This window comes from Ipomoea nil, unplaced genomic scaffold (genome assembly GCF_001879475.1).
Source record: "Ipomoea nil cultivar Tokyo-kokei standard unplaced genomic scaffold, Asagao_1.1 scaffold2847, whole genome shotgun sequence".
Classification (NCBI taxonomy): Eukaryota; Viridiplantae; Streptophyta; class Magnoliopsida; order Solanales; family Convolvulaceae; genus Ipomoea; species Ipomoea nil.
In genome coordinates, this window is record NW_017619275.1 from 206522 (window position 1) to 275000 (window position 68479).

Here is a 68479-nt window from a genome sequence, read left to right on the forward strand (position 1 = left end):
TATATAACATTTATATACCTGACCGATCTCTACCAGCCTGGTTAACAGCCGGTATGGTTCTCAGCCCACCCGACTGCCCGTATAGCCCGATTGATCTCAACCAAGTCGGGGTAGCATGCACACATAACATATAGCAAGCACATACAACCCACATTAACATATTGCGAAGGGGGAGAAAACGTATAACAAAACCTATGTGTGATCCTTCATATACTAAGAATGGTCCTAAGGGGTTCATACTTCTTTCACCTAGGTCAACGGGATACCAATTCAACTAGCATGCAATATATAAGACTCATACGACCTACGAACGGTACCCGAAAATCAAACTAGACATAGGCACGATAAACGGAGTCCGTTGGGACACCACGGGGGACGGGGAAACATCAAACGGGGAAGCCGGGAACCCAAGATGTGGAAAATTCCAGCGGGTAGCCGGTGGGTGGGGGGCCACCCGCCGGCTGCCCGCCGGATTCACTATTCCGGGCAACGGGTCGCCGGCGGGCAGCTGCCCGCCCGCCGGCTGCCCGCTGCCGGGATCACCATTCCGGCCGTGGGTAGGTGGCGGGTCCCCTACCCCCCACTGATTCTTATCACACAATTTCGCCCTGGGAACCATTGTGGAACCCGAAACCATGCTTAGACACTTTACAACGCAATCAACGACAACACGTAGACAATTAACGGATCAAATACGAGAAACGAATGACACATAACCTATCATGCTTTTCTAAACATAATCAACACCCAAACATGCGATTACCCCACCCGATAATCCAAGAATAATATCATACGATACAACCTAGGGTTCTAATCACTTTTATATCAACAAGAATACGATTCGCCTTCTAATTGCAAGATTCGGTAAGAATAACACATAAGCATCAAGGGCATCACACAATTATCAAGAACAACACATAATCATCAAGAACTCCATATAATCATCAAGAACATCATAATTATCAAGGATCTCCCAATATCAAGATTATCAAGATCCCCCATGGGATCATCACATCAATCATCAATAATAATCATCACAAGTCATTAATACACAATAATATGGGGAAACCCTAAGGGGAAATCATAACTATGAAAATAGGTTTTGTTGAGACATGGGTTACCTCTTAGCCTTAATTAACTCCTTGGCTATGAAGGGTCTTTCTTTAAGCTTCCTTGCTTTCTTGATTTCTTCTAAGGGAATTCTTGGAGCTCTTTGGGGTGGTGAGTCGTTTATTGTGGTGGTGAAAGGTCTAGGTGCCTCCTATATCCCTATTTATATATTTAAGACTCCTAATTAGGGTCTGAATGGTATGGGTTTACTAATTCTATTCCTTATAGGACTAAGGGCTTATTTTAGGGATACGGGTCCATGGTCCATAGTGGACCATATTAATTATTTAAAGGGAATCCTAATCGTAGTCTGAATAGTAAAAGGCCTACTTCCTTTATTCCTAATAGATAACTAGGTCTAGGATTCCTAATTAGAATCTGAATAGTAAAGGGTTTACTTTCTTTATTCCTAATAGGCTTAAGACTCTAATTTAGGCAAGGGTCCACGGTTCATGGTGGACCTTATTAATTAATTAAAGGAAACCTAACCGCATTAAATCATATTTAATTATTATTAACGGGATTAATTAAAAAATTAATCTGGGATTGAAGGCCGTAACACGGGGTGTTACAGTTAGCCATCAGGCATAAATTGTTCTCGTCTTCTTCTCGGCTAAATAGACACAATAGTCTTTTTCCGCCCTCTGAGCTTTCGCTATCCGAGCTAGAGCTTGACGTGCTTGCTTCGGGTTCAGTCATGTCACTTGTCTCATTCACAACCATTGCCTTCCTTCTCCTACCGTGTTGTGGCTGATTGGACTCATATCTTGCTTTGCCTTTCCTTGATTCGGCAGCATCCTTCCTTTTGTTTGGAGAGCTGGTGCTGGGTTCCTGATCCTGATATTTGCGGACCATGGGGTGAGGACAGTTCGCTTTGAAATGTCCTGGCTTTCGGCAATTATAACACAGCACTTGTGCTTCCTCTGATTTATGTTTCTTCGAATGAGGTGATCTTTCTGCATGCCTTCGACTTGGAGAGCTTGGGAACGCTTGGAGTTCTTGGAAGATGTTTTTCTTTATGAACCTTTTAAATTTCCTTACAAATAAAGCAAATTGTTCGTTAGATAAAAAATCAGATGGATTAGAGTTCGACCTGCTAGACGTCAATGTTTGCTAATTTGTTGCGAGAGTTATATTTCTAGCTCCGGGTTCTTCGTTGCTTTTGGCTTCATGCTCAAATTCGTAGACTTTTAGATCACTGAAAATCTGTGAGCTCTGAATAGTCTTTTAAGTCTCGATGATCTCTCATCGCTGTTACTTTCATGTCCCACGACTTTGGCAGACCTCGTAAGAATCCTGAGGTTGATTTCCTTTCTGGTTGGCTCTTTGCCCAAATCAGATATTTCTCCCAGAAGTTTCGTGAAGCGAATTTCCATCTGGCTGATTATTTCATTAGGATTTGTTTTGAAGTCCTCAAACCTCTTCATGGCCATTGTCAGCGTGTTCTCCTTTTCTTGCTCATCACCTTCACCAATCTCCATCAAAGTGTTCCAAATATCCTTTGCCGTTGTGCATTTTCTCACTCTTGGAAATAAAGATTCGTCTAGAGACTTATACAGAATATCTCGAGCAACATTGTCTAAGTTGGCTCGTGTTCTCTCTTCGGTGGTGAGTTGTGCCTTAGGTTTCGGGATCAGTAATCAGGATATGATCCTTGTGCAGCTGCATTCGTGTTGACCATCATGACTGTGATAGGTCCATCTGTGATAACATCCCGCATTTCATCGTGAATGGCTGAAAGATGGGCCTGCATGCGAACTTTCCAATCATCAAACTTAGACAAGCTAAAAGCAAGAGGTCTAGATTTATGCCCATGATCATTTTCTATTTTTAGAAAAATTTGTGCAAAGATAAAATGAGTTTTTAGAGTTGTTGAAAATGAAATCTACTAGGTAGTAAATGCAAAAGTGTTTACTGATTAGGGTAACTGCTGTGATACCACTTGTTGGTCCCAGTAGAGCAGATGGAGAGTCTAGAGGGGGGGGGGGGGTGAATAGACTTTCTTCAAATTTAAAAATAAGACACGAAAGGATGATGCACAACGGAAGTTTAGTGTATTCTTTTTAGTGTTTCTTTGCACGCTTTTGTGATAGAAAGATTTAGATGTGATGATTATGGATGATATGCAATGCGAATGATAGTATGCACGAAAGTAATAAGCGAGAGAGAGAGAGAGGGGGAAGATTTTTATAGTGGTTCGGCTATTAACAAAGCCTACTCCACTCTTCTTTCACAACTCGTGAAAGGGTTTTAATGATCTATCACTCCTTAGTACAAACAAAGCCAAGTTGTGTCCTTGATCACTAAGCCGGACCACAACTTGCTGAGTTTTTCAACTCCTCGAGTTTACTTCGCCTCTATCAACTTCTTCTTCAGAGTTGAGGGTTGGAATAAGTTGATGTAGTTTCCAACTTGAAATCTTGGCTTGAGATTGCTTGATCTTCAATTAAAAAAAAAAAAACCTGCAAGATTCCCTTGAAGTTATGAAGACTTTAGATGAATGGATGATCTTCTTGAGAATAAGTCTTCACAACTACACACTGGTTTTGAAAGCTTAGGATGATCGTTTACAAAGCTTTATGAATAGCAAAGAGTGATAAAAACCAGCACCTTCTTCAAGTGATGAAGAGGGGTATTTATAGGGCGAGAAATCCATCCGTTGGAGGGTGATGGAAATTTCAAACCTATTAACCAGTGTGTAATGACCTCTAGGTAAGGAGACTTAAATGTGGTTGTACTGTGTAGTCGGTGGTTTCAAAAGATAACCAACCATTTTGTCATTTTGTGCAGACAAAAGGTACTGATCATTAAATGCTCCTTGATATTTGAAATCTTATTCCTAGGACACCAATTGTTTAGGATGAGTTACCCAGCAAAGAGACCTAGACAAATATACTTCTGATAGCATATGAATCTTGTCTTAATCAAGTCTGGCTTTGTCTTGTAGTCACGGGTCACAAGATAACGAAAGATTGACTTTATCTTTCGTTAAGATCTTTATACACGAGAGACGATGGACCCTTCCATGACTTTGGTCTTAGTTGATCTCTCGGCCTTCTCTTGATCTTCACTCTTCTTCAAGTAGTTCTAACTTACTAAATACAACTATGATTCGTGTAGATATGCTACTGAGCACGAATCACAAGACGAGCTGTAACAACTTTCGTCTAGCACGAAAGATGCATAACAATAAGGGCAAATGAGGGCTCTACATTCCTAGTTAGGTTGGTATGTATCATCAAAATCTAAGTACACGTGTTCCTAACAAGACGGAATAGTATGTAACTATGGACTTAATTACTAAAATTTAAAACAATTAAAGGGTCAATTCGACCAAATTAAAAATTGACTAAATTGACAGTTGCAAAACAATTAAGAGACCAAAATAATGATTTTCCCTTAATATTATCTAAAGTAAATTTTAGGTGAAATTAATAGGTTATTGGTTTGAATATATTTTTAGTTATGTTATATACGGATATAAATTTGGTTTGGATATCAAGTGTAAAAATCTTAATATATTAGACTTAAAAGTAAAAATTATATTTATTCCATTTAAAACAAACATATCCAAAAATATTTATATATAAGGTCTAAAAATCATTCAAAATTACATGCAATTGTGTTAATTTTATAAAGTTAGTCTAAAAATTAAATTTCTACAAATGAGTTATAAGCTCTGGTTAGTAAAATATGACGAACTTAAAATAATAGTTTATTTTGAAACGCTCCCCAAGTATCATTTCAAAATAAGCTATTCGCTTTTAACATTTTTTTTCCCTATTTTATCCTTATTAATATATAAAAATGACACAATCTATCCTTATTTAATCAAAACTTGATATTTGAAATTTTTTTAAAACATTATCCCTCTGCCTTCCACTTCTTTATGTATGTGTTCATTAAAATAAAGTGGGAACCAAGTAGCACTAATCATCACTCTTGCATTGTAATCAATCAAAGTAATTAAGCTTCCTTTTAGTCATGCCTGAAAGTAGTAACTAATTAAATGGGAGGAGTATGATTCTTATATCAAAATGTTAGAAGTTCAATTTTTGCTAACACTCATTTAGTCAATCTTGTCACATAGAGTTTTTCTAATGACCTCTCACTTAGTTCAATTTTTGCTAACACTCACTTATATACATGTTTAATCTAATGCATATTTTGCAACACAAAATTGAAAGTTTTTTTTTTTTTTGACATATTCAAAGTAACAATCTTGAGTCTTCTCTAAGGAAAAGTCTTAAAATGATTTTGGCTCTGTTTGGCATCATCATCATCGTCGTCGTCGTCGTCGTCGTCGTCGTCGTCGTCGTCGTCGTCGTCGTCGTCGTCGTCGTCGTCGTCGTCGTCGTCGTCGTCGTCGTCGTCGTCGTCGTCGTCGTCGTCGTCGTCGTCGTCGTCGTCGTCGTCGTCGTCGTCGTCGTCGTCGTCGTCGTCGTCGTCGTCGTCGTCGTCGTCGTCGTCGTCGTCGTCGTCGTCGTCGTCGTCGTCGTCGTCATCGTCATCATCATCATCATCATCATCATCATTATTATTATTATTATATTTGCAATAATATTCCTACTTCATTATAAGATGCTAGATCATGATTATGCTAATAGCTTTATTTCAAAAAGTTAATTTTTTTTAAAGTCTAAATGTTAAATTTTAATATGTAAACAAACTAATTTAAATTTTATGAAGATGTCTTTTTTAGTCTTTTTACATTTATCAGCTTATCAAAAAGTTAATTTTACCAAACACTTTCAATCATAACAGCTAACTTAACAGCTCTTCAGTATTCAGCTCCGAGCTTATAGCTTTTCAACTTTCAGCTCCTAGCTTATTGCTTTTTAGCTAAGTTTGCCAAATAGAGCCATATTATATTCTTTGTTTTTTTGTCGAAATCCCCAGTTGTGAACTGGATTTCAGACGTACACGCACTGCATGGCGACATGCACAATAATAGCAGTATATGTATATCACGCCAAAGTGGACAAAAACGGCGACAGGATTAATGTCCACACGAATTTTTTAATATAATTTAAGTGCACTCTCAGACGGTCAGTCCCATGCATTGTATGGAATATATCGCTACACAGTGCCTGCAATCTCGTCGTTTATTAATTTCAATAACAGTCGATAAGCAGTAGAAATCATTGGGTAGGAATTCGTAACTTTGACAAACTCAAGAATCTCAGACGCTAGTATTAATGCATCTGACAAACTCCTTTGCAACACTTTTGCATTTTCTAAACCAATTAAACCGATTGAACTTGGAAAAATAACAAAAGAAAAATATGAAGAAACAAAAACGCTCTTAATAAAAATATGAAAAGTCATGAGAAGGACTAAATTTGGCCAAAAAAAAAAAAAAAAAAAAACAAAGTATGGGATGTTAAGTGGCAAAAACAATAGTTTGTGACTAAATTTATAATTGTCATCGAAGACAATGGACCTCTGGTGTAATTAACTCTTTTGAATTATATAAAAATCCAAAAATATTTTTAAATATCTTTAGTTGCTCAAATCTATTATTCAGAAGTAATTGACATATCCACAACAATTCAAAATAATTGACTTTAAAGGACTCCTCACATGATTGAATTTCCTCTTCGTTCATAATTTTTGAATTTCATATTCATAATTATTGAACTCTATATTCATAATTATAGAACTCTATGTTCATAATTACTGAACTATATGTTCATCTCTATATTCATAATTACAGAACTATATGTTCATAATTATGTTCATAATTTTTGAACTATATATTCATAATTATGAACAGTTTTGGAATTGTCACTGCTGGAAATTATGAAATTTTCGACCACCCGTAAATGATCTTAAATCAAGTCGAAACCAAAAAGTGGTAAGAAATAGCAACAAAGGTTTTTCCGGATACCAAAAATGGCCAGAACAAAGCTTTTGACTTAATTTAAGATCAGTTTCAAGTGGTTGGAAATTCCATAATTTCTAGTAATGTGTGTCCACCTTGCAAGATAGACACGATTCCACAACATAATTTGTTTTAATTAATCCTGAACCCTCCGCCCTAAAGTGGCCAACCTCATCTCATAATTAATTTCAAATTTCTTCCTTTTAATTCTGAAACCTCCGCCCAAACAACAGCCCTCTGAATTAATTTTGGCCTTCTTTAAAAAACTACAATCGTTATGCTATGGACCCCTGGACACGGGAACGGTGCCGTTAGTGGCACCGTTCTCTTCTACTTTTTCTTTCTTTTTTTTAAAAAAAAAAAATTCAGATCACTTTATTATAGGAGCATATGTTCATAATTTTATCATTATATGTTCATAATTGTAAGTTCATAATGTCAGAGCTCTGTGTTCATAATAGCATAACTGTACATTCATAATTGCATAACTGTACATTCATAATTCCGTAACTGTGCATTCATAATTCAATAACTGTAAATTCATAATTTTCGAAACTATATGTTCACAATTTTAGAGCTCTATGTTCATAATTTTATCACTATATGTTCATATTGTAAGTTCATAATGTCAGAGCTCTGTGTTCATAATTCCATAACTGTACATTAATAATTCCATAACTGTACATTCATAATTGCATAATTGTACATTCATAATTCCGTAACTGTACATTCATAATTCAATAACTGTAAATTCATAATTTTCGAAGCTCCATGTTCACAATTTTAGAGCTCTATGTTCATAATTTTATCACTATATGTTCATAATTATAAGTTTATAATGTCAGAGCTGTGTTCATAATTTTATAACTTACATTCATAATTCCATAACTGTACATTCATAATTCCATAACTGTACATTCATAATCCCATTACTGTACATTCATAACGGCACAAACGAATAACGCCGTTAACGGCGAGACAAAATCAATTTTTTTTTTTAAACTGGAATTACGCGTTTTCCCTAAAAACAACGTCGTTAGGCATAATTTAGAAGGTGAGTTTTGAATGTGAAACCTTGAAGTTAAATATCAAGCTTTTAACCATTCTATCTACATCATTCATTAATTATTATTCCATTCTTCTTGATGTACTCCTTTTATTCCATAACTCATTGTTCTCCAAGAAATCTTTATGCAATCTTCTTCAAATCACGCCTGCTTCTTCTTTTCTTCGAATTTCTTTGAAATTCTTCGGTAATATTTCTTCTTCGAAATTGGGGTGTAAATGGAATCTTTCAAATATACATATCATATGCATGCATCTTCTTCTATTTTCCCTTTCTAATTATTTGTTAATTCTTCCTTTATGGCCTATGACACAACTAAATACTTAGACAAATAAAATAGGAGGTTCTAAGAATACACTTTTGGCATATCAAAATCTATTACGATTTATTCCTAACAATCCTTATTCTTGAAACGGGTCGGATTGGATCAAAATGCAAATGTAATACTTATACTAATAAATATAATACTAAATTAGGAATAAAATGATTGTTACTTATAAAGGAGAACATAATACTTTTTAGAACAAATGTAATACTTTTATATTTTGATATAAAAGTATTACTTTTTTCTTCTAAAGTATTATATTTTTCCTAATAAGTAATGTTTCTCTTATAAAGAAAATGTAATACTTTTGATGAAAAACATATACTTTAAATATTATTACATATTTTCATCAAAAAGTATTACATTTTTTTATATAAGAAATAAACATTTTATTCTTGATTTAGTATTACATTTGTTAGTATGAGTATTACATTTTATATTGACCCGATCCGTTTCAAGAACAAAGATTCGAGAGATGGTCTCACACAAATTTTTACTTTTTATTTTTAATTTTAATTTTATATATTTGGTCATCAGTTGCATACTTCTGATCCATCCCTACGCTTTCAGTGTTTAATTTCCATCAATTTGATGTTGGTGATAACGAACCAAAATCGATTTAATATCGCAAAATAATATATATATATATATATATATATATATATATATATACACACACAAATATATATAACATGGACCCAAAGGTTATATATACATGTATATCTACAAAAAAGATATACCAATATATATCAACCAAAAATTGGAACTAATAATCCTCAGATTATAAGTCCAATCCAACGACAAAAACCAAATATGTAAAACAGATTTTTGCTTAGAAGCATAATCCAAACCGTAAGAAGAAGAAGATTGGCTCGTGCTTGGATATAGGGTTTTTAGCGTGAGTCAAGAGATCACTCTTTCCTTAAAACCTTATTTGCCACCTCCCAAAAGTGCTAGGAGCGCTGTGGCCTAAGTTTCCCAGGATAAAATGTGCTACGGTTCGACGTTTGAGCACCCAAACGAGCGAACCCGGCGAACTAGAGCAAAAGCCTTGAACACAGTTAGGCAAAGAAAGGAGTAGAAGTAGAGGTTTTGGAGCTGGAAAAATGTGAAGTGTGTATCTTTCTTGTTGTTCTCTCTTGTTCCACTGTGTGTCTCTAAAAATTTGCGGTCTAACTCCCTTCTTATATAGGAGGTGGAGTACTCAATAGCATTCATGATGGCATTCAAGACTTGTTCTGTAACTCTTGTAACAGCACCCATAACTTGAGTTTTAATTCACAATTTTAAAATTGGAATTAATCCATTATTAATTCCATAACAATTGAATTAAAACCCAATGGTCGCAACAGGATACGAGAAGACGGAGGCCGAACCGTCTCAGTTCAGCCAACCCATGATTCGGCCTCCCAAGGCCAAATTTGTCTCCTTTCGGCCTCCAAGTCTCGGCCAAGCCAAGGTCATGTTTCGGTAGACGATGAAATATCTCACACGGGAACCTCTCAACCATGCTCTGTTGCCATGAGTGTGCCCATTTTGTTCGTGGGTCACCGTTCCTGGTTCTGCGAGAGTTTCTAAAGAATTGTGCCCAACAATTTTCCTTTGAAGCGACCCTCACTTCTCTCTTACATAGGTGATTCTTTCTCGAGTACCCCGCATACTCACATATGTCAACCGACATTCGAATCATTAAAGCATCAACGTGCTAGCCTCGTGCGGGAGTCACTGTTTCTAACGAGGAGTGGTAGGAAGCCCGAGACCCCCACAGTGACACGCTCCGTTCCATAATTTAGTTGTCCCATTGAACCTAGGTTCCAGCTAGGTTGGCCACTATAGAACTTTTAGTCCAAGGGCTTTAGACCCATTCCTCGTTCTAACTTCTCCACAACCATTTGCTTACCCTCAGGTTAGCGAGTTAGCGGCCGCTACGTTATCTTTTGACATCACGTAGTTAATAGAGATAACCCCTGTTGTGAGAAATTATTTAATGGTATGATGTCTGCGACATATAAGTCTAGACTTACCATTCTACATCTAACTCTGTACTTAACCAATTTTAGCTTGATTATTGCAACCACACAAATTGGAGGTAGGAGTTTACCTCTAGGAACATTCTCGAAAAAATGGCATAGCCATCGGCCTACTCGCTAGTGACACGAGTCTAAGGCTCTCAGCTTTGATCCCGTCATAGATCTTAGCTATCACAAATCGTTTCGAGAATTTTCGTACAACCAACTGCACTGGCCTACGTAAACACATAGCCTGTAATGGACTCAACGTCCTTTGATATCTTTTAACGTGCTGTACTATCCAAGTACGGCTAGATATCCTACGAAGTGCAGTCCAAAGTCACGAGCATACCTTAAGTATCTCATAATTCTCACTATTGCCTTCTAGTGTGTAACACTAGGGTTACTCGTATGTCTACCGAGTTTGTTAACCGCAAAGGCAATATCCGGCTTAGTACAACCCACTTGATACAATAAACTACCAATAATATGAATCTATTCTCCGTGAGAAATACAATCTCCGTGATTATTGGCTAGTTGTACATTAGTATCTAACTTTGTCCAAGCCACTTGATTATCATCCTTTACAAGGATTCAATCAACACAATGAGATTGGCTTACCACGAGACCATACGGTCTTCTCACATTTTTAATCTCGAAGATTAAATCTGCCAAAACTCACACCTCTCATGTCAAATCTCAAATTTAACATGATCATGTAGAGTTGATCATTTGATCGTTACTACCCACGATGAGTTCATCGTGTATAAACAAACAGTGATATCACCGTCTACCGTATGCATTACGTAGACACACTTTCACTTTCGTTAATACTAAACTCGTTGGTCATTATTGTATGATCAAACTCACATGCCAATCATTAAGGCAATTGTTTCGAACCATACCATGACCTCACCAATTACACACTTTCTTTTCACAATGTGGAACCACAAACCCTCAGGTCGTTCCATGTCTACTAAGAAAGTGATCCATCTATTTCGATGAACTTCCAAGTCTCGCTAAACGACTATGGCAAGTGTCATCCTAATGGATTTCATTCTCATCACAAGAGAATATATATCGAAGTAACTGTGGCACTCGCATTGCATGTAATCTACAATTACAAGCCCGGCCATTTTACTTCAATATAACCAACCGGTTTTATCTTCCGAATAGTGATCCACTTAGGATCCCGAGGTTTTACAACTTGGAGGAAGAACAACCAGTTCCAAGTATGATTTTCTAAGATAGAATCTACTTCACTCTCGGTAGCCTCTCTCGGGTTGGTCCACCTGTAGAAGTCAACGCTTCTACATACGTTCGAGGCTCATTTTCTAACAACCATGTCAGAAAATCCAAATTATTTTCTAGTAAACAATTTAGAATATGAGCACCACATTCTAACACGTACGTCAGAAAATATGGACCAAAGGATTTTTCAATCCTAGCTCTCTTGCTACGTCTAGCTTCGAGCTCGAGTTATCTTTCATACCCTCCAACCATAGCTACGTCAAAATATCGTTTCAATGTGCTAGGTCCGATATTGAACCTTCACAGAAATACATCTTCGAAGAACGGTGAATTTCTTGATTCAATTTACTGCGTTCTTATGTACATCCAAACTATAGGACTCGTATACTATGAACCAATACACACCTTTGGCAAGACACCCCCACATTTCAGGCATTAGTAGGAAAACCTCCTACGTACCCACAATTCGTAAGAATTTCATGTGGGTAACATTATTTAAAAGGTACTTACTTGTCCAAAGTATTGTCTCACCCCACATACTTTGAGGTGGACCCGAACTTATCAACGTCTTGATATTTATGTTCGGCAACAACGTTCGATTGAGGTGAATACCGTGTCGTACGCTCGAGTACAATACCAATGCTTGCACAGAAATCATCAATAGGTGTTTCATATTCACTACATCGATCGTTCGCAACCTCATTAATCCAAGATTAATTTGGTTTTTCTCTTTTATTCTAATAAAGAATAAACATGTGCTACACGTTAGCAAATCTCGTAGGTGTGAATGAGTCAGCACGTACGAATCCATTTAGTTTTGACCGAAAGGCTACAAACCCGAACCAGTGCTTCCGAAATTGAAGCACGAATCAGTGCTTAGTAATGAAGCCCGAAACATGCTACACAAAGCACGAATCATTGTTGCAACTTAAAGCGCTGATCTCAAAGCAATCTTCTATTGCTTTAAATTATAAACACACAACAACCTTTCGTTGCTTAATTTATAATTATAGTACTACTTAGCACTAGGATTGTTAGTTAATTACACACTTAACCAAACCTCCTTTCGTGCTAATCACATAGCACTTTTACAGTGCTAAATTTAATTAGCCTTTTGCATAGTGCTAATTCGACATTTTGGACGTCCAGTGCTGTTAAGCACTCTAATTAGCACTTCAACAATGCTAAATTTAATTAGCATTTTTCGTTAAGCTCAAGCATAATTTGACGTCCCAACAATTTGTCTCAAATTATATTTCATACTAGTATAACTCGGATATTTCAAGCCGATCCATTAGGCATCGCAATAGGTACCAATTGCGTGCCATCAGCCACTAGTCTACCAGATCGTGAACCAAAGTTCTCCAGAGCACCATCGTGTGTTTTTGAAACTCACATGGAAATATCATTTCCAACGTTGCTGCCGTCAACCGGCATCACGGAATGTGCAACATCGTTGCCGTTCCGACCATTTGAATGTGCACATCCGACAACATTCACGGATACAACACTTTTGGAATCCATCGATTTGTTCATTATCAAAATTGTAAGGTTTTAAAACTGTTGGGGATAATGAACCAAAATCGATTTAATATCGCAAAATAATATTTATATATACACACAAACGAAAGTATATAAAATATTATTCAATATATATCCGAAATATATATATACACACAAATATATATAATACGGACCCAAAGGTTATATATACATGTATATCTACGAAAAAGATATACCAATATATATCAACCAAAAATTGGAACTAATAATCCTCAGATTATAAGTCCAATCCAACGACAAAAACCAATATGGAGAACGGATTTTTGCTTAGAAGCATAATCCAAACTGTAAGAAGAAGAAGATTGGCTCGTGTTTGGGTATAGGTTTTTAGTGCGAGTCAATAGATCACTCTTTCCTTAAAACATGATTTGCCACCTCCCAAAAGTGCTAGGAGCGCTGTGGCCTAGGTTTCTCAGGATAAAACGTGCTACGGTTCGACGTTTGAGCACCCAAACGAGCGAACCTGGCGAACTAGAGCAAAAGCCTTGAACACAGTTAGACAAAGAAAGGAGTAGAAGTAGAGGTTTTGGAGTTGGAAAAACGTGCAAGTTTGTATCTTTCTTGTTGTTCTCTCTTGTTCCACTGTGTGTCTCTAAAAATCTGCTGTCTAACTCGCTTCTTATATAGGAGGTGGAGTACTCAATAGCATTATATTCATTATGGCATTCAAGACTTGTTCTGTAACTCCTGTAACAGCAGCCATAACTTGAGTTTTAATTCACAATTTAAAAATTGGAATTAATCCATTATTAATTCCGTAACAATTGAATTAAAACCCAACAGTCGCAACAGGATACGAGAAGACGGGGGCCGAACCGTCTCAGTTCGGCCAACCCATGATTCGGCCTTAGGAGGCCAAATCTGTCTCTCGGCCAAGGCCGAATGCAGCAGCCTCAAGTGTCATGTTTCGGCCTCCAGGCCACCACGCCCTCTCTCTCGGCCAAGGCCGAATCCAGCAGCCTCAAGTGTCATGTTTCGGCCTCCAGGCCACCATGCCGTCATGGTTAGTGTTCTGTCTCTCGGCCAAGGCCGAATCCAGAAGCCTCAAGTGTCATGTTTCGGCCTCCAGGCTACCATGCCGTCATGGTTAGTGTTCTGTCTCTTGGCCAAGGCCGAATCCAGCAGCCTCAAGTGTCATGTTTCGGCCTCCAAGCCACCATGCCGTCATGGTTAGTGTTGGAAAAATGGTACCGAGCCCGCAGCGTGCTGGCGCACATTGGGCCTCCAGGCCACCACGCCGTCATGGTTAGTGTTGGAAAAATGGTACCAAGCCCGCAACGTGCTGGCGCACACGAGCTTGAATCAAACCTTTTTTATCTCGTTTCTTGTTGGAATTTGGAATTTGATTTGCACACACCCCCCCCCCCCCCCGCGCGAGAGAGCCTCTATGCTATACAATTCTACAAGCTCCAAAAGATCTCTTGTATAAAAAGGGGGGCAAATCCTCTTTCCAAACCAATGTGAGACAAAAAGCTCACTTTTTCCCTTCACTTTTCCAATTCAATGGGCCTACTTTGAGAATCAATATCTCATTCACCCATTATCCGTTTTGAGCGTACAATATATCAATCTCTTCGTCTCACTACGAAGAACCCGAATACACTTTGACCCGACCGAAATCAGAAATGGACCCCACTGATAATTTTACCACAAAATAGCCACTTAAAATGCTATTTTAATGCTATTTTTCCAACATTTGATTATTTTGTTATTAATGTTAACAATCTAACCAATATATATATATATATATATATATATATATATATATATATATATATTATCTTAACTATTTCATATTGTTATTTTAGCCCACTACCTATAAACATAAAAAGTAAAGTTGAAAAGAGTAACTAATTAAATGGGTGGAGTATGATTCTAGCTTGTATCAAAATATCAGGTCGCGTCATGGTTTTTTACTGTCAGCACACTAAGTGGTAGGAGACTGTTTAAATGGTTTGCTCCATTCCATTCACATGAGTTCGAATCAAACCCCCAACTTTATCCTTAAGAGATGAGATGCTGAACCACCACGCCAATCATGTTGGTTTAGTCGCGGCATGCTTGTTGCACAAAGTTTTCCTAATGACTTCTCGTACTTATCTACATGTTTAATTGTCCAGTGGATATTTTGCGACACACAAAATTGAAAGTTTTTATTATTTATTTTTTATTTTTCTTATTTTTACATATTCAAAGTAAACGGAAACATTTTTTTTTTTTTCGTCGAAATCCCCAGTACAGTTGTGAACTGGATTATATTCCAGACGTACACTGCATGGTTAAGTTGAGAACATGCACAATAATAGCAGTATAGCACGCCCGTGCTCCGCCCTTTCTTTCTCCCAAAAAAAAAAGTGGACCAGAACGACATCCATTAATGTCCACACAGATTTTTGACAGCTATATATATATATATATATATATATATATATATATATATATATATGAATGACAACAATCTTCTTATTGTTGTTATCAATTTTCAAAATTCCATACATTGAAAAATGGCATATATTGCTTCAAATGGTATGTTAAAGATTAATATGAAATGTAGTGGTTAATAAGATGTTCAATAGTTATTGTGTTTACCACAATCCAAAAACGACGTCGGATCGTTTCACTAAATTTTGTCATGCGACTCATTGCAATATACTTTTTTATAACTAATAAGGTACATTATTCTAAAACATAAATACATTATTTTAGCACAAAATACACATTATCTTACTCCAGAAATTTCATTATTCCAACACATAATGTACATTATGTTACCCTAGAAGTTTCATTATTCTAATATAATATATATTATTCTAACTCATAATGTATATTATTTTATCTCATGAAATTCAACGACGTTGTTTTGAACCACACAATAATTTGTCTAAGATATCCTGTTAAGAGATTGTAAATTAATTATCATTTAAGATTACATATACAATAAAATCCTATATTTGTAAACTTTTTTTTTTTTTTTTGAAAAGCTATATTTATAAACTTATTTACATAATATAAAATTAAGAGAAAATGGCAGTTTTTCCCCCTGAGTTATATACTTATAGCATTTTTTCCCCCTGAATTATTGAAGTGGCTGTTTTTCCCCCTGAAATGTTAAATGGACATATTTACCCTTAAAATAAATATTTCATTTATTTTTTTTCTCCAACAAATTATGACCATAATTTGGTTCAAACCAAACAAACACTATAGTAACCAAACTGAAATATTCCAATTACAATTTAGAATCGAAACCCAATATTTAGAGTTTATTAAAATCGTGAACCGGAATCGACGGTTCATGTTCCGAACTGAAAAAATAAAATACATTTATTGTTGAATTTAGACTATTTTAAAATAAAGACGGTTCAAAATCGCGAACCGGATCCGGAACCGCCGGTTCACGGTTCAAGATTCAATTTTTTTGATACATAATTTTAATAAATTGACATCTAAATATTGGATTCTAGATCTGAATCATAACCAGAAATTTTTAATTCGATTGCTTTAGTGTCAGGTTCAGTTCAAACCGAACCGTGGTCATCCCTACGTATACGCAATAATTTGTTGGAGAAGTAAAATAAATAAAATGTTTACTTTAAGGGTAGAAATGTCAATTTAATATATCAGGGGGAAAAAACACCACTTTTTAAATAATTGAGGGGACTAATGTACTTACCTAAATAATTGAGGGGGAAAAAGTGCTATAAGTATATAACTCAGGGAAAAAAGTGCCATTTTCCCTAAAATTAAACATTTCAACACTCAATCATATTGTAAAATCTCAACAATAACAATCTCCAATATTGTGACCCAAAGGGTGGCATTATAAAAACGTACACTGCAAATTAATTTTTTTTTTTTTTTTGAAAAGCTATATTTATAAACTTATTTACATAATATAAAATTAAACATTTCAACACTCAATCATATTATAAAATCTCAACAATAACAATCTCCAATATTGTGACCCAAAGGGTGGCATTATAAAAACGTACACTGCAAATTAAACTTTTCGATAAATCATTGTGAACACTTTCAAAGGGCATTAGAGGTCACCAACCTGGCCATAAAGTGCCGTATTAGATAATAACGCTAAAACCATAATGGCCCTGTTTGGTAAAATGGCTGTTAGCTGATTGTGTTAATTAGAGGGTATAAATAGTTGATAACATTAGCTGATTGTAGAAAAATGTTTGGTAAATTAGCTGTTAGCCGATAGCTGTTTGGTATAATTTCTTTTCTCAAAAAGCTAATTGAAAAAGTTGTTTGGTGTAGCTTTTTGAATTTTAGCCTTTTGGAGTTACAAAAAGCTAATTAACCAAATATTTATATTGATATTTTAACTAAATCAAACAATTAATAGTGGTCAAGTAAGCCAAATTTAGCCTATAGGCCAATTTTTTACCAAACAGGACCAATATATGAAAATCTACCATCAATTAATTTACCTATTACAAAATCTATCATAATACAAACTCCTAATTATTCTGAAAAATAATTAAATTTAAAAAAAGACAAAGTATAGATATACATGTGCATTAGCTCATACTAAATTTGGCAACCACCCATTAATGAAAAAACTTCTGCTTACCATCTATGATCTGGGAAATGGTAATTTTTGGAATGTGAGATATCTTTGCATAGTTTTCACCTTTTAGCTTTAATGTTGCCATCAATTTGTCAGCCATATCACGAATATCAATTCTCTTAAGATTAGACAAATATTGAATACCCAATGGCACCTGCTCAAGCAATTTGCATTCATCCAGGTAAAACTCTTCGAGATGATGTAATGCACCTTCCTCAATTCTTATCCATTTCAATGCATTGAACTCACTGATACACAGTGTTTTGAGCATTGAGAACTTTTTGGCCTTGAAGCACAATCCTTCCCCTTCATAAGACATTGAAAGATAAAGATATGCTAACATGGGCAGATCTTGTAAAAAGGGTAATGGATCTTGAACAAGTCTATTCCATTCCAACATTAGAGTGGTTAAGCTTACAAGTGAGGATAACCATCGAGGTAGCCATGTCAGACGCCCTTTTAAATATAACCTTTGAAGATTATGAGGAACCCTACGTAGAGGATATTGGATATTAAGGATATCATCTTCTGAAGCTGACGTAAGAGATAAAGAGCACAGAGTTGTCAATTTTTCCAAAGACAAACAAAATTCTTTGCCATCTTCGTGTCTCAACTTTGTAACTCCTAGTCTTCTTAGTTGTGTTAGCTTTCCGATCTCAGACACTATTTTGATGCCAAGAGTATGATCATTTGCTTGTATAAAACACAACTTTTGTAAAGACAGTAATTCTCCAATCTTAAATGGAGCATTAAAGCTTTGCGTACCAATCCAAGGATTACTCCATTCATCTTGGTAACCGTATACAAGGAGATGTCGCAGTTTACAAAGTTGTAAGAGCTCCTTTGGCAACTCAATCACATAAGTTTGCTTAAGATCAAGTGTCTCTAAGTTTTGAAGACGTCCTATAGATTTGGAAACGCTTCTCAACTTTGTTCTTCTCAAACTCAAGTACTTCAACTGAAACAAATTAAAAAGTCCCTCTGGAATTTCCTCTAGTTTAGCTCCCCTTAAATCCAATACCTTTTAGAGGAATATATTTGGCAGTAAACATCTTCGACAATAAAGATGAAGCCGCTAAGCTTGAAAGTGGTTCAAAGAATTGTAGAGAACGAAGATGCATATTTGATGAAGTGCACTGTATAATGTTTTCATCAAACCTATGGATTGCTAGACGTCGAAACTTGTTGGAAGGTTCCGTGTTTTGCCCAGTGGCAATAATGATTGTAAAGTTTTGCTCTACTGACTTGGAAAGAATAACTTCACGTAAAATATCGTGCACTCGAAATCTCGTCATCCTTCCATCGCCAATCTTCTCAACAGTTTGAATCAAGTTTCGATGAAGTAATTCATTGAGATATGTTTCAGCAACTTCTTCTTTTACTTGTTTGTTGTTTTCTCTAACAAATCCTTCTGCAATCCATAGTCGAATCACTCTCATTTTCTCGATGATGACATCCTCTGGAAAGATGCTCAAGTACAAGAAACAATACTTGAGATAATATGGTAGATCATAGTAACTGAGGGAAAGTAGATTCTTCATGTTCTTCATCCAATTATTGCTTTCCATTTGGATGTTGAGGCTACTCTGGAATTTTTCCCATTCTTCACTGCTCTCGCTCTTTGTAGCCAACACCCCAGCTATCACCACAATTGCTAGGGGTAGACCATCACATCTCTTTAAGATGTTTTTAGCAATGTTCATCAAGTGTGGAGGACATGAACCATCTAAGAATGTCTTTTTACAAAACAAAATCCATGAATCTTTAAGAGACAAAGGCTCTAAAGAGTAGACATGGCCATGGGTTTCATTGCTTGCATAAACACCTATTTCGTTATTCCGAGTTGTGGTAACTATACGGCTACCAAACCTTTGACCGGGGAAAACGTATTTAAATGCCATCCAAGCAGAAACATCCCATATGTCATCTAAAACAACTATATATCTTTGGCCTGAAAGAATGTCATTAATGAATTCTTTCAATTTATCAGTGTTCATGGCTACAAAATCTTGAGGGAACTGTTGATTGGTTTGCTTTATTATCTGCCGAGTGGCATCTTTTAGCAACTCATCAACATCAAAAGTTTCAGAAACTGTAAGCCACACACGACGCTGGAAGTGATTTACCACTCGTGCATCATCAAAAACCTTTTTAACCAAAGTAGTTTTCCCCAATCCCCCCATACCCACTACTGAGTGGACTCTCAAATCTTTATCTACAGCAAGTAGGAGGTTAACAAGAAACAGCTTGGGATTGTCAATACCTACCAGATCCGAGTCTTTTAGCAAAAGGGCATCCCTTCGGCTGTCATACACCCTTTTGTTTTGGTTGTGGATTGTGTGATCAGAGGTTGTTAACAACTTTGGCTGTTCCTCCTGAGAGATGTTGTTGACTCTGGCCTTGATCCTTCGCAGCGCAAGAGCAAGCCTTCGCCGAGCCCTCAAGTTCTTGACCGAAGTGTATATGTTCTTGATCTTAGCGTAGAATCCACCACTGCTCCGCCCGCCTCCAAAGCGAAACAAGAATTCGTCAAGAACATCTTCCGCGTCATAAGCCAGCTCCCGGACTATCTCCACCCAAGCTTTAACTTGAGGATCAATTTCTTCTTTCTCGTCCGCAACTCTCAAAACCGCCGTCAAACGATGGAAAGCATTCTTGACGTCTTGCGCATCATCTCCAATCCCTCCCAAGTGCGAGTACTCTTCACGGATCAACTTTGATAGTTGGTCCAAAAGAAACTTTACAGCAGCGTCCGCCATGGGCAAAACAAACTTTGTTACCAGCGAAGAAATGGTAGCTACTTGAATTGGCGGTGTTGTTTACTGGAAGTGGAAGAAGTTGAAATAGAAATTGGTTTGATTATTGAATTCCTTTGGATGAATTATTGAATTCTCAATAATTGAAGGCCAAAGTCGTTCAAAACAGCGGACACAAATTATCTAATATTATATTATTTTAGTCCACCAACTATAAATATAAAAAGTTTAACATTCATTACTTACTCCAAGATTCTCGTTAGTTAAATTTTCTTACATTTAAAAACACCGCAATTTGCACTATATATATAATATATACACAGACAATAGGACGGCAAAGTCGACCAAAATAACAAAATGGTCTTTTATGTTTCTTTTTTTTTTTTTTTTTTTTTTGAAAAATTACATTTTTCGTCCCTAAGTTATAGGGTAATTGTAGAATTGAGTTAATACCATCGTGTATGTGTAAAAACACCGCCGGTGGTTATTTAAAGTGTATGACGTAAAAAAATTAATTAAGGTATATAATTGTAGTATATTTTCAAAAAAATAATACTCGGAGTACGAGTTATCGATCCACAGGGAAGTAGTTGCATCAAACACTAGTTACTAATTAATTCAAGAGAAGCTAATCCTAACGAAAGACATGGGTGGCTGATTAAAATAAAATTAATGTAAAAGCAAGATTCAGGTGTTGAAATCAATAGAGAGAAGATGAGATTCCTGGGATTCAAGTATTTTAATCCCCTAGTGCCAAATCTAAAGGACAATATTAAATCTGGGTATAACAGGTGTGAGAATGCAAAGATGGTATAGAGCTATTCTTGTAGTCCCTAACACTAGTGAATATCCACTCTCGTGATATAAACACCCAATAAAACAAGAACAAGTATTCATAATTAATTCATAACTAATACCATCTCTCGATGCGCAATAATCAAGAATTAATTTATTCCTTAACTAATTTGCCCTTTCTCAAGGTGCAACAATTAAGTGCAATTGTGTGTTCCTTAAATTATGTCCAACTCTCGTTGTGACACAAAGAAGCAAACGAAACAAGTAATTACGGCCGTTTAACTACTAGCAACAACAATATAAAAACACAATTGCAACGCAAGTTATAACCCAAATAATAATATATTAAAAAATCTGAGAGCTCAAGCACATAGGTTCATAAACACTTTTACCCATAAATATCTAATTGAATTTAGCCAAACATGGCTAAATTATACATGGCAAATAATAATAAAAGAATTACAAATTATCAAAAGAGTACAAGAATGAACCAGACGATTCTCTCAAATCCCCCTAGTCTTCTCCTTGATTCTCAAGATAATACGTGGCTCTTGATTTCTCTCTTTCTTGTCTCCAAAGACCTCCGAATGAATATTAGGGTTGATAAATGGAGGATTTTATAGTATCTACAAAGCTAGAACCAATCCCGGTAGAAATAGAGAAATTCCGCGCAAAAACGAGACCAAAAATGGATGGTTAATTTCGAATTTTGGATGAAATCGGATTGGAATAAAAAAAATTAATAAAAAGCTACAAATTTACTAATTAAGTACTAAAAAAGTAAATCAGCTAAATAAAGCTAAGTAGTAATTAGTAACTACTAAGTAGTAACAACTAACTAGTAACTAGTAACTACTACCTAGTTAACAACTTAAACTTTAAAATCACAACTTAAAAGTTAGCCACTTAGCCCTAACAAGTAGCAACTTATATAAACTTTACAGCTTTACTGAACATATACATACTACAAAAATTGAATTACATTTTATAAATTTACAAAAAATTAGTTCAGCTGTTAAGGCATCATTCAAAAACTAAGTGACAGCAACAGCCAACAGGCAAGAGCAAGCTCAAAGTAGGCTCAGCATTCAACAGCAACTCAACAATTCTGCATTCCTCATCCTCTAGTTTAAGGTGCAAACTTAAAAAAGAGTTAAATAACATTAAAAAAAAAAAACTGAAAAGAATCACAATTTAACATTTTTGCTCAGAAATTAAAGTAGGCTCAGATTACTGTATTTGCATATCACAATTTAATACAAGTCATGCGAAACAAGAATTCGCCACTGCTCCGCCCGCCTCCAAAGAGAAACAAGAATTCGTCAAGAACATCTTTGGCGTCATAAGCCAGCTCCCGGACTATCTCCACCCAAGCTTTAACTTGAGGATCAATTTCTTCTGTCTCGTCCGCAACTCTCAAAACCGCCATCAAACGATGGAAAGCATTCTTGACGTCTTGCGCATCATCTCCAATCCCTCCCAAGAGTACTCTTCACGGATCAACTTTGATAGTTGGTCCAATAGAAACTTTACAGCAGCGTCCGCCATTGGCAAAACAAACTTTGTTACCAGCGAAGAACGGTAGCTACTTGATTTGATTTAGAGTGCAAAATGAAATGATTTCCTTTAGATGAATTATTGAATTCTCAATAATTGAACTATTGAAGACTAACCAATATTATGTGGTCTAATGGTCCTGGGTTGGACTTCCATCTAGAAAGGTTGTGAGTTCAAACTTTAGTGGAGGCGTAATTGAGTTTTTGTGTTTCAGTAGTTGAGAAAAAAGAACTATTGAAAGCCAAAGTTATTAAAAACAGCGGACACAAATTTTCTAATATTATATTATTTTAGTCCACCAACTATAAATATAAAAAGTTAAAAGTTTAACATTCATTACTTACTCCAAGATTCTCGTTAGTTAAATTTTCTTACATTTAAAAACAACATAATTTGTCAAGCACCTTGTGTTCAGATGGCACTCGGGTTGGACTCCTATATGGGAGGTTATGAGTTTGAGCCTTAATAGAGGCGTTATTATGAATAGAAAAAAGAACACTGCAATTTGCACTATAAGAAGCTCATACATAATTAATTTAATGTCGAATTTGTATATGAATATATAAGAAGCTCATACATAATTAATTTAATGTCGAATTTGTATATGAATACAATGTAATAAAATATGATCAATGAATAAATCAACTGTACCCGTCCTTTAGGTGTTTTGTTCAGAGTGTTCATTTAGTTCAACTATTATTGCAGAGAATGATCGGATGAGCGTAACTGCGAAAAAGATGTGAAAAAGAGCAAAATGTGACCAGGTCAAACAAGCAAGATGTGCAAAGTCAAACAAGCAAAATAAGCACAATGCGTCTCAAAGAGTAAGATGTGACAAACAAGCAAGGATGATCAGGTCAAACAAGCAAGATGTGCAAAGTCAAACAAGCAAAATAAGCACAATGTGTCTCAAAGAGTAAGATGTGACAAACAAGCAAGGATGATCAGAATATTAAATAAATTCATTAATGTGACAAACAAGCAAGATGAGCTAAGTCAAACAAGCAAAATAAGCACAATGCGTCTCAAAGGAGTAAGATGTGACAAACAAGCAAGGATGATTAGAATATTAAATAAATTCGAATGAATTTATTTTGATTCATCTCACATGTCACAAGAATCCAAATTGCCAGAAGATATGATCAGAATGATGGAAAATTTATGAAGGCATGAATAAAGATCTTATCCTAGAAATAAATTTTATCAGAAGGATTTATTGCAAAGAGACGTTGGAAATTCAAAAATGGCAAAGATAATAATATTTTAGAAACAACTTGAAAATCAAGTTGAAATAAAAATATTATCTTGTCAGGCAAGTTGACAATCAAATCAAATTGAAGACCTACTATTGTCAAAATCAAATTGAAGACCTACTATTGTCAACAATATCAGGCTACAAGATTCAAATTTCAAATATCAAAATATCTCACTCCAACGGATATATTTGATTATCTATAAAAGGCCATGAAGACTTGAAGAAAAGAAATAACACGAGACACACAATAGAGGCGGATGAACAAGTGCAAGTGCTAAATATTCATTGAAATATCTAGAAGAGGGACTTAGTCTGAATAGTCTCAAAATTAGTTGGAGAGAGATACAATTACATTTGTATTTGTAATTGTAAAAAGAGTATAGCTGTGTGCAAAATACTCTAGTGATTGTAGCTGTAACACCCCTAAATTTTAAGATATTTAAAACCTATAAAATAAAGGGCTAATCTATTATTATTTCCCAAACAAGCATAAGCTAAACATAATAGTCGGGGTGCTATGCCACATCTGAACTATAAAACTCAGATGCACAGGCTAAACTATCTAACAAAGCATTAACCACAAATGATATCTAAGTACAAATCAAGACACGCAAGCCATCTCATCAAAGCTGGAACTACCTAAACTAAGACCACGAATCCAACTAGCGCGCTCCGAAGCTACTCAACTGTCCCTGAAAAACATTCGGTGTAACAACCGTCATCGAATAATGTGGGTAACCCACTCCAACACGTTAAGTACAATATAGGTAGATATAAGAAACTCATTTTGAAACTGGAATACATATATACTTACGAGACTCTAGTTTAAATCCAAGATCAAGACTCAATGCATATTAACAGACTCAACAATATAGAGTAATCATAAAGACTAACATGCATCCTAAGAACGCAATACATGATATAACAGGCAGATAAGCATATAAATAACATGTAGAGGCAACGGAGGCATTTTATACAATCAATTAGCATGTAGTCATCAAAGCACACAATTCATCCTCCAACCTTATACCAAGTTCCAACCTTGTATCTCCCCTCCGTCCTTATATCAGTTCCAACCTATACCTCCAGGCCACCCTTATATCACCACCCCTTATGCCTCCGGGAAACTACATGCCCCCACCGACAAACCACCTATCAACCACGTACCAACATATCAAGATGGTGCCACAGTGCCATTCAATGATCCGCACCTCTAATGCCACTATCAAGAGATTAGCTTATATAGCTCTAACATGACACCGCATCACTTATAAGCTAACCCATGCTCAATGGCAAGCAAGTCTAAGGTGGGTGTGTGCCTTTAGCACAGTCACCGCTATGACACGTACCTTTAGTACAATGACCGAGCACAAGTGATGCCAACCGCAAACAATTTATTTCCACCAATCACAATCTCATCATCATCATTCACACTGGCCATTGCGTAATGACCACAATACTCATCACCAATCAATCAATCAACACATAATCACATAACAATCAAAGCACAACAACAATGACACGTATTACACATAAATTCCTAGAATGATACCTAAAACACCATACGAGACTCATACACGACACACGGGGTACAACCAGACACAACAGAACACAGGGAAATATCAAACGGGAAAAAACATCACGACACACATTAACATTCCAGCGGGTAGGTGACGGGTGGAGGACCACCCGCCGGCGGCCACCTTTTATTCTAGCAAGTGGCCGGCAGGCAGACCACCGCCCGCCGGCTGCCCACTACCCCCCCCCCCCCCCACCTACCCCCACTGGTACACAGGCAACTTTCGGTCCCAGGATCTTTCGTGGAATCCGAAACCACGTCCGAACACATTCAAACACATAATGACAACACCACGGACTCAATTAACGGAATTAAACCAAGAATTACACAAAATACGTTCTAACACGAGTCCAAAACATGCCAAGACTCCACATTAATCATATAACAGTTCAGGAACATCTGGAACCACATTAATATCAAGAAATTTATATGCAAAGTCCTAAACATAAGTCCTAGGCTAGACTCAACACCCGATCATGCATAATCCCACCTAAATATACCAAAAACATCATAATACGAAATTCACGATATGAACCCTAGGGCTCTAGACATAATTATAATACAAGATCATACACATAATCAATCACAATATCAAAAACATAAAGATTGTCAAATAAGCACAATATAAATCCTATGCAAGGGCTCTATCAAGACTCAATCACAGAATTACACATACGATTTTCAAAGGAGCCAATGAATAAGATATAGCAAGGAAAATAGGTTTTGTTGAGACATGGGTTACCTCTTAGCCTTAATTAATCCTCCCTTGGCTATTAAGGTTCTTCTCTAAGATTTTCATCCGATTGATATACCTAGGCTTGGTGGTGGGGAATCTCCTGGGAATAATTTCGTGTAATGTAACTATAGGTGGTAAGGGTTCTAATTGCTTTCTAATCCCTATTTATAGAGTTAGGAATCCTATTCAGAATCTGAATAGTAAATGCCTACTTTCTATTCCTAACAGGTATATAGGTCTAGGATTCCTAATTAGAATCTGACTAGTAAAAGGCTTTACTCTCTTTATTCCTAATAGGCTTAACACTCTAGTATAGGCAAGGGTCCACGATCCATGGTGGACCACATTAATTAATTAAAGGGAATCCTAAACAAATTAAATTCTATTTAATTATTATTAACGAAATTAATTAAATAATTAATCCAGGATTTAAGGCCGTAACACGGGGTGTTACAGTTGTTGTGTGCAAAACACTCGTAGTTGCTAAGTGTAGCTGTGTGCAAAACACTTAGTTGGCGTTTGAGTATAGCTGTGTGCGAAATACTCGGAGTTGAGTGTAGCTGTGTGCGAGACACTCAGAGTTGGGTGTAGCTGTGTGCATGACATCCGGAAGATGTGCCTGTGTAGCACTTATTCACTATTGTAACTGTGTGTGGAAAATAGTGAATTACTCCTAGAAGTGAATGGATTAAAGTGGACTAGGAAGATTACGCCACTTCCGAACCACTATAAATTGCCTCTCTCATTTACATCCGCACTTACTTAATTCGCTTTATTTATTTAAGTATTTGACTAACCCGTTTACTATTCACTGTTAATCTTAATCTTTCGGGTTTAGTGTGTTTTCACGTATGCATGTAACTCAAACTTTCCATGTTTAACATTTGAATTATTCTAAGCAAGTTTGACGTGTTGCATGTGACATTCATAATACGGTTGACTTTGCACGAAGTCTTATTTATAATCTTGAATAATATTGTTAAATATTTAGTGGACCATCTCCTTTAAATATTCAAGATATTCATGTCATCTTTACACATCATCTGAGCATATCTAACATGTGTATGTGATTCAATTTATTGATTGGGCATAACTCTTTACTTATATTTATTCCGCTGTGCACTTCAAGTTAATTAAATACTTCTCTATTTACTTGTTATTTAGAGTTGAAATTACCAAAGAGGTATTTATTGTGAAAAAGTTTAAAAAGTCTATTCACCCCCCTCCCCTTCTAGACATTTTACCACCCTTTCGGGACCAAAAATTGGTATCAGAGCGGTTGTCTATCTGAGTCGATTTTGACTGCTAGACTGATCTCGAAAAATCAAGATGATGAAAAGAGATATGGCTCTTGCCCAAAATCTATTATTTTCACTAGATAAATTTGATGATTGGAAAATTCGGATGCATGTACATTTATCTGCATTACATGATGAAATGTGGGAAGTCATCACTAGTGGTCCTATTGAAATTTTGCAAGTCAACGCTTCGTCCGTACAAACAAGTGACACTCCACAATACATTCCAAAACCGAAGGTGGAATGGTCTCGTAAAGATAGAACACGAAATAACTTGGACAATATTGACAAGGATATTTTGTTCAAATCTATCGATGATACGATATTCCAAAAAGTTCGAAAATGCCAATCCGCAAAAGAAGTTTGGGAAACGCTCATTCAAATTGGTGAAGGAGACGAACAAGAAAAGGATAATAAGCTCACCAAAGCATTAAAGAAATTCAAGGATTTTAAAATGCTAAGCGGTGAGAATATTACCGACATGGAGACAAGATTTGTCAAAATCTAGGAGAAATTAATGATCTTGGAAAAAACATTAATCAAAAGGAAATCTCACTCAAAATCCTACGTGGTCTACCATCTACATGGGATATGAAGGTCACGGCCATGAGAGATCATAGAGATCTAAAAACCCTAACAGCCGATAAGCTTTTTAGCGATCTAAAGGCTTATGAGTTTGAGATGAAGTCAAGAGTAGAGGAAGATCATGAAGAAAATAACAACGCAATCATAGTTGAGCAACCGTCAACCTCAAGGTCAGTACAAACTAATGAATTATTGCCTAATGATCAATTTGCTCTCTTCGTCAAGAAATTTAGGAAATTCATGACGAGGAGCAACTACAAGAAAAATCCACAAAGAAAACCATGGAATGCAACGAAAAATTCGAAGAAAGAAATAGTTGAAGAAGATTCAAATTTGTATTACAATTGTAGAAAGCCCAGACATTTCGCAGCAAGTTGTCCACACCCCAAGGTAAGTAAAAGTCAATACACAAATATTTCTAACTCTCAACAGGAAGAATCCAAAACCAAAGACAAAAGATTCAACAAGGAAAGAAGAAAAACACTAATTAGTGACCCACTAGAGACAAGTGAGTCAGAGAAATCTTCAAGTGATGAAAGTGATACCTGAAAAGATGACAATGCAATGTTTTGCATGAGTATCTCCAACAAATCATCCTACGAAGACATGTGTCTTATGGCAAATGAAAATGAAGAAGATGATGTAACATCTAAATCTTATGACTCTGTAAATTCTTCATTCTCTAGAGAGTCCATCTTTCACTTAATGAAAGATTGTCAAACCGTAATGGACACTCACCCTCAACTCAAGGAGCGCAAAAATTTCTTAAGTCTTGAAAAAGATGAATTAAATGAAAAATTGCAAAATGCTCTATTGGAAGTGAAAGATTTGAAGGCTAAAATTATTTGTCTTCAAGAAGAGTGTAAATCAAGGAAAGTGAGAGAACACAACCTTAGAGAGGTTATAGCAACGTTTACACATTCATCCAAAATAATGGACAAATGGTAAATATGCAAAAACCCTCAAGTGATAAAACCGGACTTGGTTATGATCCATCGTGTTCTCAAGCCTCTGCGAAATTGACCAATTCTACTACTACTCTAAATAATGAAGTCCAAGTGGTAAAATTTGTAAAAGGTCAAGATAGCACAATGAGACAAGGAATTGGTTACCAAACTAATGCGAAATTTAATGCTGCAAGGCCGAAGCCTCAAAGAAATAATATTTCGCCAAAGCAGTTTGTACAAAGGCAAAAGTTTGTTCCAAAATGGAAACATACCAATGAGTCAAGTGCACAAAGTCCTCATAGGAAAATGGGAAGAAATCCAAGAATTGGGGTAGGGAGATTTTATCCTTCTAAACAAGATTGGTTTGATGATATTAAACCATGGACTAAGTCCAGATTTAATGTCTTTCAAAGGCTCAAACAATCTTCTTCCCAAGTGCAAAAAAAATGGAGTCAATTTTCAAAAACCGGCACAAAAAATGTTTTCAAAAATTATCTATGATTATAATGTGTTTAATGGTTACCAATCACCTAAACTTATATCAGTGAGTTCTAGGTGGATTTGGGTACCAAAAATGACAAACACCCGAGGACCCAAATCATGTTGGGTACCTAAAAATGTGTAATTTATTTGCAGGAAATTTGGTATTTCGATAGTGGATGTTCTAGACACATGATTGGAAATAAATCTAGTCTTGTGAAGTTCAAAAATATCGAAGGACCAAAAAAGTCGTATTCGGTGGAAATGAACGATACGGCATAACCAAAGGAATTGGTACAATATCCCGCAATGGTTTACAAATCGAAGATGTATCCTTTGTTGAAGGTCTAAAATTCAACTTGTTAAGTACAAGCCAATTTCGTGACAAAGGATATCTATTAGAATTCTTCAAAGAAAAATGTCAAGTGAAGAATGATTCCACTGGAGAAATTGTACTCGAAGGAACAAGGAAGAAAAACATGTACATAGTTGACTGGAGTACAACCAAGAAATCAACATGCTTGATGGCAACAAGTTCAACTGCAACACGTTGGGAATGACACAAAAGATTAAATCATCTAAATTTGAAAACCATCAACAAGCTCGGAAGAACTAAACTCGTCGAAGGTCTACCGGACATTGTCTACAAGAATGATCAAATATGTGATGCTTGCCAAAGAGGAAAACAAATCAAGTCATCATTCAAGTCCAAGACACAAGAATCTACAACAAGACCGCTAAGTCTACTACACATGGATCTATTTGGTCCAGTAGACCCAGTAAGTATAAGTGGTAAGAAATATACACTAGTTGTTGTTGATGATTTTTCCAGGTACACATGGACGATATTTCTCAAGAAGAAAAATGAAGTGGAACAAAAGCTATCGGAACTTCTAAAGCTACTACAAAACGAAAAAGACTTGAAAATTGCAAAAATTCAAACTGATCGTGGAACCGAGTTCATGAATCAAGTGATCCAAGTCTACTGCAATTCTCAACGAATTCTACATCAACTATCCGCCGCACGTACACCACAACAAAATGATGTTGTAACACCCCAGATTTTCGAAAACTTTTGAAACTTATATAAAGAAGGTAAAATCTCATTGAATTCCAAAACATAATATAAAGAGTACGGGGTGCTATGCCACACCTGAGCTAGAGAACTCAGGTACACAGGCTAACTGACTAATATCCTCAACAAGTAAATGCATAAACATGGCACGCAGGCCGAAAGGGAAACTATCTACTTCTACGCTCCATGGTTCTAGCGCGCTCCAGTGTCTACTCTTCTGTGCCTGAAAGCCAAATATATCTGTTCAGCGAGAGATGCTGGTAACCCACTCCAACGCGTTGAAATACAATATATATAGATATATACATAGATATACGAAAAACCATTTCGAAGCATGAAGATATATCCTAAGAGACTCTAGCTTTCAAAACAGGGAATAGACTCGACAGATAGGGATAAGCACAACCACCAGTCATAACCAAGCATGCACAATTCTCAGGTATAGGGAACAGATATGACAGATAGAGATAAGCACAGCCAATAGTCATAATCAAGCATATACAGTTTACTAGCATGTATCCTATGGTCACGTTTTCATAACAACCATAACAATCAAACCATCCCTATCTCATCACATAGCACACTTTGTTGGCGCCACAGGACCAATCGCTTGCCCATACATGAGGGTCAGCGCATATAGCTCTGACACGGCCCCGCAACACCCTGCCCCGTATCGCAACACGGAGGGGTTGATCGCAACCGACCGATGAACCGCAGCTCATCATAATGTTTGATCGCAACCAAACAGTGGACCGCAGCCCAAGAGTAGTCATCTGACCGCAGCTAGGAATATGAACCGCAGCTCATGTAAAACGTTTGATCGCAACCAAACGGTGGACCGCAGCCCGAGAGTGTAAATCTGACCGCAGCCAGCTTCTGAACCGCAGCTCAGGAATAACCAATTTGATCGCAACCAAATTGGGGTATCATGCACACATAACACATAGCAAGCACATGCAACCCACATTAACACATTAGGAAGGGGAGAAAACGTATAATGAAACCTATGCGTGGTCATCCACAAACTAGGGATAATCCTAAGGGGTTCATACTTCTTTCACCTAGGCCAACGGGATACCAATTCAACTAGCATGCGATATATAAGACTCATTTATCCTACGAACCGTACCCGAAACATCAAACTAGACTTAGGCACGATAGACGGAGTCCGTTGGGACACCACGGGGGTCGGGGGAACATCAAACGGGGAAGCCGAAATCCCAAAGTGGGGTAAAATCCAGCGGGCAGCCGGTGGGTGAGGGGTCACCCGCCGGCTGCCCGCGGGCGTCGTGGTTCCGGGCAGCGGGTGCCTGGCGGGCAGTCGCCTGCCCGCCGGCTGCCCGCTGCCGGCGACTTCAACGTTGGCCGCGGGTAGGTGGCGGGTCCCCTACCCCCCACTGACTCTTTCATCACAAAAACGCCCCGGGAACCTTAGTGGAACCCGGAAGCATGCTTAGACACTTTCAAACGCAATTGATAACAACACCTAGACAATTAACGGACCAAAAGCGGGAAACATACGACACATATCCTATCATGCTTTTCTAAACAAATTTAATACCCGAACATGTGAATTCCCACTCAATACATCCAGAATAACACCATACGAATTTCACGATACGACCTAGGGCTCTAGACACATTCAATTTAACAAGAACATGATTCCTCTTTAAACATCAAGAACAATCAAGAATGGCACATAATCATTAAGAAACTAGGTTCCATCAAGAACCGCACAATCATCAAGAATCCCTTTTTCATCAACAAGATTATCAAGATCGCCCATGGAATTATAACACCAATCGTCAAGAACAATATACGAATCATCAATACACAAGAATATGGGGAAATCATAAGAGGGGAATCATAGCTATGAAAATAGGTTTTGTTGAGACATGGGTTACCTCTTAGCCTTAATTAATTTCCTTGGCTATGAAGGATCTTTCTTTAAGTCTTTCTTCTTTCTTGATTTCTCCTAGGGGAATTCTTGGAGCTCCTTGTGGGGTGAGGGATTATTTTAGTGGGGGTTCTACGTGCCTCCTATGTTCCCCTATTTATATATTTAAGAGTCCTAATTAGGGCCCAAATACTATAGGCTTGCTAACTCTATTCCTTTTAGAACTAGGGGTTGGGTTTAGAGATGAGGGCCCACGGACTATGGTGGGCCTTTTCCCAATTAATTATTGTAATTTAATTCTTTCTTTGGGTAATTGGTTAACTGATTAATTGGTTTTAGGGATCGTAACACGGGGTGTTACAGGTGTAGCCGAAAGAAGAAATAGAACGCTAAAAGAAGCCGCACGTGTCATGATTACGTCAGCCGAGCTACCTAAAAGATATTGGGCTGAAGCAATCAACACCGCATGCTATACGCAAAATCAAAGCTTGATACACAAGTCCTACAACAAAACTCCGTACGAGTTATGGAAAGGGAGAAAACCTAAACTCAACTATTTTCATACTTTTGGTATCAAATGTTTTATTCTTAATAATGGTAAAACATATCTAAAGACTTTTGATGAGTGTGCAGATGAAGGAATATTTTTGGGGTATTCATCTACCAGTAAAGCTTTCAGAGTACTAAACAAAATATCGATGGTGGTAGAGAATCAATTCATGTTACATTTGATGAGGTTCACAAGAAGGAAACCCAAAGCAACAAAAATGATCAGGAAAGTTGTCAAGTTGAAAAATCATTTAATGATGCTGACATATCTTTTAAAGATAATGTTGTATAGCGAATAGAGCAAGTGGGCATTGATTAGAATAGTGAAGCACACGTGGAAATAAATAAAGAACCACACGTGGGAACTCTAAATTCTCAAGCAGAAGCACAAGTTGGAGAACAATCTGAGGAGCAAATTGAATTCACCTCCAACTTACCTACTGAGCAAGGAAACGTGGAAAATCCATGCAATCTACAACCTGACTTGAGATGGCTCAAAGATCACCATCCAGAGCTAGTTATTGGAGATCCACGAGAAGGAGTAAAAACAAAATCCTCAAATATAGATGCTTTATTTTCATGTTTTCTTTCTCAGTGGAAGCTACAAGTATCGAAGAAGCCCTAAATGATCCGGACTGGAATAATGCAATGCAAGAAGGGTTGGATCAATTCAAAAGAAATGATGTATGGGAATTAGTTCCAAGACCCGAAAATCACAATGTAATTGGAACAAAATGGATTTTCTGGAACAAAGCCAATGAAGAAGGAATTGTTGTTTGAAATAAAGCAAGATTAGTGGCAAAAGGATATTCACAAGAAGAAGGAATAGACTTCGACGAAACATTTGCACCAGTCACAAGACTCGAAGCTATCAGAATATTTCTAACATACGCCGCATACAAGAATTTCACGGTCTACCAAATGGACGTGAAAAGTGTATTTTTAAATGGCTTACTTGAAGAAGAAGTCTACGTTGAACAACCACTTAGCTTCGAGGTAAAAGGTGATATTAATAAGGTCTACATTAAAGAAGGCATTATACGGGTTAAAACAAGCACCTAGAGCTTGGTATGACACCCTATCAACGTTCTTAATTAACTGTGGATTTACAAAAGGCCTTGTTGATAAAACCTTATTTAGAATTCAAGAAAATGATCATATTTTATTGGTACAAATTTATGTTGATGACATTATTTTTGGAAGTACTAATAAAACTTTATGTGAGAAATTTTCCAAGCTCATGCAGAATAGGTTTGAGATGAGCATGATGGAGAATTGAATTACTTTCTTTGATTGCAAGTAAAGCAACTAAACGATGGAATATTTATCAATCAGGCCAAATACACAAAAGACCTAATAAAAAAATTCAGTCAAGATGGAAAATCTTCAATCAAGATCCCGATGAGCACATCCTTAAGATTGGATAAAGATGATGAAGGCAAGGACGTTGATGAAACGAAATATCGAGGAATGATTGGATCATTACTATACCTCACTGCAAGTCGACCGGATATATCCTACTCAGTGGGTGTATATTCCAGATTCCAATCAAAGCCAAAAGAAAGTCATTTTCTTGCCACCAAGAAAATCATTCGATATCTAAAGGGAACAATCAATGTGGGATTATGGTATCCCAAAGAAGGTAATTTTATACTAACAGGTTTTTCAGATGCAGATTTTGCAGGATATAAAATCGATCGAAAAAGTACCTCAAGGACATGCCAGTTCTTAGGGGAAAGATTGGTATCTTGGTTTAGCAAAAAGCAAAACTCCATAGCTACAAGCACTGCCGAAGCTGAATATATAGCAGCTGGGAGTTGTTGTGCACAAATCCTTTGGATGAAGCAGCAATTAAAAGATTACGGTGTGAATTGCGAAGATGTTAGCATATTTTGTGATAATACAAGTGCTATCGCAATTACTCAAAATCACGTGCTACATTCAAGAACTAAGCACATTGACGTGAGACATCATTTCATCCGTGATGATCATCGAAAAGAAGGATCTGAGAATAGAATATATTCCAACTGAAAATCAAACATCTGACATTCTCACAAAACCCTTGTGCGAATCAAGGTTTTCAAAATTGAAACACGAAATGGGCATGATCGAATTGAGCTAAGTCACTAAATCTCATTTAATTACATGCTCAAATTTTTTTTTTCGTTCGAATTAAATTATCTTATATACTAATGTTACTCTTTCCGTCACATTTTTTTATTTGCCTATGTGTCAAACATGCACCAAGTTGTCACCTCCTAGTATCTGGGATAACTTGTCTTAAATACTCTTTATTTTTTTAAAATATGCATAATTACCTTTCTCTTTAGCCGTGTATGTATATATAATATATATATATATATATATATATATATATATATATATATATATATATATAAATTTATAAGATTTTCTTACATGCAATATCTACCTTATTTATGTTGACGAGATGGTTGTGATGATTGCCTATTAGCTTAAATAAGAGCATCTAGTTATGGTAGTTGTAAGCATTTACTCCATCCCATTTATTTATTTTTCTACTTATTTTTGATGTTATTTTTGGTTACTACTACTATTATTATTATTATTATTATTATTATTATTATTATTATTATTATTATTATTATTATTATTATTATTATTATTGTTGTTGTTGTTATTGGAATAGACTTAGTACTATTTTTTTTGTGGCAGGTCAAAATTGATTTTATATCTCTAAAATTGGCGCCACAAAACAGACAAACCGAATGGAGAATATAAAACCTAGACTAGCAATTAGTTATGTCAACGAGTGGAATTCCAAAAATACCCCTCAACACTTAAGAGTCCTAAAGCAAAATTGAAAGACCTTTTTGTAAAAGACCCCTTCCACTCAACCAGTCAAAAGTCAAAATCCATCATCTTCTCCACTTTACAACCTTTCCAAACACCTTCGAAACTTTTCATCTTCCATAGCCAAAAACTCTTCAAATTTTTACATCTCTTAATCTTCATCAACCTTCGACTACACAATGGCAACAATCGGAGAATCAAGTTCACAAGTCAATGGAGAACAACCTTTGCCGATTAATCTCACCAAATTGGCCACCAATGTCAAAGTAGGAGGAAGCTTCGACCCTACTGGATTTCTCAAAAATGACAAGAATTCGGAGCTTGCCCAAAGGATCATCCATGCAATTCAAAATAGTGGTCTAATGAGGTTATGTTCTTATTCCTACTCTGGATACTATGATGAAGATGTAGCCGATTTCTATGTCAATGCCAAGGTGAATGGTTGGACCATTGAGTCCACTGTTAATGGAACTCCGATCTGCATTGGAGAAAATGAGTTATACTCAACCTTTGGACTGCTTATGTCTACCCCGGAACAACCCTTGCTAGATTTAGACATGCATGTGTATGACCGCACTGAGGTCTGGGCAGAGATAATAAATGAGAAGGCATCTGTTGAACCTAATATCTCTGGAGATAAAACTGATTTGAAGCCGGAATATCAAATGTTGATAAATGTGATATATAAATGTATTATGTGGAAAATAAACAGTATGGAAGACATATCTCCAAAAAGAATTGGCTATATGCATGCTATTATGACTGGTGTTAGGGCAAATTGGAGTAAGTTGGTGATGAGCAGAATATGTCATTTTGTTAAGGGTGCAAAAATTAAGAATGGGAAATTCAGCGGTGTTCTAGGATTTGGTCTACTGATTGGAGAGACTTTGAAACAAAAAGAATTAACCATGCGAGTAAGAAAACCCTTTAGAAACAATCGAATTCTCTATAAAGATTTTGAGGTATTAGATGAGTCCAACAAAAGAAAAAGAAAATCCCGAGCACTACAAGCCAGAAAAAAAGACTAGTGCAAGATATTCTCAACCCTCAACCCGTACCTCAAGCCAATGATCCTTCAAGCCACAACCCCAATCCAAGTCACACTCATACTTCAAGCCACAACCCCCATCCAAGCCACACTCATACATCTAGCCACGATCACAACCTAAGCCAAACTCACACCTCAAGTCTTAACCAAAATTCCAACCAAAATAATGTGGCCCAAAACCCAACCTCTTAGGTAGAATCCATGGAGGAAGTTCAAAGTGAGATTATATGTCAATTTGATGGGTTAAACTCAGTTTTGGTGAGTGAATACCAAAGAGTATTGAATTGGAGACAATGGAGACTTGATACATATCATGAGTTGATGTCACGTGGACCTAGTATGGACAATGAGGAAATTTTTGCTTTAAATTGGATTGATTGTCATATTGTTTCTCAAGCCACAAGAATTTCAGTTATTAATGCTACATTTCTAGCCAATTTGAAAGCAAAAATGGCCGAGCATGTTTAAGTCAATGAAGTCCAAGGAAATTTGCCAACCGGAGATGATTTTTTAGATGATGATGATATTGATCGAGTTATTGAAATGTCTCGACATATCACAGACCCGGAACTGGCAAGTGGCTCACAAACTGAATATTTTGGTCAGTTTACTGATCAAGGAAACAATGTGGTGAGTCCAAATTTTCTTGATATTGATCTATATGATGTGAGTGTTTTGAATCAGACTGAGGTGAGCCATGCACAAATGGAAAATCAAGCCATGAGAGGCAGCCAGCACAATGAAGAAGCACAATCTCAACATTTTGAGAGTGGTCAAGGTGATACATTTGTGTTAGAGCATCTCACCCCGGAAAGAGCAAGGCAGGAACAAGGACAATCTCAGCTGCCTGATGACAACACAGCTCAAGAAAGAGCAAGATCTCAACCCACAGTCCAAGAACAAGACCATGAAGCTACTGTCTCGAATGAAAACTTGAAGAAACTGGAAAATATTGTTTTCAGTCAGGTGGACAGAATGGAAGGTTTGATCCATGGAATCTATACTCGTATGGATCATGTTGTCAACACTCATAGTAGAAAGCTTGAAGAATCATTTGTTGATAATCAAAAGAGTCAACAATGTTTGATTGACACACACCAATCCTTAGAGAGACAAATTGGTGGTTTGAATGCCAATGTCAAAGTTGTGCTCAATGAATTCTTTCTTCAACTTTCTCAAGCCCTCAAGAATGATAGGCAGGCCAGTGAAGTGGTCTCCGTGAACCAAAGCAAAGGAATTCTCAAAGTAGTTCATCAACAAGATAATCAACTTAGAGATGTCCACACAGATATTGACTCTATCAACACCAAAGTTGGATGTCTTCGTGGTTCCTATGACATCATTGCACAATCTGTTTCTTCCCTTCATGCATCTGTTCATGAGTTGGTTGATTACTCCAAAAAGGGGGAAGAGAGATTCAACCATTTGAAAGAAATGATGGAAGGCATCATGACTGCCATGGCTACCAAAAATATTGGTGTAAGCAGCAGTAGGGGAGGCAGATCTGGCAGAATCAACACCACAACCAGAAGAGCAGGACTGGGATATTGGTTTGGTGGTGATGCAAGCAATCCAAGAGGATCAAGTAGTGCTAATACCACTAACATATCATTTCGTGACATTATTTGTGCAGGTGGAAATCATGAGCAAATTAATTGGTTCAACAAAGTAGCTCTCTATTTGGAACCCACACCAAGGGATGGCAGAGTTGAAATGCCAAGATTGGTAAATCTAAATGATCTACCAAAAGGGATGAAGAAGAGTGGTCCAAGTGACCAGAATATGTGGATCTCAAATGAGAATTTCAGACGCATCAAGAGCTATGCAAGATCCTTAATGCTAATGGTGCTTCTATACTACATCAAGGTGAATGATGCAAAATTGCAAGGAGATAAGAGTCTAGAAGAATGCATAATCTGGTATGAAGAAAATGCACTGCCCGGAGACAACATCATTGAAGCTTTCAATTACTATGTGATTGGGCAGGTATGCAAAGATTATGCTATTAGTGACAATTTCAATGAAATCAAGAAACATATCAATCATGTGTTAGAAGAAAAGAGGAACAAAATAATCAAGTGATTTGTATGATTGATGTTACAATGTTTTGCTTGATCTACAAACTCTAAAGTATGATTATGAATATTTTGCTCACTATCTGATTATGATGCTTATAGTATTTTGTCTATTGTTATTTTAATTTGTCTTGAAAGGTAAATTTTTAGCTTAGCTTGTACAAATCGCATAATTGGAAAAATTTCAAAAATCATTAATATTAAAGTCCAAAAATGCGAATAGGAAATTTTTGCTAAAAATACCTTTCCAAGAGTCAAAATCAACTGTTAAACTCATCATGGCTATGTCAGATTTAATAAAATCTTTTGAAAATTTTATTTTTAAAAGACAAGCCGAATGACTGAGTATAGGTTTTGGCGTCATCAAAAAGGGAGAAAATTGATAGAAATATTTTTGTAATAAAGTTTTGATGAGCCAAATGTACTTTAAATCCCCTTCGAATTTAGGTCTTTAGTACAAGCATCATAATTCAGAATATCATGTCAGTATGCAAAGGAAAATCTACTAAATGAAGAACAAAATTAATTTGGAGAATTAATTTTGGTCCTACGGGTATTCATCCAGAAGTCAAGCATTTAACAAAAGTGTTGTAGCCGAAAATGATCGGATGAGCCTAACGGTGAAATGGTAGAAGTTCTAACATACAACAATCACACCCAAGATCAATTCCCCCTCAAGGATTTATTTTAAAGGTCACAATGTGACCAGGTCAAACAAGCAAGATGTGCCAAGTCAAAGTCAAACAAACAAAATAAGCACAATGCGTGAACACAATGTGACCAGGTCAAACACGCAAGATGTGCCAAGTGAAACAAACAAAACAAGTCAAACACGCAAGATGTGCCAAGTCAAACAAACAAAATAAGCACAATGCGTCTCAAAGGAGTAAGATGTGACAAGTCAAACAAACAAAATAAGCACAATGCGTCTCAGAGGAGTAAGATGTGACAAACAAGCAGGATGATCAATTTATTTTGATTCATCTCACATCACAAGAATCCAAATTGCCTGAAGATAGATATGATCAGAACGGTGGAAAATTTATGAAGGCATGAATAAAGATCTTATCCTAGAAATAAATTCTATCACAAGGATTTATTGCAAAGAGACGTTGGAAATTCAAAAATGGCAAAGATAATAATATTTTAGAAACAACTTGAAAATCAAGTTGAAATAAAAATATTATCTTGTCAGGCAAGTTGACAATCAAATCAAATTGAAGACCAACTATTGTCAACAATATCAGGCTACAAGATTCAAATTTCAAATATCAAAATATCTCACTCCAACGGATATATTTGATTATCTATAAAAGGCCATGAAGACTTGAAGAAAAGAAAAAACACGAGACACATAATAGAGGCGGATGAACAAGTGCAAGTGCTAAATATTCATTGAAATATCTAGAAGAGAGACTTAGTCTGAATAGTCTCAAAATTAGTTGGAGAGAGATACAATTACATTTGTATATGTAATTGTAAAAAGAGTATAGCTGTGTGCAAAATACTCAAAAGAGTGTAGCTGTAACACCCCTAAATTTTAAGATATTTAATACCTATAAAATAAAGGGCTAATATATTATTATTTCCCAAACAGAGCATAAGCTAAACATAATAGTTGGGGTGTGCTATGCCACATCTGAGCTAGAGAACTCAGATGCACAGACTAAACTATCTAACAAAGCATTAACCACAATTGATATCTAAGTACAAATCAAGGCACGCAGGTCATCTCATCAAAGCTGGAACTACCTAAACTAATACCACGAATCCAACTAGCGCGCTCCGACGCTACTCAACTGTCTCTGAAAAACATTCGGTGTAACAACCATCAGCGAATAATGCCGGTAACCCACTCCAACGCGATAAGTACAATATAAGTAGATATAAGAAACTCATTTTGAAACTGGAATACATATATACTTACGAGACTCTAGTTTAAATCCAAGATCAAGACTCAAGGCATATTAACAGACTCAACAGTATAGAGTAATCATAAAGACTAACATGCACCCTAAGAACGCAATACAAGACATAACAAGCAGATAATCATATAAATAACAAGTAGAGGCAACGAAGGCATTTAATACAATCAATTAGCAAGTAGTCATCAAAGCACACAATTCATCCTCCAACCTTATACCAAGTTCCAACCTTGTAGCTCCCCTCCGTCCTTATATTAGTTCCAACCTATACCTCCAGGCAACTACATGCCCCCACCAATAAACCACCTATCAACCACCAACATATCAAGATGGTGTCGCAGTGCCAGTCAATGATCCGCACCTCTAGTGCCACTATCAAGGGGTTAGCGCATATAGCTCTAACATGACACCGTAGCACTTATAACCTGACCCATGCTCAATGGCAAGCAAGTCTAAGGTGGGTGTGTGCCTTTGGCACAGTCACCGCTATGACCTGTACATTTAGTACAATGACCGGGCAAAAGTGGTGCCAACCGCCAATAATTTATTTCCACAAATCACAATCTCATCATCATCATTCACAATGGCCATTACGCAATGACCACGATACGCATCACCAATCAATCAATCAACACATAATCACATAACAATCAAGACACAACAACAACGACACGTATTACACATAAATTCCTAGAACGATACCTAAAAACACCAAACGAGACTAATACACGACAAACGGGGTACAACGGGACCCAACGGAAAATAGGGAAACATCAAATGGGGAAAAACATCACGATACACATCAACATTCCAGCGGGTAGGTGGCGGGTGGAGGACCACCCGCCAGCCACCCACCAGCGGCCACCTTTTATTCTAGCGGGTGCCCAGCGGGCAGACCACCGCGGCTGCCCGCTGGAATAGTAGTCCTGGGCAGCGGGTAGGTGGCGGGTGGACACCCCCCACTGGTACACAGGAAACTTTCGGTCCCGAGATCTTTCGTGGAACCCGAAACCATGTCCAAACACATTCAAACACATAATGACAACACCACGGACTCAATTAACGGAATTAAACCAAGAATTACACCAAATACGTTCTAACACGACTGCTAAACATGTCAAGACTCCATATTAATCATATAACGGTTCAGGAACATCTGGAACCACAAGAATATCAAGAAATCTATATGCAAAGTCCTAAACACAAGTCCTAGGCTAGACTTAACACCCGATCATGCATAATCCCACCCAAATATACCAAGAACATCATAGTACGAAATTCACGATATAAACCCTAGGGCTCTAGACATCATTATAATACAAGATCATACACATAATCGATCACAATATCAAGAACATAAAGATTATCAAATAAGCACAATATAAATCCTATGCAAGGGCTCTATCAAGACTCAATCACAGAATTACACATACGATTATCAAAGGAGCCAATGAATAAGATATATCAAGGAAAATAGGTTTTGTTGAGACATGGGTTACCTCTTAGCCTTAATTAATCCTCACTTGGCTATTAAGGCTCTTCTCTAAGATTTCCATCCAATTGATCTACCTAGGCTTGGTGGTGGGGAATCTCCTGGGAATAATTTCGTGTAATATAACTATGGGTGGTAAGGGTTCTAATTGGTTTCTAATCCCTATTTATAGAGTTAGGAATCCTAATCAGAATCTGAATAGTAAAGGCCTACTTTCTATTCCTAACAGGTATATAGGTCTACGATTCCTAATTGGAATCTGACTAGCAAAAGGTTTTACTCTCTTTATTCCTTCTAGTTTAGGCAAGGGTTCACGATCCATGGTGGTCCATATTAATTAATTAAAGATAATCCTAACCAAATTAAAACCTATTTAAATATTATTAATGAAATTAATTAAATAATTAGTCCGGGATTAAAGTCTGTAACACGGGGTGTTACAGTAACTGTGTGCAAAACACTCGTAGTTGTTAAGTGTAGCTGTGTGCAAAACACTTAGTTGGTGTTTGAGTATAGCTGTGCGCGAAATACTTAGAGTTGAGTGTAGCTATGTGCGAGACACTCGGAGTTGGGTGTAGCTGTGTGCAAGACATCCGGAAGAAGTGTCTGTGTAGCACTTATTCACTATTGTAACTGTGTGTGGAAAATAGTGAATTACTCCTAGAAGTGAATGGAGTAAAGTGGCTAGGAAGATTACGCCACTTCCGAACCACTATAAATTGCCTCTCTCATTCACATACCGCACTTACTTAATTCGCTTTATTTATTTAAGTATTTGACTAACCCGTTTACTATTCACTGTTAATCTTAATCTTTCGGGTTTAGTGTGTTTTCACGTATGCATGTAACTCAAACTTTCCATGCTTAACATTTGAATTATTCTAAGCAAGTTTGACGTGTTGCATATGACATTCATCATACGGTTGACTTTGCACGAAGTCTTATTTATAATCTTGAATAATATTGTTAAATATTGAGTGAATCATCTGCTTTAAATATTCAAGATATTCATGTCATCTTTACACATCATCTGAGCATATCTAACATGTGTATGTGATTCAATTTATTGATTGGGCATAACTCTTTACTTATATTTATTCCGCTGTGCACTTCAAGTTAATTAAATACTTCTCTATTTACTTGTTATTTAAAGTTGAAATTACCAAAGAGTTATTTATTGTGAAAAAGTTTAAAAAGTCTATTCAACCCCCCTAGACTTTTTACCACCTTTCGGGACCAACAGATTGATTGTTGATTGTTGACTATGTGGATGTCTTGTTTTTGAGGATGATCTTTGTGACATTCTTGGAGTGGGGCCCAACTTCTTAGATGGTGTTGGAAACCTAGATCTAGGCAAGAGATTGCTAGATCCGGGTAGCCGTGAGCCTCTTCATTTCCCCGTCTTCGATCCGAGAGGGCAAGACCCAGAAAGAAGTGAGGGCAAAGTGTTTGTTTAAATGCCCCATAGAGAGCAAGAGTTCATATGGGCGGCGTTAGACCGTTTCGGATAACGCACTAGCCATCCACTTCTCTTGACTAGTAGTAGCGCACAATCAAATCACCACAAGCCTCCCCTTGTGGGATTGACCAATCACATGACTCAATCGAAACCCAATCCTAACCGCCTCTTCTCTCTCTGAGTGAATCCCTATTTCCCCGATCTACCTTTCTTAGTTTCAAATTCTTTTCCAAATTCCCTTTTAAACCAACAACGTCATTCCACTTTCCCGAATTGAGCCTTCAAGTGTTTAGTCTGCCTTACATTTTTCTAAGCCCAACTTCCAAGTTGTCATTCGTCGAGGGAATGACACTCGGGGTGATTCTAACTCCCCGTTTTACCATCTATCCATAACAATCCCAATCACACACAACTTCAATATTTTGACCACGCTTTCAAGAACCACAATCTAAGAGCGCAGTTGTCGGTCAGGGTCCAAGCAAAAATTAAATTACAGCAAGAGTTTCTTCGTTACCTCCAAGAATTATACTACTCGGAGAGCTTCCTCTATCTCTCGTATTCTGGGCATGCAGCGATCCTCCCTACCTTTTCGCTATTAGGGGGTGAACCTGTTCAAGGGGCGTAACAGGCCTATTTACTATCAACACTTGCTAGAAAAAGTTGACAGCATCTTGCTCAATTGGCGCCGTAAATTGCTCTCTCCTGGAGGTCGCCTGATTCTCATCAAGCATGTTCTATCAATGATTCCTTTATACACAGCTGCTTCAATGCCTTTGCTGCGAATGACGGAGAAAGCTCTTGAATCTAAGCTCGCCAATTTCTTTTGGGGCACAATTCAGGGCAAACCAAAGAGACATTGGATGTCTTGGAAAAACATATGTTTTCACACAGATGAGGGAGGCTTGGGGGTCCTATCCCTTGCTCAATCCAACAGGCTTTTTTCTACTAAGCTTTATTTCATTGCAGGGAGGTTCTTTACGGAGTCATTTTATACATGCTCGCTACATTGATGGTCAGGTTAGGGCTACGGACTCTATCTCTTGGCGATGAATGCAACGAGTGAGGGAGTTTGTTTGTGACAATGTTACTGATCTTTCTGGGGAGTTAATCTGGACGATCTCCCCTTATGACAACTTCTCCTTCTCTTCGGCCTACTCCGAGCTCAGACCGAAAGCAGGGAGCACTCTCTCCTCCCAATGTATTTGAAGTGATGGCTTTTCATCGAAATTGTCTGTGTTCATGTGGAGGCTTCTCGGTGCTCTCTCACTAGTACAAAATGGAGCAAAGAAATCTGACTTTAGGTTACCCTTCTTTAAACAAAGGTAGTGTATTCTTAAAAAAAAAAAAATAGGGCGGTGGCATAATTGTAAATAAATGAATAAGAAACCGCTACCTTTTTTAAAAAAAGGGAAGCGGTTTATTAAAGCGGATAGACTTTCTGCTACCCTTTCTTTTAGAAAGGGCACGGAAACCAGATCGGGAAAAAATAAAAGAAAAAAAAAAGCAAAAAAGAAAAAAAAACAACAAAACAAAAACCTTCAACGCCTCTTCAGTTTTCACAAACCAGATCTCGCTCTCACACCTCTCCAACACTCTCTGCCGTCGCTCCTCACTGACCGCACCTCCGCCGTCGACACCGCCTCTCTCACCACGCTCCCTCAGCCCCGATCAAATGCCACCGCCGACACCAAGCTAAGGACTCAAGCGCCACTCTCATCAACCACCCATGACGCTTCTCTTCTTCTCGTTAGCTACCGGTGACCAGACCCAGCCGAAAACGACGCCTCCACGTACTGTCGACGACGCCTGCCACTGACGTCGCCACCACCACTGTGGTTCTCAGCCGCCGCCGGTTCCGCCGAAGGCACTACCTATGAGGTTCTCTTTCTGCTTTCTTCGTCCTTTTCTTTCTCAATTCATTTGGGGTGCCAATGTTATTGAAATGAATTTATGTGTTTTGCTTGATCTGCCTCTTCGCGTTTAGCTTGGATTTAGTTGGATCCGGAGCTTCGTGGACTAAATTAGCTCTGTTTAGACAGAGATTGTTGATATCTGTTTTCTTTTTTAGCAGATAATAGTTGTTTCGAGCTAGGTTTCAACCTGGGAATTGAAGTGTAATTTCTCATTTCTAGATGATTCTTCTTTTGGGGTTTTCGAGTATTTACTTAAGGAACCCTTAACTGCAGATACAATAAGCATGAGATTGGGGTGGGGGCTGAAAATAATTAACCAGGACCTCTAATTTAGTTAAATAATTTAGTTAAATAATGGTTTAGTTTTCTAAGAGTTTTTTCCACTTTTGGTTACTTGACTATGATACCCCCAATTTTGGTGCATGACTATTCAATTGCTCTCACATTTTATCATCAGCTCAACTTTTCGGAGGCTTAGGTTGCCCGAGAAATTGAGCTAAGGATGAAGAAATTGAATATTCATGCACAAACACTAAAAATCTTGATAGTCGGAGACCTAATTTTGGAAGGGGTATTATAGTAGAGGAACCAAAAGTGAAAAAAAACTTGTTTCGTAATAAACATCTTTGGTAGTTCTAGTATTCTGTAGTAATTGTATTAGCAGATGCCAGTATGTCACTTTACTGTTTCTTGAAAAGATGTATCTCTAAAATGCAAGTTCCATGATCAGTTCTTGCTCTCATGTCTTTGTGGTTTCTCAATCTTCTCCCAAGTTTAACAATTAGTTTGTTTTGATGTTTTTATGATTGTTCTAGTTGCTGATGACTAGTGCTATCATATGTGACTAGAGGAGAATCAGAGACTGGCGGTGGAATGCTCGTTGTTGCAGTGCAAGAGATGGGAGAGAGAGTGCTCGTTGTACGACAGGGACCGAGAGGCATTGATGGTTCTACAAGTACGATGCCCTGTAGCTGGTCTGGTCTTGTAAATGTAGTATTGTCAAAGGAGGACATATATCAGAAGTACCTGGATGATACCAAGGCAAGAAAAACACATTTTGCTTCTGCTGATTCTGCAACTAATGGTTCTTCTTGTTGTTAGTAATCATTGGATAGGTCAAACAATATAATGTAGAAATACTCCCTGCCTATGAGCTCATAGTATCATCACTCACTTGCTTTATGTACGACAGTTTCCCGTCCTCGCCAGTGCCAGGTACAATCTCGTCATCTTAGGAGACGAGTCTGTCGGCAAAAGCAGTATCATCACTCACTTTATGAACAACAAGTTCCGTAACAAATACGAGGTAAATGCGGCTGTGATTAGTTTAAACTAATTTTGTAAATTTCTTCAGAGTAATAGAAGGACAATAATGGATGATCCTTTTATACGAAATTACATTGAAGATCTTATGAGGAATGTGAGGACTCAAGTATTGCTCAAACTGATCAAGCCTTACACAAGAATTCGGATCCCTTTCATATCCAAGGTGATTAGATAGAGATCAGTGTCCTCTTGTACAGTGAAGGAGCTGCAAGGACATTCCATATTTGTTTTCCTATTTATCTATTCATTATTACAGAGTATTATTTTAAATACCGCCATTCTTCTGATTTTTATTGGTTTTTGACTTTTTTTTCCACACTATATTTCACATTTGTAATGTTTTGCATGCAGGTCAAAGGGGATGAAGAAATACACTGCCGTGGATAAGTGGAACACACAGCTTAGGTCCCTCTATCAGACTGTTAGTAACCAAGTTTGTTAATTTTTGAGATTTTTTGAGAGTATATTCTATCTGAAAAGTCACTCCTAGTCCTGGAAAACAATAGATTACAAGCATTACATTTACTTTTGCACCAAAGATGGTCATGGGTAGTGGAGAAGTGTCCATTTACAGAGATGTTGGCTCAAATCTAGTTTAAATGTTTTTGACAAATTTGCTTACTAAACAAACTTAAAAAGTTAAAAGGTACTTCATCATTAGCTGTGCAAATTATTAGTTGTGTAAAACTACCCCCAATAATTGGAAGAAAATAGTATAGATTCTTGTTATGATCTTGATTTTCGCCACTTGATAAACTTGATGAATTGATAAAACCCTACAAGTCAAAGCTGTCCTGAGTTATTTCTGATGCACATGTATGTGTTCATAATTTAATCAGGTTCGTTTGTGGTGCGTATTAAGGTTTGACGAGCTCTTGCACGAATTAAGGGTTGGCTCTCCACTTGTGTGCCTAATCTGGTCAGCCATCACATATGAACTATCTTCTTCTTCTTATATTCTCTTCTCTGTTCCCCTTTGTTTTGGGTTTCAAGTTACAGAGAAGTTATATTTAGCCCGAGGAGACTTGAGGCTGCTTTTCATATTAAAGAAGTCTTTAACAGTTGCACTATTTATATTTGTCTGTTTAGTTTTCTGCATTGTTTACGCCTTATGGGTTCATCTAGTCATTTCGATATGTTTTCTCATCTGATGAGCATGTTGTAATGGATTATTTGATTAACTAGATAACGTGACTAATTGAAGTTATGGAAACTTGGTATTCAGGTTCCGTCTCATGTATTAATGGGTATACCAGTGAATGGTGAATCTATGTCTTTATCTCCTCTTGGTGAAGCTTGCTTGAGATCGGACTTGACTGCCATACATGAAATCTTAGAAAAACTTGGGTACAAAGATGACGAAGGAGCAGCTGCCGAGGTTTGTCTCATTACAATTATTTGATTTATTTTCATATCATGCCCTGTTTGGATATATGCTCTTCTGTCAGCTGGAGTCTATTCCTAGCTTAATTATAGTGAATAATGGTGGCATCAACTAAACTCAACCCATCAATGAAGTGCTGTTAGGATATCACTATAACTATGAAATTAGTGGAGGGAAGAAAACATGAGTAGTAAGTTCCAATTATCCCTGTAATGATATGTGGAGTTTACAGGGAGTGCTCTGAGAGGTTTAGTAAAAGCTTTTTTGGGTACACTTCTTCAGGAAAGCATTTTGTGGGTGTTATTAAGTTGTCTCACCTGTACACTGTTGTTGAGTGTAATTTCAGAAGCAGTAACTGTTTTTGGCTTTGTGCATTTTCGTCTGGACAGAACTATTTTATGATATAGAAAATTTAAATATAACTATGTATATTTAAAGTATGTTGATAATATTGTGTTTTGATAGTTTGTTAATGGTTAATATTATGTTGATATGTTTTAAAATCCTATACGAATTCAAAACACAAAACATATCAACATAATATTAACCATTAACAAACTATCAAAACACAATATTATCAACATACTTTAAATATACATAGTTATATTTAAATTTTCTATATCATAAAATAGTTCTGTCCAGACGAAAATGCACAAAGCCAAAAACAGTTACTGCTTCTGAAATTACACTCAACAACAGTGTACAGGTGAGACAACTTAATAACACCCACAAAATGCTTTCCTGAAGAAGTGTACCCAAAAAAGCTTTTACTAAACCTCTCAGAGCACTCCCTGTAAACTCCACATATCATTACAGGGATAATTGGAACTTACTACTCATGTTTTCTTCCCTCCACTAATTTCATAGTTATAGTGATATCCTAACAGCACTTCATTGATGGGTTGAGTTTAGTTGATGCCACCATTATTCACTATAATTAAGCTAGGAATAGACTCCAGCTGACAGAAGAGCATATATCCAAACAGGGCATGATATGAAAATAAATCAAATAATTGTAATGAGACAAACCTCGGCAGCTGCTCCTTCGTCATCTTTGTACCCAAGTTTTTCTAAGATTTCATGTATGGCAGTCAAGTCCGATCTCAAGCAAGCTTCACCAAGAGGAGATAAAGACATAGATTCACCATTCACTGGTATACCCATTAATACATGAGACGGAACCTGAATACCAAGTTTCCATAACTTCAATTAGTCATGTTATCTAGTTAATCAAATAATCCATTACAACATGCTCATCAGATGAGAAAACATATCGAAATGACTAGATGAACCCATAAGGCGTAAACAATGCAGAAAACTAAACAGACAAATATAAATAGTGCAACTGTTAAAGACTTCTTTAATATGAAAAGCAGCCTCAAGTCTCCTCGGGCTAAATATAACTTCTCTGTAACTTGAAACCCAAAACAAAGGGGAACAGAGAAGAGAATATAAGAAGAAGAAGATAGTTCATATGTGATGGCTGACCAGATTAGGCACACAAGTGGAGAGCCAACCCTTAATTCGTGCAAGAGCTCGTCAAACCTTAATACGCACCACAAACGAACCTGATTAAATTATGAACACATACATGTGCATCAGAAATAACTCAGGACAGCTTTGACTTGTAGGGTTTTATCAATTCATCAAGTTTATCAAATGGCGAAAATCAAGATCATAACAAGAATCTATACTATTTTCTTCCAATTATTGGGGGTAGTTTTACACAACTAATAATTTGCACAGCTAATGATGAAGTACCTTTTAACTTTTTAAGTTTGTTTAGTAAGCAAATTTGTCAAAAACATTTAAACTAGATTTGAGCCAACATCTCTGTAAATGGACACTTCTCCACTACCCATGACCATCTTTGGTGCAAAAGTAAATGTAATGCTTGTAATCTATTGTTTTCCAGGACTAGGAGTGACTTTTCAGATAGAATATACTCTCAAAAAATCTCAAAAATTAACAAACTTGGTTACTAACAGTCTGATAGAGGGACCTAAGCTGTGTGTTCCACTTATCCACGGCAGTGTATTTCTTCATCCCCTTTGACCTGCATGCAAAACATTACAAATGTGAAATATAGTGTGGAAAAAAAAGTCAAAAACCAATAAAAATCAGAAGAATGGCGGTATTTAAAATAATACTCTGTAATAATGAATAGATAAATAGGAAAACAAATATGGAATGTCCTTGCAGCTCCTTCACTGTACAAGAGGACACTGATCTCTATCTAATCACCTTGGATATGAAAGGGATCCGAATTCTTGTGTAAGGCTTGATCAGTTTGAGCAATACTTGAGTCCTCACATTCCTCATAAGATCTTCAATGTAATTTCGTATAAAAGGATCATCCATTATTGTCCTTCTATTACTCTGAAGAAATTTACAAAATTAGTTTAAACTAATCACAGCCGCATTTACCTCGTATTTGTTACGGAACTTGTTGTTCATAAAGTGAGTGATGATACTGCTTTTGCCGACAGACTCGTCTCCTAAGATGACGAGATTGTACCTGGCACTGGCGAGGACGGGAAACTGTCGTACATAAAGCAAGTGAGTGATGATACTATGAGCTCATAGGCAGGGAGTATTTCTACATTATATTGTTTGACCTATCCAATGATTACTAACAACAAGAAGAACCATTAGTTGCAGAATCAGCAGAAGCAAAATGTGTTTTTCTTGCCTTGGTATCATCCAGGTACTTCTGATATATGTCCTCCTTTGACAATACTACATTTACAAGACCAGACCAGCTACAGGGCATCGTACTTGTAGAACCATCAATGCCTCTCGGTCCCTGTCGTACAACGAGCACTCTCTCTCCCATCTCTTGCACTGCAACAACGAGCATTCCACCGCCAGTCTCTGATTCTCCTCTAGTCACATATGATAGCACTAGTCATCAGCAACTAGAACAATCATAAAAACATCAAAACAAACTAATTGTTAAACTTGGGAGAAGATTGAGAAACCACAAAGACATGAGAGCAAGAACTGATCATGGAACTTGCATTTTAGAGATACATCTTTTCAAGAAACAGTAAAGTGACATACTGGCATCTGCTAATACAATTACTACAGAATACTAGAACTACCAAAGATGTTTATTACGAAACAAGTTTTTTTTCACTTTTGGTTCCTCTACTATAATACCCCTTCCAAAATTAGGTCTCCGACTATCAAGATTTTTAGTGTTTGTGCATGAATATTCAATTTCTTCATCCTTAGCTCAATTTCTCGGGCAACCTAAGCCTCCGAAAAGTTGAGCTGATGATAAAATGTGAGAGCAATTGAATAGTCATGCACCAAAATTGGGGGTATCATAGTCAAGTAACCAAAAGTGGAAAAAACTCTTAGAAAACTAAACCATTATTTAACTAAATTATTTAACTAAATTAGAGGTCCTGGTTAATTATTTTCAGCCCCCACCCCAATCTCATGCTTATTGTATCTGCAGTTAAGGGTTCCTTAAGTAAATACTCGAAAACCCCAAAAGAAGAATCATCTAGAAATGAGAAATTACACTTCAATTCCCAGGTTGAAACCTAGCTCGAAACAACTATTATCTGCTAAAAAAGAAAACAGATATCAACAATCTCTGTCTAAACAGAGCTAATTTAGTCCACGAAGCTCCGGATCCAACTAAATCCAAGCTAAACGCGAAGAGGCAGATCAAGCAAAACACATAAATTCATTTCAATAACATTGGCACCCCAAATGAATTGAGAAAGAAAAGGACGAAGAAAGCAGAAAGAGAACCTCATAGGTAGTGCCTTCGGCGGAACCGGCGGCGGCTGAGAACCACAGTGGTGGTGGCGACGTCAGTGGCAGGCGTCGTCGACAGTACGTGGAGGCGTCGTTTTCGGCTGGGTCTGGTCACCGGTAGCTAACGAGAAGAAGAGAAGCGTCATGGGTGGTTGATGAGAGTGGCGCTTGAGTCCTTAGCTTGGTGTCGGCGGTGGCATTTGATCGGGGCTGAGGGAGCGTGGTGAGAGAGGCGGTGTCGACGGCGGAGGTGCGGTCAGTGAGGAGCGACGGCAGAGAGTGTTGGAGAGGTGTGAGAGCGAGATCTGGTTTGTGAAAACTGAAGAGGCGTTGAAGGTTTTTGTTTTGTTGTTTTTTTTTTCTTTTTTGCTTTTTTTTTTTTCTTTTATTTTTTCCCGATCTGGTTTCCGTGCCCTTTCTAAAAGAAAGGGTAGCGGAAAGTCTATCCGCTTTAATAAACCGCTTCCCTTTTTTTAAAAAAGGTAGCGGTTTCTTATTCATTTATTTACAATTATGCCACCGCCCTATTTTTTTTTTAAGAATACACTACCTTTGTTTAAAGAAGGGTAGCCTAAAGTCAGATTTCTTTGCTCCATTTTATACTAGTGTTTATCTCTTCAATGCGTCTTTCAATGGTGTGATGCCCTTGTTTATCGTCCTTATGCTGTGGAGGTGGACTCTCTTACTCTTGCTAATCTTGTGGCAGCTGATTCGACAAAGATTTCATGGAAAATTAAGGAAGCTATTCTTTATGTTCGCTCTTGTCTTGGATCGTAGGGATTGTGGATCAGGCATGTTTTTCGTGATGCTAATCGCGTAGCTGACGCCCTTGCAACGGTTGGTCTTAGTGCTGGATCATCTCAAATTTTTTGTTCTATTAATTTTTTGCCGGAACAAGCCAAATTGGCTCTTTTGTTTGATCTCAAAGACTTCGCCTCTCTTCGGACTATTCATCATTAATAAATGTTCATATTTTTTATTAAAAAAAAGTTCCATATATATTAGACAATACAATAAAATCATATGATAATCTACCATCAATTAGTTTAGATATTTATTACAACCAAAATTTTTTCTTTAAAAAAAAAACAATCAAAATTTCTTCTTTTTTTTTTAACACTACTGACTCTATTACATTGTAGTATCTGTCATACATACTTTCTCAACCTGTTGAAGCACAAAGAGTCAACAGTCAACACCGCCTCCTGTTGTTCATCTATACTCGATCTGTTGATCACCGCCTCCATTGATGAGGCTCAATCTTATGACCTGGCATCCCAATATGGGAAACTACATGTCATCTGAGCGCAAGATGCTTGGCAAACAACTAAATCTCGTGATCGCTTGCAATTAAATTAAACTAAAAACTCCCGCTTACCATCTACGACATGGGAAATGTTAATTTTTGGAATGTTACCTATCTTTGCTAAGATTTCACGCTTTTCACCTACTGACTTGAACTTTGCATTGAATTTGTCAGCCAAGTTATAGATAGTAATTACTTTAAGATCAGACAAATGTTCAATACCGATTGGTATCTGCTCAACCAATTTGCAGTCTCTCAACACAAAGCTTTCTAGATGATCCAATGTACCTTCCTCCATTCTTATCCATTTCAATCCCTCGAACTCATCGATAATCAATTTCTTGAGCTTTGAGAACTTTTTGGCCTTGAAGCACAATCCTTCCCCTTCATAAGACTTTAAAAGATAAAAGATGTGCTAACATGGGCAGATCTTGGAAAAAGGGTAATGGATCTTCAACAAGTCTATTCCAATTCAAGTGTACATTGGTTAAGCCTACAAATGATGATAGCCATTGAGGTACTCTATCCAAACGCTCTATCAATTGTAATGTACGAAGACGAAGAGGAACGACATATAGAGGATGCTGGATATCAAGGATCTCATCTTCTGAATTTGAATGAAGACTTAAAGAGTGTAAGTGTAAAATATTTTTACACAATATTGGCAATTTTATTTTTATTTTACTAGTGTTAGTTTTAATATTAACTTAGAGTTGCTATTTCATTACAGACCACGTGAGATCATAATTAGTGGACAGCATTCCTTGTATTCTTAAAGTCCACAAAGAAGCTTTTCAAATTGAGTGGATGAGGCTTGTTCGAACAGTGTGTTGCTAAGGGAAAGGCTACATGGGTGGATCAAGACAAACAAGGCTTATGAAAGGATTATAAATACACACAGTTCGAAGGAAGCAATTGCCGATTTTTGAGAATTACAATTGCGAGAGCTATTCTGATATTTACAAAGCAATTTATAATTTGAATGTATTTTCTGATTTAATTCGTAAGAATATTTGTATTGTACTGCATGAACAGTACGTGGTACTACTGATGCAATTTGTGTAGATTGTTCGGGCATTCGTGTGTCAGTCCTGGATAGGTGTTAGAAAGAGTGGTAGTGGTAAAGGCTGGAGGCCGTTTTCAGTTACGTCTTGTAATACTCCTTTGGTGAACATCTATAGTGGATTGGGCAGACGTGGGTTGCCCCGCAGACGTAGGAGAAGGAGCTCCGAACTGCGTAACAATTTTCTTGTGTTTTTATTTTATTTATGCTTTCTGTAGTTATTATTTATACTTGCTTAAACAAGTTAAATTAATTAACTAAATCTAGTGCATAACTCAATTAACACATAAAAACACAGATCTTTTATTTTTTCAAGTATTACGGAACATTTTCAATAGGTATCAGAGCCTGTAGACTTAATCTATTAGTCTATCGATCTGGCGAATTCGTGCATCTTGAATTTATCTCTTCAGCGGCTCTTTCTATTCTTTTGTGTATTGCTTATTTGTTTGATCTCACGGGGTACTGAGTTTTGCAGAATGGATCGAACTAAAGTCCTTACTCAATTGACCGGCGACAACTACGCATATTGGAAGGCTCGCACCCGTACACATTTAAAAGCTCAGGGTGAAGCTGTGTGGTGATCTGTGGTGTCAGGATGGACACATCCCATTAAACCCAGCTCCAGCGCTGATGGAACAGAAGTCACTAAACCAGAAACTGAGTGGACTCAAACCGAAATTACCAATGCAGGAAACAATGATAAAGCCTTAGACACTATTTACTCTCTTATGCATGAAAGTCAGTTTTCAATTGTTGCAGGTATTCCTTCAGCTAAAGGTGCTTGGGAGGCCCTTGAGTCCACATACGAAGCAACGACCTCGGTAAAACAGTCTAAGCTGCAACTGGTCCAGTCAGAATTCGAAGAATTGCGCATGAACGAGGATGAAACAGTCACCGACTTTCATACACGCGTACAGGAACTAGCAAATCGCGCAATGGTCCTTGGTGAACCATTCTCGCAGGAAAAACTTGTTAAAAAGATATTGAGATCTTTACCGCCCAGGTTCTGAATGAAAGTCACAGCCATCCAAGAGCATGATGGTTGGGAGAAAAAGACCGTTACTCAGCTAATGGGAAATCTTAAAACATATGAAATGGAGATTTTAACTGATCATACGAAAAAACAAAAAAATATTGCGTTTGCCGCTGAAGAAAATAATGCAGTATCCGATACAGATGAATCTAGCAGTGATACACTTGCCTTCTTGACTAAACAGTTTTCCAAAATTTTGAAACAGGTATCCAAAAACACGCGTGACAGAAGTTCACAAAAGGGAGCAGCTTCATTCAGAACTGCACCTAAGATAGGGACGTCAAATGCCAAACAGTCTGTCTCACGTCCTGGACAATCCAAAGAAAAGTCCAACAACAAAGGCATCAAGTGTTACGAATGCGAGGGATTTGGGCATGTACAAGCTGAATGCGCCACCTATCTTCGACGCAAAAAATCTATGTCAGCCATTACCTGGAGCGATGACGAGCCTGACTATGAACCAACCGGGTCTGATATCGAAGAAATCTCGGGTAATTTTGTTGCATTTACGGCACTATTTACTGACAGTTCAGAACCTGTTGAAGATTCAGAAGGTGGTGACTACGTCTCTGCAGAAGATGTGGAACAAAATGCGTTATCTTTTGAAGCTGAATTTAATAAGTTGTATCCCAAATGGGAAGCATTAAGAAAAATGAACTGCAAACTAGCTAGTGAAATAGAGATTGTAACAAATGCAAATAAGGTGTATCAAAATCAAGTAGCTGATAAGAATGATTTGCTTAAAGAAGCTGCAGGTCGAGAAGAAAAACTGCAAAATGAAGTACAAACCAGTAATGTACTTCTTAAGGAAGCAGCTGACGGGGAAGCAAAACTCCAACGAGAAGTTCAGGATTTGAAACAAGAGCTCAGCACCTACAAACGACAAATCCAAATTGTTAGGAATATAGCGGAATAATGCGGAAGCGAAGAATCGAAAATTGAGAATTATAGAAGTTAAATAATAGGGAAAATATATAAATGACAAAGAATATAATAAAATGGGAAAATATATAATATATATTATAACTCAAAGAGGAATTGAGAAGAAGAATATAATATATATATCTACGTGAAGACAAAGAAAAAGAATGAATTACAATTGATGTATTCAAATTGATGTAAGAAAAATGAGTGCTTACAAAGAGAAAAACAAATGCTATTTATACAATAAAAAGGAGAGAGCTTTGCGCATGAATTGGCGGAGACGTGCAAGAGAGGAGAAGTGTAGCACTGCAGCATGCGACGTGGATATAATGGTTGGACATAGTCTTGAATTAATTTGAGCCACAAAATTTGAACCACATTCTAACAATCTCCACCTTGGATCAAATTTATTGTAGAATTAACAACTGCAACAACCCGACTAAATTCAAGCACTACTTGAACTTAGCAACAGGAGGAGCCTCAGAATAACAAGATGGATCACCATCAACCTCCTATGCGACTGAAAGAGCATAAGCAACCAAGTTGGTTTCATCATCACTAGCATACCTAGCAGGTTTTTTAATTGTCCTCCTAGAACGATCCATAGCAATGGAATACTCTCGTTGTGGCTCGACGAGAGGTGCGGTGCTAGTAGATGCATCATCCTTAGTATTACCATCAGCAGTAGTAACACTATCAATAGGCCTGAACTCAAACTCCACCTTCTCACCAGTACTTTGCGTCTCACCTGTACTGGGAACTTTTCCAGAAGAACGTAGTGCATTTTCATCAAAAGTGATATCTCGACTCAGAATGATTTTCCGAGAATCAGGAGACCATAGACGATACCCTTTTGACTCAGAGGCATAACCAAGGAAAATGCATTTGACAGCTCTCGGGTTTAATTTACCCGTACTGGAATGAGCATAAGCAGGACATCCAAAAACTCTTAAGATAGAGTAGTCAACAGGATTACCTGACCAAACTTCCTCTGGAATTTTGAAATCAAGGGATGAATGTGGAGATCTATTTACCAAATAGCAAGTAGTAGAAACGGCCTCGGCCCAAAAATCACGCCGTTTCCATAACCCAGCATTAGAGAGCATACAACGAGCTCTTTCCAATAGAGTCATATTCAAACGTTCGGCAACACCATTCTGCTGGGGTTTACCAGGCAAGGTCTTGTGCCTGGCAATTCCATTTGCCGCACAAAAGTCATTGAAATCTGACTCACAGAACTCCAAGCCATTGTCTGTCCTGAGCTTCTTGACTTTTTTACCTGTCTGAGTCTCAACAAGTATTTTCCATTTCTTGAAAATAGAAAATGCTTGATTTTTATGTTTCAGGAAATAGACCCAGACTTTACGAGAAAAGTCATCAATAATAGACATAAAATATCTACAGCCTCCCATAGACTGGAATTTAGTCGGTCCCCATAAATCGGAATGTATATATTCCAATACATCTTTGGTACGGTGTGTAGCAGTAGAGAAACTAACCCTCTTTTGTTTCCCAAAAACACAATGCTCACAAAATTGTAATTTACCCGTACCTGAACCAACAAGGAAACCTTTCTTGCTCAGGAGATGCATGCCTTTCTCACTCATATACCCTAGACGCATATGCCATAATTGAGTGAGATCCGCATCAGACATCGATGAGGATACCGCTACTGAACCTGTCACAGTACTGCCATGCAAGACATACAAGCTTCCAGAACGAGAAGCTTTCATGAGAATAAGAGAGCCTTTTATGACCTTCAAAACTCCACCTTCAGCTGTGTACTTGCACCCCAAAGATTCCAAGGTGCCCAATGATATCAGATTGCGTTTCAAATCAGGAATATATCGAACATTGGTAAGAGTCCTGACAACGTTATCATGAGTTTTAATCTGAACACTTCCAATTCCACTAACCTTGCATTGGGTATCATTACCCAGCAAGACAACTCCACCATCAACCGGTTCCAGAGAAATGAACCAATCTTTGTGGGGACACATGTGGAATGTACAACCAGAGTCCAAAATCCACTCGGTTTCACTCCGTTTCTCACCGGAGCTAACAGACAACAACACATCACCATCTGAATCACTTTCAACAACACTAGCTTCAGCGGACTTCTTTTCTCTCTCTTGCTTGTTTTTCAACTTGAAGCATTCAGTCACATCACGACCATGCTTCTTGCAGTACTTACAGGATTTGTTGGACTTATGTCCTTTGGACTTGGATCTAGAATTTTTATTGCTACTCCCTGATTCAAGTGAACGACCCCTTACAGTCAAGCCTTCACATTTGTCCTCGGACTTAATTTCAAAGTCAAACTTTTCTTTGGACAATAGGTTTGACTTAACACTGTCGAAAGTAAGGGTATCACTACTATTACCATACAGCATAATTTCTTTGAAATGCGTGTATGATCTAGGGAGAGAGACAAGCAATAAAACAGCGCGATCCTCATCTTTATAACATCAATATTTTCCAAGTCCAATAAAATAGAATTGAATTCATCCAAGTGAGATTTAATAGAAGTACCTTCCGTCATACGGATTGTGTACAGACGCTCCTTCAGGCGTAGCGTGTTCGCCAGAGTTTTGGCCATGTAAAGCGTATCCAGCTTGGACCATAAATCTGACGTAGTCATCTCACTTAACACCTCACGTAGAACCTCTTTAGACAGGCACAAAAGAATGGTTGACCGTGCCTTGTCATCCAGATCTTCCCAATCTACATCTGTCATTGTAGCCGGTTTCTTCTTCTTCCCAGCTAGCGCTTTCTTCAAACTGTTCTGGGTTAGAACGGCTTCCATCTGAACCTTCCAGATAGAAAAGCTAATTTTCCCGTCGAACTTCTCGATATCGAACTTAGTAACAGTTGACATCTTTGAAAATAATTCTCAAATAAACCGCTCTGATACCACTTGTTAGGAATATAGCGGAATAATGCGGAAGCGAAGAATTGAAAATTGAGAATTATAGAAGTTAAATAATAGCGAAAATATATAAATGACAAAGAATATAATAAAATGGAAAAATATATAATATATATTATAACTCAAAGAGGAATTGAGAAGAAGAATATAATATATATATATCTACGTGAAGACAAAGAAAAAGAATGAATTACAATTGATGTATTCAAATTGATGTAAGAAAAATGAGTGCTTACAAAGAGAAAAACAAATGCTATTTATACAATAAAAAGGAGAGAGCTTTGCGCATGAATTGGCGGAGACGTGCAAGAGAGGAGAAGTGTAGCACTGCAGCATGCGACGTGGATATAATGGTTGGACATAGTCTTGAATTAATTTGAGCCACAAAATTTGAACCACATTCTAACACAAATGATGGATACCACATCCACATTAGATGAGATTCTTGATTCCGGCAGGAAAACGTCTGCAAAATTTGGGTTGGGCTTCACCGGCAATAACTCCAAGGATAAGACTGTATTTGTCAAAGCATCGAGACCTGACCCAGATGACATCCCTGAATACAGCGCTGTGAAACGCACCTATGGTAAAGTAAACGCAAACAAAATGAAGTATAAGCTATATAATCCCGTTTGTCACTATTGCAGGTTACGCGGACATACCAGGCCGGAATGCTACTATTTCTACAAGGATCAAAGAATTGAGAAGTTCAGGCAAAAGAACATTCAACCGTTCACAAAACAAATTTGGGTTAAAAAGGCTGATTATATATCTTTTGTTTCATTTCATACTAAAAGTGCAGGGCGAGAAGAAAAATGGTATTTTGACAGCGGGTGCTCCCGTCACATGACAGGAAATGTAAAATTTCTGAATAACGTCAACACCAGTAATGGTGAAGTTACTTTTAGTGACGGTGTCAAAGGTCAAGTAACTGGCGTAGGCACTTTAAATGTAGCTGGTTTGCCAAAACTGGACAAAGTGTTACTTGTCTGTGGACTTCACGCTAATCTTATTAGCATAAGTCAATTGTGTGACCAAAACTAGAACGTGTGCTTCACCAAAAACAGCTGCAGTGTGATGGACAACACAAATCAATGTGTCATGGAAGGTAAACGATCAACTGATAATTGCTATATTTCAACCAATAATACGTTATGTTGCAGGTCCAGCATAAATGAAGTTGAGCTGTGGCATCAAAAGTTGGGGCATCTCAGTTATAGACTTCTCGATAAGCTTGTAAAAATCGAAGGAGTTCGTGGGCTACCAAAGATGAAAATAGAGTCAACTATATGTGGTGCCTGCCAAGCTGGGAAACAAACCAGATCAGCTCATCCAGCCCAACACACCATAAACACAAGTCGGTGCCTGGAATTGATACACATGGACCTCGTTGGACCAACTCAGACAGAAAGTGTTGGAGGTAAGAAATATATACTAGTATGTGTCGATGACTTTTCTGGTTTTTCTTGGGTTATGTTTCTCAGGGAAAAATCCGAGGCGCTGGAGGCATTCAAAACACTGGGATTAAGACTTCAAAAGGAAAGAAACGAATCCATCAGGAAAATCAGAAGCGATCACGGCAGAGAATTCGAGAACAATGTATTCAATGACTTTTGTAACAAATCAGGGATTACACATGAGTATTCAGCACCAAAAACTCCACAACAAAACGGAGTTGTGGAAAGGAAAAATCGCACTATCCAGGAGATGGGTAGAGTTCTGCTCAACGCCAAAGGACTACCTCAAAAATTTTGGGCAGAAGCTGTAAACACTGCGTGTCACATCATCAACAGAGTTTATCTATGTCCAGGTACAACGCAAACTCCGTACGAACTCTGGAAAGGCAAGAAACCAAACATTACTTATTTTCATATTTTCGGCTCACGTTGTTTTATCCTGAAAGATAGGCATCCTACTTCTAAATTTGAACCAAAAAGCGACGAAGGAATTTTTCTCGGATACTCCACCAACAGCAAAGCCTATCGAGTATATAATAAAGTGACCAAAACTATCATGGAGTCCACAAACGTTGTTATTGATGATCAACCCAGTGAGATTACTGAAGTTATTCAGTCTGATCCAGTGACAGAACCTGAAACTGATCGACCTAAAACTCCTACCGCTGATACTCCAGAACCAGACCATAAGTCATCTTCTTCATCACCCATATGCAATCAATCTGAATCTGAAATCGAGACAGAATCAGAAAATGAGCATGACGATATTGACATTCCAACTCATATCCAGAAAAATCATCCAATTCAAAATGTAATTGGAGATCCCAGTTCAGGTGTGAAAACTAGAGGCAAACCAAAACGTGACTATCTTGAACTAGCAGGATACTCGTGCTATACATCACAATTTGAACCAAAAAACATCAAGGAAGCCCTAACTAACGAACACTGGATCAAGGCCATGCAAGAAGAATTGGGGCAATTCGAACGAAACAAGGTATGGACTCTAATTCCTAAACCGAATAACGTAAATGTTGTAGGTACAAAGTGGATTTTCCGAAACAAAACAGATGCAACCGGAAATATTGCTCGAAATAAGGCAAGGTTAGTGGCTCAAGGGTATTCCCAAATTGAGGGAATCGACTACGACGAGACGTTTGCTCCAGTGGCTCGCCTGGAATCCATCCGATTGCTACTCTCCATTGCTTGTGCACTAAATATCAAGCTCTTTCAGATGGATGTTAAAACAGCCTTTCTAAATGGCTATCTTACAGAGGATATATATGTAGCACAACCGAAAGGGTTTGAAGATCCACAACATCCAGAATATGTATACAAGCTTCAAAAAGCACTATACGGGCTAAAACAAGCTCCACGAGCCTGGTACGAAAGACTCGCCCAATATTTACTTCAAAACAACTACAAACGAGGTGGTTCGGACAAAACCTTGTTTATAAAACGATCAGGTAAACACATAGCCATTGCACAAGTTTACGTTGATGATATTGTGTTTGGGTCCACACAGACAGGTGAAACTGAAAAACTGGTCAAAGTTATGAAACAAGAGTTTGAAATGAGCATGATCGGAGAGTTAACTTATTTCCTAGGATTACAGGTAAATCAGTCAAAAGAAGGAATATTTATTTCTCAAACAAAATATGCGAAAAATCTCATATCCAAATTCGGTTTGGAATCTGCAAAAGATGCCCGAACACCCGTCTCTACAACTACAAAATTATCTAAAGACAATCAAGGAACTTCAGTTGACTCCACCTTATACAGAAGTATGATTGGTAGTCTGCTATACCTAACGGTTAGCAGACCGGACATCATGGTAAGTGTTGGAATGTGTGCACGATATCAAGCAGATCCAAAGGAATCACATTTGAAGGTTGTCAAGCGTATCATAAAATATGTGAAAGGTACAATTAATTACGGTATTTGGTATTCTACTGATACAAATCTTAGCCTTACATGTTTTAGTGATGCTGATTGGGCGGGTAACGCCGACGATAGGCAAAGCACGTCCGGAGGATGTTTCTTTATTGGGAAAAATCTGGTTGCCTGGCTGAGTAAAAAGCAAATTCAATATCACTCAGCACTGCAGAAGCTGAGTACATAGCTGCAGGCAGTTGTTGTACTCAATTATTATGGATGCGACAAATGCTGACTGACTATGGGTTTGACCAGAAAAATATGATACTCTTCTGCGACAACACGAGCGCGATCAATATATCTAAAAATCCGGTTCAACACTCTCGGACAAAACACATAGACATCCGTCATCATTTCATCAGAGAACTGGTCGAAGAAAAAGAGATCAAACTAGAATGTATTCCGACTGAAAAAAATCTTGCAGACTTATTCACAAAACCGTTAGATAAATCCAGGTTTGAATTACTTCGTGCCGCTCTCGGAGTTTGTACGATTAATGTTTAATTGCTCCAACAGGTAAACAATTTAATCTTTTATCAGTTTATGTATTCTACTTCTCTTAGTAATCTAATTATTTTTTTCCTTCGAATTTTTCAGGAATAAAAGCAATATCGTGCTGAATTTGTTTTTTTTTTTTTCACATCAAAGTTGTCTTCTCCTTATCTAATACACTTATAATGTGCCTATTTTTTATTTGTTTTGTTATTCGTGTCTTCTTAAACAACTAGAAGACTTATTCAAGTCAAAACCTATTTTTTATCCTAAAACCCTCTAATTTGTTCCCATCATACCCTAGGTCTTCTACCCATCATCTCATCCCACGCCTTTTGAGAAGACATCACATCACATTAAATGCTTTGTCTCTTTCCTTGCATTCCCTTCACCCAAAGCCGAGACCTTCTTCTTCTTCATCTAGTTTTCTCCATCTTAGTCCACCATTGTTAATCCTAGAACCAAGACACAAAAATGGACAATCCCTTTCTCGTACATGTTTCCTCCTCTGCAAGAATCACAATGCTTCATCAACTTATAGACGCTGATTCACCTTTTCCACCCAAAATTACTGATCGGATTCTAGCCACCATCAAGCAACAATCTTCTCTTCTAGATGGTCTCACGGACAAGGAACGCCGCCAGCTGCTTGCCCTTGCCCGCCATGTCTCCGCCGTGCCCTTTCCCATTCCAACCGAGTCTGCCATACCAGAGCCAATACCAGTGTCTACTCTCCTCTCTCCGGTCAATCCAGTGGTATCACCCTCTTCCCTTTCTCCTCTTGGTCGAAATTTATCCTCTTCTCGTAAAATTGATTTCAATGTTTCTTTACCTGAGCAGTTTGTGTCCTCTGTGCCCACTTGTTCCATAAATGTACATTCTCTACCATTGCCAAATGATCCCTATGATCCGGCTTCTCATCCCGTATCCCGCTTTACTGCTCCCTTATTGTCTTATTCTGATTATGTGAGCTCTTTGTCATCCAATTTCTCTATTCGAAATATAGCACAAAATTTATCCTCTCCAAATATGCCTATGCCGTGTTCTGCCTTCTCCATTCCCATTCACATACCTATCACTACTGCAAAAACGGAGACCATCCCTATACCTTTGTCACCAATGAAAGACTCTGTTCCCCTTATTACTGTGCCTTTATCTAAGCCTTCCCGTAAGGGAAAGGAGAAATTGTGTGATGCAGGTCCCACTGAAAAGAGAAAGGAGAAATTGTGTGATGCAGGTCCCACTGAAAAGAGAAAGATTACCGATGTGGATGCTATAGATGATCCCACTGACCGAAAACATCAAAGACGGGGGTCCACTCTTCCACCAAGGATCACTCGTTCCCGAGCAAATGTTGATACTCCAATCATTCCTCATTCATCAGGTTCCAAATCAAGGAGTTCGGGCAAGGTCTACAAACCCAAGCTACTTTCACCCGAGTTATTGACAGTTTGGCAAACTCATATTCACCGAGATTTCATCATTGAAAAGACCATCAATGAAGCAGATTTGACTGCCAAGTGCAACATTATCCCATTGCTGCGAGATCAAAATCTACTTGCTTCCCTCCGACATGTTGGTCCGTATTCTACTTGGTTGACGGCCGAATTCTATACAAATCTGACTTTGGATACATTTACTGAAGGCTCCGCAAGGTTTCATCAAGTCTACATTCGTGGCAAATGGTACCCCTTTGGCCCTACGGAGATTAATGCTTATTTGGGCACCCCGAATAATCCTGCCTCACCGGATCCGAGCCCTCAATTGTTAGCTACTGCTCTGACTCATAATAAGGCCGTTTCATGGCCGAAGGATGGTCTCTCTAGCTTGAAGCTAACCACAGTGTATTCTATGCTTTTGCGCCTAGCTTCCGCGAATTGGGTCCCGGCCGTGCGTCGTCACCAAATTTCTGAACAACTAGCTGGACTCCTTTACAAAATCCGAAACCGCCTTCCGTTCAACCTTGGCATGGTTATTTTCTCTCATTTAATGTCTTTTTTTGCAGAAAAAGGAGGCCAAAATACATCTCCCATTTCCATGTTTGATCTTCGGAGTCCTTCAAGATCACGGTTTTCAACCATATAAGGAGGAAGTCCTTACAACTCCCGACAATGCCTACATTTTTGATGATCGACTCACTCAACGAGGTCATTATGATGATCGGGCGTCTCTGGCTCAACTTCCGGACATTCCACCTCTGGCACCACTGCATTCTGCCCCGGCGTCTTCAGCTGACACTGCTTCGGCTTCTCGTCCGGGCGCTAAACGGATTCCCAAAGAACCCACTACTTTGGTTGATCGTCGGCAGATTCTACTCACTCTTGAGGCCTCTATTGCGCAGGTTCAGCAGTCCGTTGCCTCTCAACAAGCCACCATCGCTGGCCTGGAAAATCTTAGGGATGTACAGCTCAAGGAAATCACCCGTATGGAAGCTATTCACGCTCAGATTCTTGCACACTCTGGTGCTGCTAACTCGGGTACTGACTCTGAAGAGGGAGACGATGATTCTGACTCGGGCACCCCGTCTGCACGGTAATTCTGATCCACTATTTTGATGTTCACCTGCCTTTGTCATTTTCTTTGGCAAAAGGGGGAGTAGTACGGATGTTTTGGTTAGGAGTAAGGGGGAGTAGTACGGATGTTTGGGAAGGTAGTTTATTTTGGAAGTGCAGATGTTTTGGAAGGTAGTTTATTTTGGAAGTGTTTTGACTGCTACAATATTGATTTTGGTTTGGCTATTTTGGACATGATTACGCTAGTAAAAGTAATAATGGACTTCCATTAGTTAGGGGGAGTAATAGAAGTGTTGGTGCTCCTAACTAACAATATTTTTTTTTTGTATGACATCTACTCAAAGTACGTTGATTGAATTGATATGCTGCTATGGTTTCTACGTCTATGTATGATTCAAGATTTGGAGTAATTTAATCAGGGTTTCAACTCACATGTGGTCCAAAAGACTTCAATAGTTATTTGTTCTATTTCTCTTTGATGTCTTCTTAAGTGTCTATACTAAGGGTCGTAAATAAATTTAAAATTGATTCTTGCCCAACGTATTTGATACTCAAGTTTTCCAAATAAAATGCCAAAGGGGGAGATTGTAAGTGTAAAATATTTTTACACAATATTGGCAATTTTATTTTTATTTTACTAGTGTTAGTTTTAATATTAACTTAGAGTTGCTATTTCATTATGGACCACGTGAGATCATAATTAGTGGACAGCATTCCTTGTATTCTTAAAGTCCACAAAGAAGCTTTTCAAATTGAGTGGATGAGGCTTGTTCGAACAGTGTGTTGCTAAGGGAAAGGCTACATGGGTGGATCAAGACAAACAAGGCTTATGAAAGGATTATAAATACACACAGTTCGAAGGAAGCAATTGCCGATTTTTTAGAATTACAATTGCGAGAGCTATTCTGATATTTACAAAGCAATATATAATTTGAATGTATTTTCTGATTTAATTCGTAAGAATATTTGTATTGTACTGCATGAACAGTACATGGTACTACTGAAGCAATTTGTGTAGATTGTTCGGGCGTTCGTGTATCAGTCCTGGATAGGTGTTAGAAAGAGTGGTAGTGGTAAAGGCTGGAGGCCGTTTTCAGTTACCTCTTGTAATACTCCTTTGGTGAACATCTATAGTGGATTGGGCAGACGTGGGTTGCCCCGCAGACGTAGGAGAAGGAGCTCCGAACTGCGTAACAATTTTCTTGTGTTTTTATTTTATTTATGCTTTCTGTAGTTATTATTTATACTTGCTTAAACAAGTTAAATTAATTAACTAAATCTGGTGCATAACTCAATTAACACATAAAAACACAGATCTTTTATTTTTTCAAGTACTACGGAACATTTTCAAAGAGCAAAGTTTTATCAACTTTTCTAATGACCGAACAAAATTCTTTGCCATCCTCTCGTCTTAGTTTGCAAACTCCGATTCTTCTTAGTTGTGTTAGTTTTCCCATCTCAAACACTACATTAGTATCATTTGCTTGTATATAACACAACTTTTGTAAAACCAGTAATTCTCCAATCTGAAATGGAGCAATAAAGCTTTCCGTACTCATCCAAGGATTACCCCATGTATCTTGGTAACGGTATACAAGGAGATGTCAAGTTTACAAAGTTTTAAGAGCTCAATTCACTACTGAAAATTCTGAAATTTCCGACCACCTGAAAGTGATCTTAAATCAAGTTGAAAGTCTTGTTCCGACCACTTTTGGTATCCGGAAAAACCTTTGTTGCTATTTCCGACCACTTTTTAGACTTTTTGGTATCAACTTAATTTAAGATCATTTTCAGGTGGTCGGAAATTTCAGAATTTCCAGTAGTGATTGGTAACTCAATCACATATGTCTGCTTCAAATCAAGTGTCTCAACTTTGTTCTTCTCAAACTCATACTACAACAAATTTCACATTTAGTGATAATAGAAGTTGTCACCAAAACTATCGATTTTGGTCACTATTGAAATTAGTGACCAATTTTTGAAGTCGTCACCTGTCATCACTATTGTAGTAGTGACGACTTTTGAAAAGTTGTCACAATTACTAAGACTTTTGTGACGATGTTTACGTACGCTAAAAGTAGTATTTGACTGATATCAATAGTCGTCACAATAAATGTATATTTGGTGACGAAATATGTTATTACAAAAAATTGATCTAGTGACAACTTAAATCGTTGCAATTAATTATTTTATTGTGACAACACTTTAGTCACAATACTATACTTATTTGTGAGAAATGTTATTGACTCAAAAATGATAATCAGTGACCTAAAAAGTTGTACCAAAGAATTATTTTG

General features: G+C 37.5%; 2 protein-coding genes, 1 long non-coding RNA gene and 1 pseudogene across 3 annotated transcripts; 1 reads left to right on the plus strand and 3 right to left on the minus strand.

Annotated features, from left to right (window-relative positions):
• Window positions 1–17621: 17621 nt before the first annotated feature.
• Window positions 17622–20613, minus strand: LOC109160452 (annotated as a pseudogene).
• A 7944-nt stretch (window positions 20614–28557) lies between these two features.
• On the minus strand, window positions 28558–50243 carry LOC109160456. The gene is made up of 3 exons (XR_002050743.1): window positions 50161–50243; window positions 41110–41112; window positions 28558–28569 (listed from the first exon to the last, which is right to left on the minus strand). It is a non-coding gene; the product is annotated as an uncharacterized LOC109160456 (long non-coding RNA).
• On the plus strand, window positions 45709–47509 carry LOC109160454. The gene is made up of 3 exons (XM_019308745.1): window positions 45709–45933; window positions 46922–47087; window positions 47239–47509. Exons 1-3 carry the CDS (start codon window positions 45860–45862, stop codon window positions 47380–47382), a joined length of 384 nt encoding a protein of 127 aa, XP_019164290.1. The 5' UTR covers window positions 45709–45859; the 3' UTR covers window positions 47383–47509.
• Window positions 50244–51026: 783 nt separating the features above from the next.
• Window positions 51027–52827, minus strand: LOC109160453. The gene is made up of 3 exons (XM_019308743.1): window positions 52603–52827; window positions 51449–51614; window positions 51027–51297 (listed from the first exon to the last, which is right to left on the minus strand). Exons 1-3 carry the CDS (start codon window positions 52674–52676, stop codon window positions 51154–51156), a joined length of 384 nt encoding a protein of 127 aa, XP_019164288.1. The 5' UTR covers window positions 52677–52827; the 3' UTR covers window positions 51027–51153.
• Window positions 52828–68479: the final 15652 nt, after the last annotated feature.

Bases quoted from the DNA above. Each gene is read 5' to 3' on its own strand.
- LOC109160453 (XM_019308743.1), bottom strand. From the start codon at position 52,676: ATGACGCTTCTCTTCTTCTCGTTAGCTACCGGTGACCAGACCCAGCCG. The intron at 51,615-52,602 runs CGACGCCTGCCA...TGGCGGTGGAAT, and splicing joins ACGCCTCCACGTACTGTCGA to GCTCGTTGTTGCAGTGCAAG. The intron at 51,298-51,448 runs GCAAGAAAAACA...TATGTACGACAG, and splicing joins AGTACCTGGATGATACCAAG to TTTCCCGTCCTCGCCAGTGC.
- LOC109160454 (XM_019308745.1), top strand. From the start codon at position 45,860: ATGACGCTTCTCTTCTTCTCGTTAGCTACCGGTGACCAGACCCAGCCG. The intron at 45,934-46,921 runs CGACGCCTGCCA...TGGCGGTGGAAT, and splicing joins ACGCCTCCACGTACTGTCGA to GCTCGTTGTTGCAGTGCAAG. The intron at 47,088-47,238 runs GCAAGAAAAACA...TATGTACGACAG, and splicing joins AGTACCTGGATGATACCAAG to TTTCCCGTCCTCGCCAGTGC.